Source organism: Amblyomma maculatum, unplaced genomic scaffold (genome assembly GCF_055883805.1).
Source record: "Amblyomma maculatum isolate TAMU_Amacu unplaced genomic scaffold, ASM5588380v1 scaffold_13, whole genome shotgun sequence".
Taxonomy (NCBI): domain Eukaryota; kingdom Metazoa; phylum Arthropoda; class Arachnida; order Ixodida; family Ixodidae; genus Amblyomma; species Amblyomma maculatum.
This window is the reverse complement of record NW_028146738.1, coordinates 4,898,801-4,958,244: the sequence shown is the minus strand read 5'-3', so window position 1 is coordinate 4,958,244 and position 59,444 is coordinate 4,898,801. Positions and strand designations below refer to the sequence as shown.

The 59,444-nt window shown below is 45.6% G+C and overlaps 1 protein-coding gene across 1 annotated transcript; it reads left to right on the top strand.

Annotated features, from left to right (window-relative positions):
- The first annotated feature begins 17,621 nt into the window (after nt 1-17,621).
- On the top strand, nt 17,622-47,993 carry LOC146172124 (peroxiredoxin-6-like). The gene is made up of 7 exons (XM_084585823.1): nt 17,622-17,754; nt 20,360-20,435; nt 27,379-27,535; nt 44,084-44,227; nt 45,080-45,153; nt 46,462-46,534; nt 47,535-47,993. Exons 2-7 carry the CDS (start codon nt 20,401-20,403, stop codon nt 47,667-47,669), a joined length of 618 nt encoding a protein of 205 aa, XP_084441949.1. The 5' UTR covers nt 17,622-17,754; nt 20,360-20,400; the 3' UTR covers nt 47,670-47,993.
- The last annotated feature ends 11,451 nt before the right edge of the window (nt 47,994-59,444 follow it).

Here is a 59,444-nt window from a genome sequence, read left to right as displayed (position 1 = left end):
ATTCTTCGGACTGCTTTTGCCTGCATGTGTGGACCTTTGAAAATGTATGTTTGAATGAAGAATTAAGCCTGAGGCGGGGCTGATGGAATCCATTAATGCAACCGCCTCGTACATTCAAAGGCGGGGGTTAGGTGCCCTCCAAATTTTCAACTATTGTTCTTGGAAATGCGCGCTCTTGCCGTGCCGAAGTTAGCGACTATCTCAGTTAGACAGGCTGCATAGGATGCAAATAAAGAAAATGGAGGCGGTCTTGAAGTAGACTTCCCTAGTTTCCCTTCATTTTCTCTGTTGGTACCTTGGAAAAAAAAAAAACCTTCTTCTCAACAGCGGGGTAAGGTTATAGGTAAGGACACTACATGGATTATACACTACAGGAATGAGGCCAGACAAAATACGAGTCATACTGCTCCGAACAGGTCCCCTGATAAAAGTGTCGGCGCCGGCCTAGCGGCGAAACTTCACCGGAAAAAGCAACATACATGAAAGATCTCCTTGGTGTCTGAAATGGCCGAATACTGATTAACTGGCAGGCTGCGTGCCATCATGGACTGCGCAACATGGCGAATTTTGCAGGAGCTTCCAGTTCAAGGTGCTCATTTGAGAAGGAAGGCTGGGATGGAGTGGCTCGACCCCTCCGGGACTCTTGAATCTTAAGAGATGCCGCGCGGGCACGTTCGTACGACTTGGTTAAAAGCGGTGCACTGATCTATTTCGAACGGTCTCTCACATAATGTAGCAGTTTGCGAATGTATGCTAATGAGCATATGGCATAATAGATGCAGAAATTAAATGATTACAGATTAAGCGAGCAACAAAGTGCAAAGTTTCCCTCGGGTCTTTCCTTCTCCTTCTTTTTGTTTAGGAAGTGCTCTCGACGCGAAGCAGCGGCCTTCAACCAACAAGAACATCTGAAAGTTTGGATGCAAGCATTTCGTATTTCTATAAAGCACGCATATTGTTCATATATGATACCCCATTCGTGCAACGCAGACTAGTGGGAGTGTTGGGAAAAGTGCTGAGTTGCACGCTTATCATTTCGCATTCTTATTGTTTTACAAGTCCCCGGGCTTCAGGTGACTGGCACATATACTTTACTCACTAGTGATGCCGAAGGAAAGAAAGGTTTAGAAAATGAGAACATTTAGTGCGCTAGTCAATGGGGCCACGGTGATTGGAAATATTTTTGTTTGTAATTGCGAACAATATATTATTTTGACATTTCGTACTAAAGTCTTTTTTTCTGTGTTTTTTTTAAATGGGTAGAATATTGTGCACTAAATAATGTCGAACACATAAGGTGGAATATCGTAAAGCTGCCCTTGTACAAGTTGATATAGATATTGTGTTCCTTTCGTTTCCTTTCGTTTGCACTTCAGAATGGCTGGGGCCTAACACTCCGCGCCAAGTGCCCTGATTAAACAGCGTTGTGCGCTACGTAGATCTTCATAATTGTTCTTCTCCCCAAACAGTGCAATCCGGGAGTACTGTGGCCACGATGCCCTGATGGATGTCTGTGCTTTCCCCTGGATGTGCGGAGAGAAGTAGGCGCCCGGAGGAAGGGGATGTGTCTCGACCCTGGCTACAAACGGCCTCGGGGCTATGGTCGACCCATAGTGACTGGCCCAGTTGGGCCAGTTCCATATCCTCCCAACTGAATAAAACTTTTCTTCAAGCATTTATTTATTGCCTCAATTCAAACGCGAAGTATTTTTTTTTAACTGCATTGATAAGATGTATCATCTTAAACAGCAACGTGCCGCTTGGTAGTGAGACATGTGAAACGTTATGGCCAAGCACTACTATTTCGCTTCCGTACATCCAAAAATAAAGGCGTAATAGTGTTCTAGACATAAGGAGCGAGTGGGCGTGCAATGTTCGCCGACAGTTTTGGTTACCAGCACCAACAACCGGAGCAGCGCAGCGAGCGGCGCAGCGAGTAAAGTCACGCGTCAGCGCTAGCCGGCGTTGCAGGCCGCTGGAAAGGTTTGCGTCTCTCTTTCCTTTTTGATGACCTTGATATTAGAGTCAAGGAAAATTTAGCTCAATTTCTAATGACTACTTGTACGTCCTATTCTATTTCGCATGCATGCGCCGCGCAAAGAGGATTTTTACAAGGCATGCAGGTGAATGATAGGCTAGGGAGATTTTTTCCTTTCATCCCTATAGACATAGCAAGTCTCGAACCCCAAATAAAAAGAACAATAACCAATATCCTGAGATATCTAAGGAATCTCGCGTGCAAATGTGCCGTGCTGCTTCAACGTCTCTGAATTGGATGCCCATCGCTATTAACGCATTGTTTCACCAATATATGCGACTGCCGTCTTTGTTTATTTCGCCTCTTGTTTCCCCAGGTGGTCGAAATTTCCAGAGTCCTCCACTACGGCGTCTCTCATAGCCTGAGTCGCTTTGGGACGCTAAACCCCACAAACCAAACCAAACCATTTTCTTTGGACAAATCGCTCAGCGATTTCCTTAGTTTCTACTTTGGATACTAACTGGTGCAAAAAGGGGCTGCTGCGCACAGGTAGAAGCCTGCTTAGATGCGACCTATTTAATAGTTTAGCTGATAGTTCCCCTTTTATGGCAGTCTGTAAGACTTACATTACAGTATGGCATCCCCACACATTTCACTCTTCCCAGTGCCAGTTGGACATGTTTACTTATTCGTTTATTACTGCATATGTGCTAAGTGCTTTCCCTTTCATAGAGAAAGGGACAGGAAATATTTGTCTCTTTCACCTCCTGACTTATACATAATGTTTCTTCTTTCTGCCAATCCGCGTAATCCATTAGAATTTAAGCCATGAGAAGTCAATGCAGACGCCGAGCCAACCTCAAGGCGAGCGCGAAATATAAAATAAACATATTTTCACTGCTCTTTGTTCCCAGCTGGACCGCGTTTCTGCGCGTCTGAGACTTCAGCACCCCGGTGGTGGAGAGTAGCCACTCTAGCGTCAACTCGATGACCTGGAAACCTTTTACTAACCTTATACATCGGCCGGAAATGTAATACCTGAAGCGGTAGTTAGACGCCGACCAGGCTGACCCCTTTCCTCTCACAGAGGAGCTATACGATAAAGGCAAGAAAAGGCAAAGACCAACTCTAGGCGTTTTCCAACTCTATATAAGGAATTTGCTGTCCTTCCTTGTTAAGTTCGGTCATTCTTTGGGGATGTTATAAAATTTCGGCTCTTCCTTTTCCTCATGTAGTATGTATATATGTTTTATCGCTTTTTCAAGGAAACCACGTTTGTACTCTTGTTTTGTAATGGGCTCTGCATCATTCTGCATAGAGGACATGCAACGAGAATTAGGTGTCTCTACTCTTTTAGGCTCCGCCTTTATGGGTATGACGCGAAAGCTCTGATGACTCTCTCTTCGGCTTCCCTTGCGAATTTTCTTCCCGTGCATGTCCATTCTTTAGTTATGGTCACATTTGGTAGAAAGGAGAAAACCACCAAATTCAATTGGAAACTGTGGAAGTTCAATGATAAATTATTAAATGATGAAACATTTGTTAATCAAGTAGAAGAACGTATTACAAACCTATTACAGGGCAATGTGTGCGACTTTGTGCAAGCTTGGAAATTGTTTAAGTGTGACATTAAAGTAGCCGCAATAAACAGAGCAAGTGTCTTGCGGTTTAAGGAAAGAGAACGCGAAAAAGTGACTGTGTGAGTACCATACTGCAAGGTTAATTCGTGAACAGCGGTTGCGCAGCGCCACCGCGGGAGACTGCAACGTGCATGGAGAGAGCGACGTATGTCAGGCAACCCGAGCTTTTAATCTTTACCATGAGGTCTGGTAGCTAGGAAAATGCGTTGCGAGATGCAAAATCCTTTGCATATCAGGTAAGGTATCCGTACATATCAGGTAAGAGAACGTTTTGAGCCTCGTGAGGTCTTCTATGTTGCTCGCAAACTTCAGAATGAACCGTTGCCGAATGTTTGTCGCGCGTGTTTGAACGTGGAATTCGAGGAGCAAGCTGATACAACCAGGCACCTTATACATCGGCCGGAAATGTAATACGGATAACAGAACGCTACGGTCCCTCGCGCTGGACCTGAGGATTAGGAAGAGAAGAAAAAGTGACTGTGTGAGTACCATACTGCAAGGTTAATTCGTGAACAGCGGTTGCGCAGCGCCACCGCGGGAGACTGCAACGTGCATGGAGAGAGCGACGTATGTCAGGCAACCCGAGCTTTTAATCTTTACCATGAGGTCTGGTAGCTAGGAAAATGCGTTGCGAGATGCAAAATCCTTTGCATATCAGGTAAGGTATCCGTACATATCAGGTAAGAGAACGTTTTGAGCCTCGTGAGGTCTTCTATGTTGCTCGCAAACTTCAGAATGAACCGTTGCCGAATGTTTGTCGCGCGTGTTTGAACGTGGAATTCGAGGAGCAAGCTGATACAACCAGGCACATGTGTATCCATTAGGGGCTAGAAAAACTCCAAGACTTTCTCAGTGGTTGAGGTAGGGGTGAAGTTTGCAGTCTAGACATTGAAGACATTCTCTAGAGGCATAGAGCTGGCAGCTTCATCGTAACTGTAAACCATTAAATTTTGATAGAAACATGGTAAAAATTGGTTTCCATCCAACGCATGATACTATTTACTGCCGCTCATGACGCATGAAGGGTGGGCTTGAATAGTAAGATGCACATCTAGAACGATGACCATGGACTAAAATGGGATGACACTCTACCCTTTCACGTGCAGAGAACGGCGAAGGCAGCGAAATAGGTTCGGGGACGCAATTATCCAAGTTCGTTCCATCCACGCTGCGGCTGGACGTATTTGTTTATGTAAGCCAAACAGGTAATGACTTCAAGCCTTTCTCTATAAACCATACTTTGGTTCTTGGGTTAAGGAGCCAAAGAAGGCGGGGGGGGGGGGGGCGGAATCGGGTTTGTCGTGGCGGAAATTATGATCATTATAACCTAGCTACGTACTTCCAGTTAATCTTACTCGGTGCAACTTGCGTCCCTTCTACTTTGCTCACGACAGAGCTAACGGAGATTCGTTTTTTTTTTTTTTTTTTATGATAAGCGTTAACGGCCACTGAAAGCGCACTTTTCCGACGTGTCGGCTGCAGCGTTGGCGTTCATGTGTCAAGCAGCGGCAACGGAAAGCTCTCTTGTGGAAAACGCAGAAGGGGCTAGTTTGAAGGCGTTTCGCCAAGTCGTGGATGAAAGCGTTTTGATCTAGGTGCATTCGGGCGCACGGAGTGCACTGTCAAGTGGTATTTTTTTAAACTTCGCTGGGTTTTATTGCTGTCTAAATAAAAGGTCAACGCTAAGGCTACCTCGAAAGAAAAACCTCGTCCAAATTATTTTTATGGTGCCCCCCGTTCACACCTGAGTGTTTCGAGTGATATTTAAAATAAATTAGTTATTGTTGACTAATTTCAAGGTAGTGCAAGAAAAAAAATTCAGCGGGTACTGCACATTTCTTCTAAAAACACGTACTGTTTTTCAGTTAGGAAGAATTAGGTTGTTTTTATATCTTAACGCATCTATAAACGGCCTGTATTTGAAGACTGACTCTATGCGAACGGAATTTAGCTGAAGATTTAGAAAATCTTGATACTAGCGTAATGTTGCACCCATTAGCATGGAATTCTATATAATTATTTCCTCGTCGTTTCATGTGCTCTTCAGTACTAATTTGTTTGTTCATATATTAATTACCATGCGTTGTATTTTTGCCTGTTTCATTACATTTTATGTAATGTAACATCTAGAACGATGCACAGAGGAGTAATCAATATATAGCATTGTACAGATTTTTTCGTCCCCCTTACACAATGCCTATTGAGCCTGCAAGGTATTTCAAATAAACAGCAATGTTAGAGATCACTTTGGAGAAGGTTCGCCCCATCGAGTAATTTTATGCCAGGAAAAGTAAAGCAACCGTCACCAAACAGGAGGACGTTAGACGACACAATAAAAGGGACGTCACCGATATAATCGAGGAAAAAAATGGGTCCAAATAATAACCTTTGTAGTACACCTGAAGAAACTTCAATGAAATGTGAGTTGCAATTTTTAACGGAAACAACCGGTAATCGCCGAGCAAGGAAGTATTCAATCTATATCATAAAGTTACAGTCAGTAGTCAGACTAGCTAACTTCGAAAATAAATGACATAGCTTGTCGCATGCTTTCGAATAATCAAAGAAATTTCAGTCGGCTTCTGGTGCGCGATCTAAATTTTGGTAAAGTTTGTTTGCCAAGCAGGGAAGTGCCGTCTCGCAGTTTCACCGAGAGAAAACGTGTCCCTGCCTAGACTCAGGATTTTATCACTTTCGCTATGGGGCGCTATGATAACCTAGCAGCTGCTGTAGATATTCACCAGTACCTCTGTACGCTCCTCTTCTACTTATTGGTTCCGTAAGGGCTCTGGCTGAACCTTACTGACTGGGCTACGAGAAAAGAATTATTTTATCGCAGTCAATGCAGCCAATATGGTAATTGGTAACTTTCGGATCATTTCATCACAACCTGATTGATATTGTGAATATTATCTATCGTCCAAAGGCTTTAAAAAAGCCAATCTTATTTATTCGTATACAAAATCCTACTATTTTAGAGATTCTATTTGCGGTTACACCATGAATATCTTGCAGAGAACGGACAGAAGCTGCTGCAGTCTGCAATTCTCGAAATTCTTTAATTCCCCTTTCTTATGGATTACAATACTGCTAGCGTTTGGCGCAGTTTCCGGTATGCTAGAGGTTGCAACGGATTGCGTATGCACGGTTCCCAGTTTCTCTAGCAAAACATTTCCTCCATCCTTCAAGTTATCTGCAGCTACGTTATTCTGACGAGCTACTTAACCATTTCGTCGCCTCTACGGTTATCTTTGGTTCCTGCTTTATTTCTTGCCTCCGTTGTTGTCATCCTCATTACTTCACCAACTATACAGATATGTGTAGACCTCTTCGGCTCCCTTAACTTCTTTATTCATATTGGTAATGACAATACTGCCGTTATCATTGAGTGCGCGCAGCTGATTGTTTTTTCTAATGCCTAGTTTTAGGCATTAGAAATTAATGTGGCAGGGATATTGTGCTTTGCAGCGTTGAAAAAGTAGCCCTTGTATTTTCCTGTCAGTATCCATCACTTCCTGTGAAAGTTTAAACGCCTTGTACGTTTCCTCGCTGCATGTATTATGTTAACATGCATTGACGTAACTGGATATACTTCAGTAGGGAATACATAGTGAAATAATGACAACAAACGTCACTGCTGAGCAGCATATATTTCACATTTGGCACAACTGATGGAGCGAAGTTAAATTTACTGTTGTTATAGTCCAAGTTTTGGGATTTACTTTCTTTCGTATAGCGGTCCACTTCAGAAACATTGATTTGATATGCCTAATAATACCGCACGGGAAAAGTATTTTCCCCATATTAAATAACCGGTGGCCTAAGACATAGTAAACACACACGAAAGGGACAGACACAATCATTTGACTATTAATAAATTGTATCATCTGAGCGCGCTCGTCTTACTTGGAAGTCAAGCATCTCGGTTTTTTGTTTTTTGTTTTTTTCAGCCGTTATGCGCAAGTGAGAGCTGCATCGTGAATGAATAGCTCTCCTGGAAGCACACTTCATTTCTATAAGAACGTTCATATGGGTTTGGTTGATGCCACGTGTGTGTTCTTGCATTCTGCGCATGCCTTGTATTCGCTTTATATTTGCCAGCTTGGCGGCGAATAGGCCAGAAGTTAGCGCTGGTCCTGCGTCGGTCTCACTTGTGCTTTGTCTCAGTTTTGCGACGTTACTTTATCCCTCAAATAACATTTAAGTTCAACCCCCCCCCCCCCCTCCTTCTTTCAAAGAACATATTCTTTTTATGCCTTGCGAGGCCATTTTGATCGTTTTTGTTTGTTCTTTTTTTCTGTTCTTCTTCTCTTTTTTTTGCGGGTGCCTGTCCCTGCTACGCAATTTGTGAAGCGGACAAATTTAACTGATGCAAGAAGAAAGGAAGCAAGCAAGGTGATTAAGTGCTAAGTTCACTTCGCATTGACTCAAGACAGTGCGATGGCGGTTATGACTTCGAATAAGTTGTATGCACAGCAAAATTCAGAAGCGAGGTATCGAGGTATACGCGAGAACGTGCGCGTTCCACCTACGCATATTCGCACGTGGTTTCGCGTGGATGCAGAAATTTATGCGCATAAATAAAACGCGATCGGTGATTGAGGCGCAAGTGTTCAGCTGTGTGTGGTATTTCTAGGCTGTACTAAGGGACACAAGGTCGCACGAAAACTCTTATTACCGGCGGCGTGCGTCATCAACCGTGCGTCATCAACCGTGTAACGGCCAGCCAAGCGCGTCACGAACTGTTTTCATATGGGCCGACCCCGTGTTTGAAATGTCGGGATGCAAAACCGCACACGGAGCCGAAATTCGTTTCCAGTAATGCAATGCAAGGAGTCAATAAAGTCAGAAAGGTAAAAAAGAAAGATCAGTAGATCACTGCTCATATTTGAGCGAAAGGACAGAGTTCATCTCTCCATCTGTTGAGGTGTAGGACAACCGCACGTTATACCATACTTTGTTTTATGAGGCACACTAAGAACGGTTTAGAAGGCTGAAAAATCACCAGGGTCTCTAACACCTCTTTTCCCAAATATCTTCACTTGCCTTTTACGCACTTTTGTTTTCCAATATCAGTTTGTAAAAACCTCCCTTCACTCATATTTTGCAACTTCTGGAAGCGCACACTCGATGGTGCGAGCAGTTTCTTTAGCGCTTGCGAACCCCGCACCACGCATGCGTATTTTTCTCCTTACGATAAGGTACAGGATAAAATAATTGATGCCTGCTTGGCCAAGTCGGTTCTTAAACTCTGTGGACTGTGAACATTTTTTGCGATATTTACTGCCACCGAGGAGGCAATATTGCGTCCCTGCTTTGTCCTCTCCGCCGTCGTAATACTTTCTGCTTGCCAGAACGTTTTCCTAAAAGGCATTTCTTTGTTCAAAAGCACGAAAAGACCCTTTCCTTGAAAGAAACTTCGAAAAAAAAAAAAACCGCTTCCGTTTAAAATCTCTGCCACCTTTATTTGGCCGGCACCATCAGCGTTGGGCGGTGCAATATGCAAGGCGGCGAACAGGGAAGATATATGTTTTGTCACGGTAAAAAAAAAAAAAAAAAAAAAAAAGTCAAAGGCAATGAAAATGAGGCAACAGTGAAGTGCAAAAGCGAGCGAAAGCAGTTACATGCGATAATCTTATGCACGACAGGGGAAGATTGGGAACGCTTGCAGATGCCCTTGTCGAACCGCGTGAGCCATCCAGCTGTTGATAAGTTCCGGGGCTCTCAGCCTTGTTCCTCGGATGTGAAGTTAGGAATTGTAGAAAGCTTCGACAAATTTTTCACATTAGGCATCGTGCGCAGCGTTTCATGCTCGAACGCTTCAAGGCGCCCGCCAAGGCCTACTTCAGCATGCTATTTTTTTTATTGAGCTTTATATATCTGCTATACATACCACGTTGCCAAGAGCGTGATTATGGCAACGATGATGCCGATGGAAGAAGACTAATGATGATAAGTGCTAAATAGAAAATAATTATCGTGCCAAATGTTGCGCAACTTGTTCTTTGAAATTTATTACTTCAGAAAAGACTTCATTGTCGGACTTTTATTGTCGGGCTGTATTCAGCTCTGTAAATTCACTGCGGCCAATTCGATAAACTCACTAATAATTATTGAACGCTTTCTGCTGCGTAACAAAGCAAGTGATAAGAAGTGGAAAAGTGCTAACCAATTTGTTGACACGCTTGGGACTGTTGGAAAGAGGGCTGTGAAACCGACAGGTTTCGATAACATCGACACACACAGCGCTATAAGTGTCGCTTATTTTTTAGTCGCAAACAAGGTGTAGAGTCGGACACTGGAGTGAAAAGTACTGGACCAAAATTTCCCTGCTCTAAATAATTCGATGAAAACAAACGAAAAAGAAAACATCTTTTTTGTCATTCTGTGGTCGTTTGTGTAGTGCTATTTCAAAGTCTTGCCAACTTGCCCAACCACACGTTTGGCTCCAGAGCATATGCCAGCATGAGACAGAAGCATCAAGTACCAGGGTGCAGCCACCAAGAGTTTGCTTACTCACTGACATCATCGGGACTTCAGTATCACGACACCACACTTTGGACAGACTTCAATGCACTCCTCCCAGTTTCGCTCTTGAAGAGTAAGCGCTCCAAGAAAGAAACAGCCAAACAGAGAGACCACTCAAAATGGCTCGCCATTTTACGAACTTCTGCTCTCGCGACTACCGATCGCCTAAGCGAAAATACGCCCGGGTATACTATGAACTGACGTACCATAATTTCGATTGTTCCAGTTGGGGCTTATGAAGAAGTCATTGAGAAGTTCGTCACTAGCGACGGCGCCCTTCTTTCTAAGCTCCTTCGTTTAACAAAATCAAGGAACGGAAACTCTGTGTAGCCTGGAAGACCTACTTCCCCGAATGTTTGTCTCTTCGCTACCCGATTCACGGGTCGTTAGCCAGGGAAACGAAGATTTCGCGATGCGCTCATAAATGATGCGTTACGACCTACAGTAAGGAGGGACGGGTCTGGAGCACTTAGATATCGCTCCGGCTTCGATCTCCGCCCCCAGACCAAACGTAGCCGAATCGAATGTGTGGGCAGACAACTTTGTTCGTTTTAATTTATTCCTTCGAAGTTATAAAAGTTTCTAGGGGACGTTTCCCACCCCTATCCCCTTCTTCGCGGCGGCAGTTTTTTTCGTCTTCTTTTTAACCCTAATCTATAATTTTGATCGCGTGAAAGCCTGTCCAGGCTCCTGTTTTGAACTTCGCGCGTCTGTGCTTCTAGTAGCTTAGTGCTCGCGGCTTCTCGTTCGCTATATTTTCGAAAAAAAACAAAAAAAAAACGCTTGTTTGAGCTTTACGAAACCATTGGGTACTGAGAGCATAATTAGGCTAATAATGGTTTTCTGTGACTTAGAATAATCCAGAAGGCAAAAAGCGAATGGTGACAAGCTCAGTTGCTCAATTGGTGCGCATGAGATCTCGACACTTGTCAAAGCTTTGTCCAGAAAATACGTCACCAGCGTCAGAGTACGTGCCGGCACTGTGACCGAAAAACGACGAGCATGTCTCTGGTAGACGGTAGTTGGTCGGTCAGCTGACCCGGAACAAATTGGTCGGCTGTTTGTGTGCACCGCAAGACCGCAGTGTCGAATGGGAAGGCGCGGCAAATTCGTGAATCTTCTTGCAATGGGAATTGAACCAACCAATTCCTTTGAATTGCACGTCAGACGGTCTACTCCTAAGACACGCAACCTCATTAGTACAATTGAGTTAAAATGGTGAGGGGAGGGGGGGGGGGGGGGCATTGCGTCTGTTTCGGGTGTATTTCCCATAAGGTGGTAGCTTTCACCTAAAAGGTATCTGTGAGACAAGGATAGCACAAATTAAACGATAAGTGATTCAGAGAGTATTAGAGTGCATGTACGCGAACTATGAGCCGAAGGAGAGCAGGCAGATTGGGCCCATTATTGCTGTTACATCACGCGTTTTTAAAACCGGAGCTTACGTGTCCCTCCCAAAATTCTATTCGCCATTCCTTGCTGTACAATCTCCGCTATCATTTAGAATTGCACTTCGGCGTAGGCCTCGAATAATGCTCAAACGCCGGAGTAGTTCCATCATACCTGACCAGTTTGCTGCGAATCGAGGCTTCAGCAGGGTGGACATGCACTACCTGAAGCTAACGCCGATTGCTTGACTCGTCAGTGCCACAGGCTAACACGCGAGGAACCTCTCGCCGTCATCGATTTCGCTCCGCTTGGTGAGCGAAACGCAATTTCCTTGTTACACCACGCGCGGTACACGTAGCTACAGGTTAAAACATGACGGTGGATGCGCTTGCATCTATGATCACGTTCGTGGCGCCGTTCTCCTGCTGCTGCTTCTTCTCGTGGTGCACCACCTCTTCGGATGCTCTCTAATATAGAGTAACCGCGATGAGAATGCTTCAGAACGCCACGATACTCCCGTCTTAGTAGGCCATACGACCTGCGCCCATGACTCACCCGGACCTCTGTACTGCCCAACTATCGTTACTACGCTATATAAGTGCAGTAGGCTTCCGTTTAGAATGCCAATATGAGATCACACCTTTCCAAAACACCTTGCCGGCGCACCTCGGTTTTGAAACACCCGTTTGGAAACGACGAGCAACGCCGATGTTATAACGTCGTAGCGAGAGATGGCGCTGCTGCTCCAGAAAGTAGGCTGCCTAAGTTTGAAGGCGGCGAGTTTTTTACCTGTCGTATAGTGTACCTGTCGCAACTTTGGAGTAACGCCATTGTAGAGACTCTTGGTTTGTCGCTTCGGCGTGGCTATAGTGCTCTAGAATATTGGGCAGTGTGACGACCGGCGCCGGAGAGCGGGCCACTTTTGCGATGACAGCAACCGGCCTCTGCGAGAGGGCGCGACGTGCAACAGGGGTGCCTGGATCGCCGCTCGGCGCGAAGCGGCCGCGGGGATAGCGGCCGGTACAGAGTAGGGGCGCGGTTCTCTATGCAGCTATTTTCACACGCTACGCAGTTAATGCGATATTTATTAAAGAAGCTAGTTATTCCAGGTCCTTAAATAATCACTGAATTTCCTTTACGTCTCTTGGAGACGCCGTGCGCGCTTGGGTTCTTCTTCGGTGCAGCGCGCGATGTTTGAATCGCTATTTGAAACTCTTTCAACGTTTTTTCGTACTGCGGACAGTCAGAAATCGTCCAGATGAGACATTTGTACTCAATGTTTCCAACGGAGCGTGGTGTTTTTATTCGTCCTTCCCGTAAGGGAATAAAGGCTGCTGCCGAGGAGCGCTACTAACACGCGGAGAAAAACAGTATACATGTGAATCAAAGCTTGTGCTTTGTAAGGCCGCTTTAGGAATGCCTGATTTTTTACGAACCTTATTTAATAACACCTGCTTACATTTTGTAGCTTGTGCTTATCAATATATAACAACGTTTATCCATAAATTGTCAGTAATCCGTTATATATCTTTATAATCGGAGTTTTTTCTCTGCCCTAATCACCGCTCATAGAAATGACAAATACAGTGTGCGAGGAAAACACATTTATTGATAACCGTACTAATTTAAAGCACTGCGGTATTTACCGGCAAAAAAAAAAAAAAAGAGCGTATACACGACTCAAGCATTTATTCTTTGTTAGTGATTAACAGATACATATATCGCAGACATTTAATTTGTTTACGTGCCACTCACCAAAGGATGAACTAGCTGTACAGATGAAAAAAAAAAATATAGTCAAGTACAGCTAGGGCAATACTTCAGATAAAATATGAAAAATTTATCCTGTCACAATACGAGGGAATATTTTCATAGTGGGCGCTTGAGTGCGGACGCTTTATTAGTATAAACGGTAGATATGCGGAGCAAAAAAAAAAAAAAAAAAATCTCTTATAATTGCGCGTCTATGATGCAGTTCTTGGCGTGCACCGAGAGAAAATGGAAAAACGCGAAAAACGATAACGATCACCTATACGGAAGCTATTAATATAAGACCGAATTTAAATGCGGACACTGATGCGTGTTTATGTTTTCAGTGTGTGGTAAGAAATATGAGTAATCGACTAGATATACTTGCCAACTACTGCTTCAGTTCAGTTCAGTCGTTCAGTCGTGTCCGACTCTGCGTGACCCTATTGACCATGTCACGCCACGCTTTCCGGTCTCTCACTATCTTCCTAACATCACATAACTTCATCTGCAGTGCCTCGAGGATGCCATCTAACCATCGCGTTCGCTGCCTACCCCTTCTCCGGCAACCCTGAACCTTTCCCAACATCAAATCTTTCTCCAGCGACTCCTCTCTTCTCATCAGATGACCAAAGTACCTGAGCTTTAACTTTAGAATTTGACCCTCCAATGAGCAGTCAGGGTTTATGGTCGACAATATTGACTGATTTGATCTTCTGGCAGTCCAAGGAACTCTCAAGAGTCTTCGCCAGCACCACAATTCAAACGCGTCAATTCTTCGGCGGTCAGCCTTTTTCACAGTCCAACTCTCGCATCCATACATCACAACTGGAAAGACCATAGCACGAGTTATACGGATCTTGGTTGGCAGACTAATGTCTCTGCTCTTTACTAGGCGGTCAAGGCTAACCATTACTCTCTTTCCCAGAAGCAGGCGTCTCCTAATTTCATGGCTGCAGTCTCCTTCCGAGGTAATCTTGGAGCCCAAGAAGAGAAAATCTGTCACAGCTTCCACTTCTTGTCCCTTGATGCTCCAGGACTTGATAGGGCAAGACGCCATGATCTTTGTCTTTTTAATGTTCAGTTTAAGCCCAAACTTCTCACTCTCTTCTTGTACGCGCATCAGAAGTCTCTTGAGTTCCGATTCACTTTCTGCAATTAAAGTGGTATCATCCGCATATCTAAGGTTGTTGATACGTTTTCCAGCAATCTTCACTACTGCTTACAGAACTATAATCGGACTGCTTGCCGGCTACTCTTTGCAGAACTAATCAGGCTATATTTGTTCCCCCACGAAAACTATAACAAGGTTGATATTACACGTGATATACTTCCAAGGGAACTTAACTATTTTTTTCTCTTTGGGAACTCTTGTCGCAGTTCACTGACTTTGCAAAAGGCGAAGCCGCAAAAGCACATGAAATTTCATAATTTCAAGTGTGAGCTTTCTGATCCCGCTAAAATTTTTGAACTTCCGCACTTTACAGGAAGGTTGCGAAATCTGAAGGGCGAAGGCGTCGGACCACCCGAGTCAAATTTTTGGGTGAATTGCTACTTGTAGCTTCGAGCCTATGGCCCAGTTTTTGTTCTTGGTGAGAAACCGAGCTACCTCTCAATCGCAGAATGTTAAGCGCTGCATATCCCTCCATATAGAGTAAACTAAACATTTTGACGTTATAAGGATGATCTAGCGGAAGCGAATTATAAGCGCACACTATAGCCTCTGCGTCCATTATCCTTACTTCGTTCTTTCTTTTTAAAGCTATCCTTTTTTTTTTGTATTTGCACCAAAACAAGACTACAGGTATTTTCTGGGTGCAGTCATTGCATATTACCGGTTGCTCGAATTGAGATTAAATGTCTTTAGTATGGCGCACATCTCTGAGCATTTAAAGCTATCCGTTACAAGAACGTTCCAACTTCTCGGAAAAAAAAAAATGGTTTGTTTTTATATTAGTGTACAGTTTCACAAAGTTGTTGGCTCTTAAATTTTGACACTTATATATTTACACTCGTTCGATTGCATGCCCCGCTTGTAGCCTGTTTATGCACTGCTTTCCTCTTCCCAGCTAGGCCTTCATTTGGTTCTGAAGTCCGGTTGTTTCCTTTTTTCTTTTTGCCTTTCATATATCTCTGTTTTCAGCGGCTTTTTTCACATTAGTGGTCGCTCTTTTCACGATGCCGCGTGCCTTCCGCCTCTTCCCCCCTTCATGGTAGGTGACACTTTTTTTATGTTGTTTTTTTTTTACCTTCACCGCCCACTTCTTCCACCTTTCCTGACCCACTGTGTTCCGTTATTCAATAGCCAGCTTACCTGGTGTGTAGCTCGTTTTTCATGTCTTTGCTATATCTCTACCTCCTTGCGGGGTAGTCCACATTTAATTCATTCGAACTGAATGCCGACTTTTCTTGTGACTTCAGGTGACGAACTGTAGTCGGCATGGTTGCATGGGAAAAAAACGGAATATACCGTTTTGGACTGTTTTGGACTGTTTTAATTAATGGTTTACCAATGACCAGCTTTATTTAGTCAGCGCTCTAACGCACCTGTTGCACGTTCTGACTTCTTCATACATCCTGTCTCCACACTACCCTCTTTTCAAAATGAGTACATTCCAAAATGGGAATTAGGTGCTTTAGGAATGCTAAAGAAAGCTGTACGGCTACTGAAGCGTGCTGTGCTGTCTGAATTCGTACGCCCCTCTCCAAGCTGTTTCCTTCGGATCACAACTGCTGTCATGTTGCTTCCCCGAGGTGTTGCCGACGACCAAAATGGATAATAGATTAGGTGATTGCTAACAGTACTGAGCCTCGTTAACCGGCATATTTGTAAAATCTTGACGCCAGCAGACCGAGACGACGTACAAGCAAACGAGAACGTACAGTGTGCGCGGTACCCGCCCCGCCGCACAGCGCGCATACGCGGGCGCCCGGACGGCTGACACACCAGTTGCTGGTGGCGCCCTCTGCGCTGCATCGCAAAAGCAGCCCCTCGCTCCCATGCATTTCGCGGCGCGGTCAACACATTGCCTAATGTTCTAGAGCACTATAGCCTGGCTACGAGGCGCCTAGGTTCGTCGAGATGGGCCGCGCATTCGTCCCGCTCATTATTACGTTGTGTGTTTACTTTGGTGAACGGCGACAGCGCCTTAAATTCGCATGCGTGTACTTGCTGCTGGTTTTGGTTCTGTTCTTACGATGAGACTAGCGGGTGCCGTGCGGCTCCGTAAATAGTGTTAGGTTGATCATTTAACGCACGGATCTGCAGGAACCTTCAGCTAACCACTCAGTGTGTCCTGTGTCTGGTTTGCGTCTCTTTTTTCAACAGACCTCGGAAACACTTCTCATAAATTTTGTAGGCTCCGCAAGACTAATTTGTTAGCACCGCGGACCGGGGTCCAGCCGCTTCGGCATCCCTGCCCCATCAGCAGCGTATCCCATAAAAATTTGGAATCGTGCCTTTTGGGCATCTCCGTGTGCTGTCCTATCTGTTGCTGGGAGGAAAAATTGCGTGCCGGCCGCGAGCTGTGGAGGGGTGAGCAGTTGAGGTCGGAATAACGGAAGGAGACGGATTTCTTCCGCGTGCTGACAAAAGGCAACAGACTGTCCTATAATAAAGAGCGGTCCAGGTCAGCTTTTCAATTCGTCGCGGTCATCTTTTTAATTGCATCGTGTTTTTTTTTCTGTTCTCAACATTTAATTAAATCAGCTCGCCATGTAATTGCGACTGAATTTAGGTTTATTTCGCAAAACAGCCAGGTGGCACCCATCAAGAAGAAAAAAGAAACAACCTCTACAACAATTACTAAGAAGCATAAAGATACGAGTTCTACTGAAGCCCAGTTGTTTCGTGCTGAAAGGTGTCTAAAGATCTGAGGTCCATAAAAATATAAAGGTTCGTTTTGCCACGTAACCCCCACGCCGGATGAAATGTTCCGCAGGGGACATTAGAGGCGCAAATAAATTAGTTAAAAATACTTTTTCCTTGTAAACTACAAAAAAAAGCTAATCGAATTGCACAGGTGCATTCGGATCGAGGTGAGTCATCACATCTGAGACAATTTTTTTTTTTCGGTTACCACTGTCTCAGCTATAGATTACAAAAGACGCACAAACGTACGGCCATGCTCCGAGAGGCGGCCCGTATATGGCCACGGTTCATTGCCGAGGTGACCCAAAATGAACTCTGCCTAGGAACTGAAATCGATTTGCAAACATGGCGCTCAGCGAGCCGCAGCGAAGTCGCTGGAGCCTGATTGGTCGAACCGTATTTGTAGGACCTGGTCCAATGCAGCTCGAATGAGGCACTTGCCGAGGTCTTTCACTACCGACTGCCGCTGCCTCCTGTCCACTTCACTGCCGCTGCTCACGTCAGCTTGAGGCGATGGTGAACCTAGGGGACACGTTTCCGAACTTCACTGTCGAGACAACCGCGGGCACATTAGACCTGCACGAATTCTTTAAGAACAGGTGAGACTCCCGGAAATGAAAAGTGTTGTAAAAGAAATTGCCAGATAACTATTTCAGACGATCTGATTTGCAGTATACGTGCTTTGAATGTCATATACAAATATCAAGAGGCGAAGCAATGCGTCATACGTGTTTTCTTGGCACTATGTGCAACTTTTTTTCTTTTTGCTGTTTCATTACCATTGCGTCTCAGAAACAACTCAAGCTAACGCACTAGCTACTGTCTTGGTGGGCATGTCCTGCACTCAGTAACTGTTGCGACCGCTTTCTCCGCAAAGGTTCTGATTTTCTTCTGCGGCATTAACTCGCGTGTTTTAGCCCACTTGTCATCGTATGAACTGTAACTATAAGGACCGGCCACTACGCGTACACTGTCCAGACTCTTGCCGCTATCCGCTTGTACGCTGCCGTTAGCAATAATGTAGTGTATAGGAAGATTTAGATGCGCCTATACTAATCTGAAATTTGAGATGTGGGTGCTATGTAACGAGACAAATACAGATTTTATTGTGCTGGAAAAAATCATCTCACCTGTACAAATTAAAAGGCGTACTAAGGTCCGCCTCAGTATCTGTCTCGTTGGAACAAAGGAACGAACTTGAAGTGACCATACCTTTGTTCTAGCGAGCAGCCATATTTTATGAATAGTAGTTCATCAAATTTCGAAACTCAAATGGTACCCTAGCCAAAATTATTGAGAACATTGCGTATTTCCGTTCTGCATTTCCAGCATAAGTTCTAAAGGAAAATAATAAATCCACCCCGCCGGGGTGGCGCAGTGGTTACGGCGCTCGACTACTGTTCCCAATGACGCGGGATCGAATCCCGGCCCCGGCGGCCGCTTTTCGATCGAGGCGAAAAGCAAGGCGCCCATGTGCTGTGCGATGTTAGTACACGCTAAAGAACCCCAGGTGGTCGAAATTTCCGGAGTCCTCCACTACGGGGTCTCTCATAGCCTGAGTCGCTTTGGGACGTTAAACCTCACAAAACCAAAACCAATAAATCGTCTCCTTAAGAAAGCGTTAATCGCACATGAGGACGCATGGATAAATTTTCATTGCTTTGCCTGCCTATCATAGACGAGTGCCACTTAGAGCACTTGGACACAGTGTAGATTTATTTCCGGCGTACTTGATTGAAATAGAAAATGGATCACAAGTTCAATATTTTTTGATGCGCAAATTGTTGCCAGCATCCTGTCAGAAAATCCGTTATACTCGTTTCAGAAATGCCGGTCCGGCATAATTCTGAGCTTACAGCTCGGTTTCTGTCAGGCCGTATGGTTTTGAATATTTGAGGGCTGGGATTTAAAAAATTCCTGTGCAAAATCTACTAACCCATTCGAGCTGAAATAACGTTCACAAAGTAGCAAAATATAGTCTACGTTATCTGATAAGTGATTAAACATCGGTACTTGCCTAGATTTCTCGAAATCAAGAAAAAACTGCTCTCGGTGGCGTGCACAATTTTCGCAGAAGAGAGTCGAAACGCTGCTTTGACATGGTTAGCCATCTGTCGAGCAGTGAGGCAAGCTCCATCTCGGCCGTTAGCGCGCTTGCCTCGCTACCCGACAGATGACGCACCATGTCAAAATAGCTTTTCGACTCTCTTCTGCGAAAATTGTGCACGCCACCGAGAGCAGTTTTTTCTCGATTTCGAGAAATCTAGGCAAGTACCGATGTTGAATCACTTATCAGATAACGTAGACGATATTTTGCTACTTTGTGAACGTTATTTCAGCTCGAATGGTGTAGTAGATTTTGCAAAGGAATGTTTTAAATCCCAGCCCCCAAATATTCAAAACCCTATAGAAAGGCGGCGCATTCTTCTCCGGATCAACGGCTCGACAGTCGAGGTATCTGTGATTCCGAGGTAGAATCCCGACTACCACTGTCGTCCTAGTTAGACTTAGGCGCAGGGCAAAACAGGTTTTTCAGGTAGTGGAGAGTAGGTGTAAGCATGAAATGCAACACAACAACGTAGCGTATTTTTGTTTCCTTGTTACTTTCTATCTTTCTTTTTCTTTCTCTCTTTTTCTTTCTTTCTCTATTTCTTTCTTCCTTTTCTCTTCTTTTACTTCTGCCATTCTTTTTCTCTTACTTTCTTTTCCTTCTTTCTTCCTATTTTCATAATTTCTTCCTTCTACCCTGCTTTCTCTTCCGTTTTCTTCATTTCCTACACCATGCAGTCTGTCGATTTCTGATGTCTTAGAAATTTAAACCACGTATGCAAGTTCTCTCTGCTCGGTCATTTGCGCAAGCCACGTAACGATGCCTGCTGGTTGCATCACAAATCCGATCTTTATTAGCGGCGCTAACGGTCCAGGTTGAAAAGATCGTTGTTCGAGCACGTGCATGTGCTATGATGCACGTTCTGTGATGCATCATAGCACCTTCGAGCACGTGCAGCATAGAGCATCAATGCTCTATGCTGGGCCAAGTGCATTTTCTTCGCAATTTAAGCTGTGGCAACGGTACAAAAAGAAGCGATTGACTCCGTTAGTATAGCACGCAAGCGTCTTATCTTGCCTTCTTGTTGTCTCTAGTTCCTGAATTCAGCGCGGTTCCTCTATAAGCACTGTAAATGGCGTTTCTTGGTCTTTCAGAAGCACGAATAAAATACCTCGATAAGCACTTCATATCTATCATGATCGTGTGCTCAAAAGCTGGGATCGAGGAAAGGTGAGCACATAGATAAACTTCGCATGCCTTTCAAACCATTAACCTACCAGCCTTACCAAAATGCTGTGCTGTTAAGACGTTAAAAAAAAAAATCAGAAGTTCCTACAAGGGTTTATAAGACCGTAATGATTCAATTCCAAGTCAATTCTTCGTGCAGCTTGGCTCGCGTCTTTGTTATCCACTTGACGCTATCTCTGCACATACCACATGACCAGACGTAAAGAAGTGCATTGAAACAACGCCCTAAACCAGCCCTTATTTAGACATAAATTAGGTTTGAAATCTACAGTTATTAAGCTTACAGCTATTTGTACCCCGCCGGGGTGCCACACTGGTTACGGCGCTCGACTACTGTTCCCAAGGATGCGGGATCGAATCCCGGCCTCGGCGGCCACTTTTCGATGGAGGCGAAAAGCAAGGCGCCCGTGTGCTGTGCGATGTCAGTGCACGTAAAGAACCCCAGGTGGTTGAAATTACCGGAGCCCTCCACTACGGCGTCTCTCATAGCCTGAGTCATTTTAGGATGTTAAACCCCACAAATAAACCAACATCTATTTGTGTCCCCTACTCTCCTGGAATTCCTCAGTGTCATTGGGCAGCACGTTTTCACACAACACCCTTGCTCATACAATGATTCAATATGTGATGAAAAATACCGGCATTTACGAGAAAAAAAAAATTTACAGACGATAATAAATTTATATGCGACACGTACAAGGTAGCATTATTTTCTACTCCATACTACGTGATTGTATTATCGGCTAAGAAACCGAATGATAGGCATCAATGTTCGTAGCTAATCCGTTCGTTGTGCGGTAGGAAATTTCCAATTTAGGGGGCGTAGACCACTTGGGATATCGTGTAGCCATCTTCATTTCTTTCAGATAAACTCTTCGAAACCAGTGGGATTATCATAGACTAGTAGTCGGAGACGTGGTCCCCCCCAAGTCTGTTCCCATATTTATGCTCGTAGCTTTTTTTCAAGAAAGCCGTGTTTGAAGCCCTTTCGCGGTTGTGCAGTGGTTAGGGCGCTCGACTGCTGTGCTCAAGGACGCGAGATAGAATCCTGGTCGCGACGGCTGCTTTTCGATGAAGGCGAAAGGCAAGACGCCCATGTGCTGTGCGACGTCAGTGCAAGTTAAAGAATCCCATGTGGTCAAAATTGCCGCAGCCCTCCACTACGGCGTCTCCCATAGCCAAAATTGATTTTTGCCGTTAAACCCCAGAAACCAAATGCATCAAAACCATGTTTAAAGCGGATATTCAAGGGTCGGTGTCTGTCACCTGGCAACTCGTCATTTTTCAAGGCTACATTGCGCCTGACAATGTGTTTCTTGACATTTGATTACCAAATCTCGCTTTGAACTCCTGCCAGAGGCATGCTTGTGCATTTTCAAGGCTGCGAGGCTTCAAACGGTCGACGCCGCTGACCCTGTCAACGCCGACGGACAATTGTTTACGACATGGGAGTACTAACCACCCCCCTCTACCCCCCCCCCCCCCCCCCGCCTGCAACTGAATGCTTAGAACATAGACACGGACGCCAATACAATTTAACCTTTAGTTCCAGGCATCTTAACTCTGTATAGGTGACTGCCTGAACTGCTGAGGAAGATTGCTTTTCAGCCACTGCAAAAGCTTTCGAGAATGCCTACTCCTTTCTGTGATACTTATTTATTTAGGCATTGGCAGCCGTGTGATGATACGCATTCAGAAATGATAAAAGAAATTCTCTGAACACCTTGTATTATAAGTGACATTTATCGGTGTTTTCTTATCAAAGTTAGCGTTCGTAACGTATGCCCTTATTTCGTGTTCACTGAAACACCGCAAAAGAATCCGTCGCGTATTTATGTCTGTGTGTAGAAACAGGAAAGTTCATCTCGCTGCAGTTTTCTGGCAGAAACTGCGTCTTAATCAGCGATCTAAGGTTGCACTGAATTTCTTTGTAATCTGAACCTAATTTTAGGTTTCTTTTACTGGAAACTCCTAGCCTGTCACTTCTACGCAAATCAGTTGCATTTGTTTGCCTGGCGCTTTTGACTGAGTGAAAAATTCTTTCAGTAAATAGTAACGCTTAAATATTAATACGGTTGCCTCATAAATCAATTTTTCTGCGGCCTTTAACATGCTTTTTTCTTCTTCCTTATTATTCATTTATTGTTATCAGTAAGCGACCATTAAGCAAAGCAGGTTGTTATTGGAGCTTGAATAAGATATGATAGCAATATTTTTATTATTACCCTCACAGCCACCACCGTCGTCGTTTCATCCTAATAAAGCTTAATTTTTGGAATTGCACTCTAGGGACAGTGAAAATAGGGAGCAAATCAAGACACGTCCCCTACGTACGGATTTATTTTAACTCCATCAAGATTTTTACCGGGATATCTCTGCTCTATTTTGCAACAGTGCGGTGAATTTTTCTGATACGTAATAACCAGGGGCAATCTTTCTAGACTTCATCATTAAACAACCCGACAGTCGCACCGGGCGCCCGCGGTCTCCTACGCTTCATTTTAGAGAAATCGGTGACATGTAAAAGGTTCAGCAGGCAGCATATATGCTCGGTCGGCCTAGGGATGAGGGGGGAGAGATCCTAGCGCCACATAGGTTAGCATAATTGAGTCGATAAAGCGTACCCGCTTTCCCATTGGGTCGGCCAACTGACGTTTGCTTTTTACTGCTAAGAATGGAGGATGCAGCTGGAACACTCCTCTGACAAAGAATGTCGCATCTGTTACAAGCCATCTCGTTCCTGCTGCTCACCTGTTACAGCAATAGGACGCTTCCAACTGGGAGTAGATGAAAAACGGACCACGCACAGCTAGCTCTAGACGTCCTTCGCTTAGCTAATCAATAGTGCGATGTCCCAAGGAGCACTGTGGAGGAAGCGACATTGAATAGAATTGAACGAAGCGAAAGAGCGCGCAGTGGCTCCTTGGTGGGTTTAGCGTTCTATACTTCTGTGCCCAAGGTCATAGGACCGATTCCCAAAAGCGATTGCTACATGTCGACAGTGGCCATAAGCATGCGCATCAGTGTGATGCCAAATATTCGTTCATATCAAACCTCAGGTAGCTGAAATTAATCCGCAGATCTCTTCTACGGCGTCACTCATCGCAGGCTGCTGATAGTTTTAGGGAGCATAAGGAGCTAGTCCAGAAACCTGATCGAGAAATGGCATCAAGAAAATATTACGATAAAATGGAGACACACACGAGCGCACATGTGTGCTCTCTATTTCACAGTTCTGCTTTTCGTAACATTTTTGAGCGTAAAACTAATACACCAAACGACCCAAATAGCCGCACTTCTCAGATATAATGGGATCATACTCATTTCATATTTTAAATCCCGAATACTCGGTCGCATTCGTTTGTGAACAGCCTGCACGTGTGAAAAATATGTGCAGCGGAGTCGGCAAGAACAGCATTTGCGGCGTATAAGTCTCCGTGACGTCAGTATAGGGGGCATGCGCGAAGTGGGATGAGAGACGTCCAGAAAGGATAATGCAATGCTTACAAGGCGGTAGAAGAAGTGTTGATTCTACATTAGTTAACAATGAAGAAAAAGGAGTATTTGCCGCTTTTCGATGGAGACGGAAAGCAAGGCGCCCGTGTGCTGTGCAATATCAGTACACATTAAATAACTTTAGTTGGTATAAATTTCTGAACCCCTCCACTACGGCGTCTCTCACAGCTTGAGTCTGTTTTAGAACCCTGAACCCCATAAACCTAACCAACCAACCAACTACTTGCCAAACATTACCTGTTATTTTCTTTTAAGTCAGATCATCTTTTTTATGAGAGGTCTTAAAGCCGGAGGTAGATATGGACTTTCACTGGACTGCAGTAGTCGTCTGAAATTCTGAAATTATCTTCTTTGTAAACAACGCTTAAAGCAGAGAGAGTTAACCGGTACGCCTGTTTAAACACGCTGCTTAGAGCGTATAAAGCATTTCTCAGCTATTGCCATAACCTCCGCCTTGCACTGCTGCCACTCTCCGAGTTGTTTCCGCGGCAGCGGCCCTCTGGTTGCACTTTACTCCGCTCTCGCCCCACACCCCTACAAGCCACTCGGTCACCCGTCACCTCCCGTCCTCTCTTCCGTTTCTATATTGACTAAATATGGAAAAGTTAATGTTCTTTCCCCCTTGCCTACAGTCAGCTGTGTCAGCAGCGCTGGGGACGCCGACTCCGCCGGTTCCGACAACGACGATGACGACGTGGAATTAAAGCACGAGCTGATAAAAGCTTCAAGCGTTAGGTGATAAGATCTAAAGCTCCATATAATCCTGCTTCATTGCTCATTGCCTCTAAAAGTATCAGGCAACGATCTTGTGCTTCCGCGGAAAACTAGTGTGTAAGCATTGCCACCGGCCACGCTCCACAGCTATATGCAGCAGCGACTGATTTTAAGCCTTCCACTCGCACCAGACAGCAGCCGGGTTTCTTTGGCCCGGTAAAAAAATAGGGATTACTTACGAATGATAGCAGCCTTGCGCTGGAGTTTTGAATACAGTGGCGCCGCCTTGTGGCGGCCAAGAAAACTCTTACTGGGTAGTACAACGGCGGCTCTGCCTATGCTGCAGCGAGTATCTCGCAGGCTTTGTACGTCGACTCGCGCTTCTTTCTGCCCTTTCGTGAGCGTTGAAAGACTCGTCATGTATCATGGAGATCATTGTGAACCGGCAGTAGCCTAACCCTAAAAAAAAGAAGTACTGCGGCTGCCTTCCTGCGAAAGGTTCAAAGCATGCGGCATCGATCTTGCCATGTATCTCTCCGTCTCGAAACATCGTCACTACCGCTATATTGTCGTAGGGTGCCACGGAAAAGTTAAAAATTTCATGTTCGACTCTACTGCTCTCTTTCACAGCCGTACGAAACGGGGCTACCGCGCGATCGGTACGGGCGTTCAGGTGCATGCATGCTCCGACTCAAAGCTGAAATATATAGAGTAATCCAACTATGACCGCGTGTTTATCTGTGATTGCGAGAAAAACTGTCCGTATATAGGACGGTTTCTCTTCGGTCTTCGGCAGCTGCACAAGCATAAAAACTGCAAATACGTCCAGCAACAAAATATGAGGACGGCATACTAGAGCTAGCTCACTTAAAACGTTTGCATTTTCAATGGTTACAGCCATTCACATTCAAGAGGAAACCGCAATAGACGACACTTGGCGCCTATTCATAATTACTAAACAGCCGACAATAGCATTTCGATTATTACGCACCGCGCGTTCCTGAGATGATAGTGCGCTTGTAACATGCGATGTCCCCGTGCACTGCGCCCAGGCAACACCTCTGGCTCGAGAGCTGCAAGAACATAAGTTAAAGGCGATTAGCAGTTGAGCAGTGAAACGAGGTCAGCGTACCTTCACTGATATCTGCACCTAACTAAGAACACCGAACCTCCTGCCGCGGCGCAATTCGCACGTTTCTGCAATCCTAGCTTTAGCCTTCTGTGTGACGTTCCAGTACAAGGACTTTGAATTTCCAAACGTTACGAGCGCAAAAACCAGCGCAGAATCAACTTACGAGTACAGGGACAAGCATGCATTTTACGCAATCCCCAGCGGCCCAAGCACGGTTCGCGCGAGGTGCTTACCGGGAAGACTGTGCCTCACAAGGGTTATTTACCCTGTCTGTCCCTGTTGCGGTTTCGTATATTCCCGTACTTTAGCTTACTTACATGTAAAACTTTTGTAGAGCTCCATGATTTCGCGAAAAACACGATTGCCTAGCTATATCGACTGGCAGCGCGCCGAGACTTTGTCTCAGATTTTTGCGCGTCGTGTAATGCCTAACAATGTTGATTTATTGCCATTTTTACGTCGTGACAACCTTGAAAGCATTTTCAGCGCCTTAAATACTGTGTAATTCATACTTCACAAATTAATGCGGTGGATTTATACCAACTGCATGCATTCGGATGCAGACGCCGGGGATTTATAATATCCAGCAGACGACTAGAGGACGCTTTTCAGCACCGTTTCCGCGGTGGCGCCCCCTGGGCAGCGCAAGACGCCTGTACAATGAGCACTGAAGCACCAAGCACGGCCAGCAACCTTCAGCAAGAAGGTCGCGATTTCCACGACTTAACCGCGTCGCAAGTGTTCAATTAATATGAAAACGTCCGCTGTACGTTTAGTCGAAGCATTACACAGGGACTAATAGTTACGGCAGCTGTGACGTAACCACACTGTAGTTCACAAAGAAGCCACACTGAAAAGAAGTACAAATCGTGCGTTTCTTTCGTCACTCTACGGTGTAGTACCTTATTTGCCAGGCTATAATTTAGCACAACGATAAAAGAGAGGACGCGAACGCGTGCAGCATTTATACTTGTATAGAGCACAAATCCGTGGTTCACTTGAGCTATGGAAGCAAAAAAGCCATCACTACTTTTTTTTTTTTTTTTTTTTTACATACGTCTGTAGCTTAAGAAGCTTTCTAACATTGCATGATCCCAGTGAGCTGATGAAGAAGCAAGCTTGAACATGGCTCTCCACCCTGGGCTCCAAAACTCTGGGCTCAAGAATTTCGGAAACTTCTGTGCTGAGCTATCCAGTACACTTTCAAGCAAACGTATACGTATCACTAGGCGTTTAGCGTATATACCGTAAGCGTCAAATGAAACTCGAGTCAGTCAATTTAAGGGGAACAGCAAAAAAGAGAAAATTTAAATTACGTAGGCTGAGCACTCGCGCCCTTAGTTATCACTCCGGAGGGCGCGAAAAATCACGGAAGTGCGGTTTCGCGTTTCTTTTATGACGTTTTTGCTTCACTAGACACTGACGGTGCATAGGCATCTACACATTTATGTGGTTCAAATGGTGACGTTCCAGCTGAATGCTCACAGCTTTGACAAAAAAGAAAATGTAAAATAACTATCCGATTGTGTGTTGTCCGCTCATTTCTTTTTTTCTTGTCCGTAGCTGGGGCATCCTGTTCTCGCACCCGTCTGACTTCACGCCAGTGTGCACCACCGAGCTGGGCGCAATGGCCAAGATCTACCCAGACTTCGAGAAGCACAACATCCGCGTCATCGCCCTCTCCTGCAACTCGCTCGAGTCCCACAAGCTCTGGGTCAAGGTGTGCCTCCTACTCTGTGTGACGCACTCCTGTCTATGTCTGGGGGCCAGCTGTCCAAAATTGCATCCCAAGCAGCTAGAGTTAAATGTTCGTGCTGTTAAAAACGCGAACTGGGCTACTAAAACTACGTATACAACAGGCCTGCAAGTGGCGCTAGATTTCCCGCCTTTCGTCTTTCTTTCCGGCAGTGCTTCGAGTGGTTCGCTTCCCATTTAGCATGCATGTATCAATCAAATTGGAACCTAGTTTACAAGATGGATTCGAACCGATGACATGTGTAAATGTTGTTTCCCATTTAAGAAGAAAATTGCAGCTGCCACTACAATCCTGATGGAACCGGCGGCAAAGGCGCATGCGTGCTAAGCATGTTTGTTTTCGTTTTTCGCGCGTGGCCTTACTGCCACTCATTTTCTCTGGATCACGGCGGCAGTGCTTCTGAGAGCACGGAGGCGGTCATGCGCTCCCAGTTTCCCTCTATGCGTGGTATAGTCAGCCCCTTCATTTTTGTCTTTAAACCGAGATGTCGGCTATTACGGTTCTCCGATGCCTCGTGAAACAATGCAGGCTACTTGAAATACGCAAACACACACACCGAATACAATACCAGCAGAAATAAAGGACACAATACATGATGAAAGCCTCAAAGGTATTTCATCAGTGCGACTATGAGGCCTTCGCATTCCTACACGTGAAAAGTCTTAATTTTCTCTGACGTTTATTTATACTTTTTTTTTTTGTAAAATTGAGGTCCCACGCGCTATATCGTGGATTTCAGCTGCGTTAATTATTAACAAGGCACCAACATTTCACGTTCTACTTAGTAGGTTACGTTATATATCCCGTGTATCTGTCTTCTCATGAATGCGATTTTAACTCCGCGTAGCGTACCCCACCGAAAATATTAAAACGCCAGCTTCACTATTTTTCGGCTTAAAGCATTAGACCTAGTCTGCACCCGCGAGTTTTGCTGTTTGTTTTGAGGTTAGAAAACAATAACAACAAAAAAAAAAAACGCGTGTGTTCTGGGTGAAATCAAAAAGGAAGACGAGATAGGAGAGATTTTATGACTTATATATACTTGGGAAAAGTCACGGATATTTATATGGCTCCAAAGCTAACTGTAGAGCTGCGCGTTACAAAGCATACTTGTTATTTTTGGAGAAAATTATTTTAACAACGGTCGGAGCAGCCAAGGCGCGAACGTCTAGTGCCGCAGTACTGCCCCGCCGTCCGTCCCTGTCAGTATGCACTATCGTCTAAACTCAAGGCAACTTAATTACTTCAGTGCAAAATATTGGATAAGGTGCTCGCAATACTCTGAAACAGATGCGGAAAAACGCTAGCATATTTACAGATGGTGAAAAATGAATTCGAATGTTATTTATCCCCCTTGGCTGCTCTCGTTCTATAAAAACAAAACATTTATACTAATACGGCAGTGTGAGTAATGATCGAGGAGAAAATGAGCACAGTGAGTGCTCGCGTCCTGCGGAAGCCAGAATAGAAGGTTAGAGCTTCCCTCACTTCATCAGGAAGACAGCTTTATTATTGTATAAAGAGGACAAAAAACTAACGACAGTAAAAAAGTCTTCAGCGCAACACAAGCGCTGACTCGCAATTGAACGTTTATTCGGAAAGACCAGCAGTACATAGGCGCGAATGAACAAAGCGCAAGAAAACCTTCTTCGTCTTTCTGTGCTCGTTAACAATAAATTCTTACAAACTACCCGAACTTACGACTAGAAACCTGTAAAGAGGGCTTCACTAATAAGTAGAGCGAAGATGATGGCGATTGTGGTCTTTGAAAACAATTTAAGCACCTTCAACGCAGATTTACGGCAACTAAAAGCACTTCCTCGTGTAATGTCACGTGGTCAACAGGAGCAAGAGGCTAAACGCGCTTAACGGGACTTGCTCTCTGCCCAGCTTCTGCGTACTACTTTTTGTAGATTTGTAGATCGTTTTCCTCTTCCAGGCTACGCGAACGCCCTGTGCCGTCTACTCGGTGCTCCTGTGAAGCTAATGAATTCCTCTGTCCTGTAAAACATGAATGCATACAGCGAAGAACAGAGTGGCGACGGAAACAGCCATGCAAGCCGCTTAGGCGACGAGACACGCCGGGGTGGCCGCCGACCGGCCTACCACAACTCCGAGGATCCATCACGGCGGAGGTGGTGACACGCAGCTGCTTCCGAAATCGGTCTATTACAATTAACGTTAATAATTCTGTTCAGATCTACTGACTGTTACACTGAATTTCGGGTATGTCCGTTGCCGGGCTGGCTACATGACATTGCCTATACCTCACTAGAATTGTTTCAAGGTTCTTGTACTTTCTTCTCATAGAATGAAATGGCATTGCTACTGATGGTTGTACAGTGTTACAGTGTTAGTATAAATCAGTGTCAGGCTTGTTTTGTGGTTAAGAAAATCAACCGCATGCCCTGCGCTAGTTTACACGGCTGGTTGAGCGCTTCTTTCGCGCATGGCTGAGACGTAGGTTAGGTCAAGTGCATTCGTGGTATACATTTTTTCTATATCGGCGAAGTGCTTTCGCCTTTCTTCTTCCACAATAGTTTTCGATGTGAACGCTATAAATTGTGCAACCTAAAGTAAATGCTACGGCTGCAATGTGTCCGCTTTGGCCATTCTGCAGTTGTTGCATTTACACAAACACGGCGCTTTCGACTCAGCGCTGTGATGCTGATTTCTGACCACCACTGGTGTGCGTGCGTGCGTCAATGCGCACGCGTGTGTGTTGCCGGCTAAGTGCTATATGATCCTCGGTCATTGCCGCGAGTGGTGCGCGCCCGCGGGTGTGGGGGCTGTACGAAAGCACACAGAGTACACATGGTCCTCGCTCAAAACGTTCCTTTGTCGCCAGGCGTCTGAAGGACGGACACTCGACCGTCACAAGCTCAAATCATTCCGCATACATGCCACACAAATTCTGCGCGAGCAGTTCACGGCGTCCGCTAGGATACAGCTTACGAATCTTAGCTGTGCCGAAATGAGCTTTTTTCTGCGTCTCCTTTCCGTTCTGCTACATCTTGCTTGGAATGAAGGACACATGAAGGGCGGGCTTATAAGTCTACACTTTAGCAGTATCTATAGACCTATATGCCCGTGACGCTGAAGACAATGGCAGGAGTGGAATGCGAGATGAAGCGGGTAATGTTCACCTCTCTGTCGATATCGCAAGACTGCGGTTTTGTGTCGCAATGTGCTCATCGACAGAGATTGGAACACCCCGAATGACGTCAGCGCACAGTAGGCGATATTTCCCGTGTACTGTGTGCCGCGTCTGGTGGCAATTATGGCAAGTGCTTTTTTGTTCTTCGCAGGAACATTCTTCACGGAGAGGTTGCAGCCCGTAGCTACGCCAGCTGCGCTTTTCACATTTTCGGGCGAAAAAAAAAAGCACTACACTGGCGATGCAGCAAAAACTCTAAAGGTTAACCGACGGTATAGTTTTGCATCAAAAACGATGCAACAATATACACGGTACGCAACAATGAAAACACAGAGCGCGTATCAGACGAAACTACAGTAGCCTGCGAGCGCAATTTCACTATAAATATATAGTAATTAATAATAATGAACAATGCTCAACCGAGGAAGAAGAACGCAAATGTAAGTCACCGCATAATATATTTGCGACCAACAGGGTAAAAGAACCTTGAAATAATTATGAACAAACAAACGTGAGAATAATTTAATCTCTGACACTGGCATCTGAACCTCAAAAATTCTTTTCCAGCTACCTTCGCAATCACGAAGTAATAATGTCTGCCCTGGAAGATGAACAATGAATATATTTTGGAGACACTCGCAAGACACCGGTGAAGAGAAGTGGAAGCTCCTATATATATTAATTCAATTTCACTAACAGTTCGCATTTGCCAACGATGATGCTCTATTGGGGAAATGATTTCAGCTCAATGATTGCTCTTTTCTTGCTGCGCGCGCGTCGACAAGGGATATAGTACGCGCTTGTAGACTGAATGGTCATTTTGTCTAGAGCGCGCAGTTCTCTCTTCAATCGTGTTCTTCAATTGTATCAAATCAAATAATAGATGATCTATATGCCGGTTTTCAGGGCCACCGACACATTGTGCGCTCTTTGCGCTGCCATTTCCACGTACGCAGACGTGTTTCGTGTAGGTTGTCTCTAAATACAAACTGTGCATGAGAGATTGTGGAATATCAAACAGTGACTACGAATTGATCAAGTATAGGTAAGAACTTCTAGATTTTGGCTTTAACGAAATATTTTCGCTCATTTCAGTATGCATGGAATTCAGAAACGTAGATATGCACATCACGAGAATGTAAAAAGAAGTGGAAATACTGTTACTTACTTGAGCCCAGCCGCTCCAATCGCTTTGGTGTCTACAGGAGTAAAGCAATGTCCGTATATTCATTGCATCACTAAAATGTGATATTTTTGGTAGCCTTGCCAATTTCTTTAAGCATTTCGTATACCAGTGCACAGTTCCAAGGTATTTGACTGGCATTGCAAATGATGTTCGATGTAAGCTGGGAGCCGTCTAATATTCCACACGTGAGCGGATCTCTGACCGATACAATCCAGTCATTGCTTTTGCTGCGTATGCGAATTTCAACACCCGCCGCTCATTCAGTTGTGGAATGACGAATGCAGATATAGAGAAAAATTGAAGACTGAAGTGAATACTATATCCATGAATGTAGCCAGGATACAGCATTTATAGCTGACAAAGTACTCTCTCTTACACCATGCATGCTGCGATTCCAAGTTAGCCCTTTAAGAGAAAACTCTATTGCCGGACTAAACAAAAACCATGGAGGATTTGCTGTTTTCTTTAAAATATTCATAACTTCGAAAATGTTGGCGGCGAGGATGAAACAGCTGATGTATATAATTTTCATCTCATTCCTGGATCACAGAAACTAATGGATGGCACTCATGCTGGGTCATCAAACGGAAAATGTGCCTGCTGCTCTCTGTTTTTCATGACACTTCAAACGAGGGTTCCGCGCCTCTGCTATACCGAGAGCACTGAACACTGCTTGAGGAACTCTCAAACATACATGGCGGCCCCTATTTATAGGCTTTTCAATCTTTCCCTCGCCATTTGCGAGACGCCGTACAGTACTGGCTGATAATACGTACTTCGTTTATACATGTGAACATGGTGAAGTTTTAGCAAGGATAACATCTAATTGCCCAAAGACATACGTGAAAGCCTGCGAGTCACGCCAATCAGGAAACTCAACTAATAGTCGATAGATTTTATATGTGGAGTCGAAGAGATCCCCCAGTCAAAAACTCCACCCCACAATAGGCGTCTCTCTCTCCCTTCCTACTTTTTCTTTAGTGCCGAGCCTTTAATTTATCCGTCATATAAGATGCTCTTAGAAAACACGTAAAAAAATCTTTATTGGACGCCGTTTTCAAAAAGGATTAAGGTGATTTGAGCATTTCTCTTTACACCCTGGCGTTTGTGCACGTGTAGATGTCTCAAGAAGTAGCCTCTCTACTTTCCCCCTTTCACCATCCAGCAGTCAAACACTGCGTCTTAGCAGAAGCAACCCGCTTCTATATATAAAGATTGTGCAGCGAAAAACAAAGCAGGAGCTATGTGGCACCTATTTGTTCTTTGCAGCCAGCTAGCCAGGTGCGTATACCATTGCAATTCAGCTAGCAAGTGCCTTGAAGAATCTACGTGACTGTGCGAGAGATTCAGACGTAGCCCTTCGAAAAGAGGCCGAATCGAGAGGGCTCTTATATAAATTTCAATGTGTCACGTCTCGTTCCAGCCGGAATAAGATTTGCGAGCGTGGGTAACACTACTGAAGTCGCGAAGAACCTGCAACAAAACACAGAATTGAGATAAAGGCGCTTTTTTTGGCTGGTAAACTAAACAGAAGGTACGCAAAATAACTAACACTTTATGACAAAAGCTTGGGTGGTTGTTCGCTGATGGCGAGAAGAAATTCAACTTAAAAGAAAGCGTACTAATGGGCCAAAATGTCGGGCCATCCGCTCGACATTAACCAATTTTATTGTGTATGTAAAACGTAAATTTTCTGCACGTACGGTATGTCTGCGCGAAAGACCAATGTAGCACCCGAGCTTCGCGTGGGTATGCGCCCATCGTTGGGGTTCTGACCTTATGTGTCAGGCTGGACGCTGCAGATCAGTATTTGTGTTCACCGTACATGTTCTTGCTTGTTTCATTGCTTAATTTAAAGCAATACCAATACTGGGAAAAGAAGCGAAAGAGGATATTTAAAGGATACATTTCTACTCAATTTAAAAAAAAAATGTACAGCGCTACTGTAAAGATTATAAACAATTCTCGCTCGAGCGATCTGCGAGATGGCGAACGTTAGACGTTTGCAGCCACTGTTAAATATTCGTCACTTCATCAACGGTTTGCATACTCCTAAGCAGTGTCGCAACTGCCCTGGCACGTATCTCGTTATGAGAACCAACACAAGGACACAATGATAAGACCAGAAGACAGGCGACTGAGGACCCTGATATTTAAATTATTGCTCGACCGTGCAACGCTTGCTAAATTCAGAGTGCAGCGTAATACTTTGCGTACCAAGATAGTACAACAAAATGCGCAAAAAAAAAAAGCACGTAGTAGCACGAACCAAGCGGTACGTAAACAGGCGACACGAGATTATTTCAGAACAGAGAAATGTTTTTCTACATTTCATTTCGCTTTTCCAAGGGCAGAGCCTTGTTTATCCTTTCGTTATCCTTGGAAAGCCATTCATTCTCTGGCAAAGGTACCGCTGCCCGCATTCCGAATTCAGGAACCCTGCTGACTCACCGCTTTGCAAAAGAGGTAGCGAGCGAGAAGCAGACAACAAAAGGTATGCCATTTTAAACAGCGCCAATGGGATGGCACCATGTACATAGCCTTGAAAAGGGTAAAACAAAAGCCCGTCGATTCGTTCCGGCACGTTTAAGCTGTCTTTGCCGCACTCCTGCCATCCCTTTCGCCTTCGCAACTTCCGCGACAACAGTGGACGGAGGTCCACCGCGGAGGAAGAAGGCGCGGCTGCTGCATAAACTATGCAGCCCAGCGTGACAGCGGGGGAGTCGCGAACGGCGTACTGCGCAACGAGACGATGGTGTGAGTCAGGCGGCCTCGCATCCCCGGCAAGGACGCGTCAATTACGTCTGCGTAGTGTCGCGACGCTGGGGCTAAGTCGACCCGGCCTTCACTTGGTAGCGTGTCGAGACTCGGGGTTGACGAAAGATTGAATCTTCTAAGTTGGTGAAATATGTACAAGCAGGTTTAATGGCACTTTGAGAAACTTATTTACAAGATTATTTACACGAAAAAGAAGGGTACATCAGCAAAATGGCAAGCGTTAAGAGTTCATAGCGAGAAGCGACTGGATGAGCCGTTTACCCAGGGCCCAGAGCGACCTTTCGTGCTCTGCAGCGTCCTTAAAACCCCCTATGTCCAGCCCCTCTCTGAAGATGCTGACCAACCAAATCCAGGGCACGCCCCTCAGGTATCGGCATCCAATCGAACACATCACTGCACTGATGGTCTGAAGCACTGACTGGTCCGGCATTCATTCGTTGGGCGTGATCACTTGTTGGCGGGAAAAGCTTGGGAACGGCGAGGAGAGGAGGTACATTTCTATTCTTCAGCAAAGAAACCACAGGCTGGTTCTGACAAGTGGTTTTACTTCTCAGAAACCCGAGTGCACGTGGCGCCGCATCCGCTCCCAGCATTGTCCGTTTTCGACAATTGCAAATCTTTCCTGCATTCCTGGGAAATCACTTAATGGCTGTATGCGTCATGCTCCTTTCTTGTCCTGCACGTCAGCGGACATGTCACTCTGTCGTCTCCTTTGGAAAGTAGGCATTCCTCACTGGACGATAGGGCTTATCGACTGGAAGGGTGAACAAAAGAAAGAAAGCACTTCCTGCATTTCCCGCAGGGGGACGTTTCTTTGTGTTTTTCCAGACGTTCTCTTGGCAGGGTCAATTTGGCATTTGCAGAGTGTCCACAAAGCAAAACAGGCTTACAAAACAGGATTCCTGGAAACAGGCTCACTTAGAGCCATTGGACCATCACCACATATTCACAGCACTTATCCATGCCCACAGGCGAACAATAGAGCGCGCAAATGCGGATGCTTGGTCGTAACAGCCTCCTCCCCCGCCAGAAGAGTCTCGGAGGGCAGCAGTCCCAGCTGCTGCATGAAGAGACGACTTAATGGCCTGCACGTGAACGCTTGAAGCTCGCTGTTGCTTGTCGCGTTGTCTTGATTGTTGTAGGCCAAATTGCTCGAGCTGTCTGAAACTCAACCACATGTCGAAGCAAGCACTCGGCTCCCGTCTGAAGAGACCAGGTTAAAAGAAAACTGCCATTGTTGTTCGAGAAAAGCCCACTCTCAAGACGTTCAGGACCCACGTATTCCTAGAAAACCAAACGTGCTGCTTTACATAGCCACACATATACAAGCGCACGAAAAAAAAAAAAAAACCTGATTATCAATTTGGATACATGGTGAGGAACATCTCGGACCGCTTAGAAAGAGCGGCTAAGCGCGTCCGCATTCCCATTTAACTTCCCCTTTTTGTATCTTATTTCAAAATTGTACTGCTGTAAAATCAAGCTCCACCTAAGAAGGCGACTGTTCTTCGATGTCGCAGTTTGCAGCCAAGCCAGGGGACAATGGTCCGTCTCTACGGTGAATTTGGCCCCTCCAAGATAGCACTGCAATTTTTGAATGGCCCATACAATGCAAGCGCATTCTTTCTCTGACGCGCAATAAGCCCTCTCTCTAGAACTCAGTTTTCTGCTCAAGTAGAGCACGGGGTGCTCATTACCGTCGTCATCTCTCTGGCAGAGAACAGCACCTAACCCTCGATCACTGGCATCACACTGGACCGTGAATTCTCGGCCATAGTCTGGAGCTCGCAATACCGGACGGCTAATCAGCACAGCCTTCAGGTTTACGAAGGAGGCTTCCTTTTGTTCGTCCCAGACTACATTTGTCGGTTCTGTCTTGCGGAGAGCGTCGGTCAGAGGGCTAGCCAAAGCTGAATAGTTAGGGATGTAGTGATTGTAGTATCCAGTCAGACCCAGGAATGCTCGAATTTCCGTCTTCGTGCTCGGCCGCGGGTAGTCTGCTACCGCAGAAATCTTAATCTCGCTGGGTTTCCTGAAACCTTGACCTACATTGTGACCCAAGTAGTCCACGGTCGCCCTTGCCAGGCAACATTTCTCGGCCTTTACGGTTAGTCCAGCTTGACGCAAAAGGCTCAGTACAGCTCTTAGATGTACCATATGGTCCGCCCATGAGTCGGAAAAAACCGCAATGTCATCTAAGTAAGGCACTGCGAATGTTTCACACCCCTTTAAAACCCTATCCATGAGTCGGGAAAAACAAAATGGAGCATTTTTGAGCCCGAAACTCATCATTGTTGGCTGGTAGCTGCCCGTCGGAGTGACGAAAGCCGCGTATCTGCTGGCGCGTTCAGTGAGCGGTACTTGCCAGTATCCTCGAGTAAGGTCCAGCGTAGTCACATATGCCGCTCTACTGACCTGTTCTACTCTCTCCTCAATATTCGGAATAGGATACACTTGATCCCTGGTGAGAGAATTTAGCTTTCGGTAGTCTACCACAGGCCTAGGGTCTTTACCTGGAGCTTCTACTAAGATCATAGGCGAAGCATAATCGCTTTCCGAGGGTTTTATTACTCCTAATTCCAGCATGCGAGTTACTTCCCTATCCAGAATTTCTCTTTGCCTTGGAGAAAATCGGTAGTACCTTGATCGCACTGGCACGTCTGAAGTCAGCTCAATATCGTGCTCAGTCAAATCAGTCCTGCCTGGCCTGTCCACGAAACAGGCCTCAAACTCTGTTATTATTTCGCCCAGATCGGACAGCTGGGATTTCTTTAGTTCTCCTCTCTGCTCTGTCTTTCTGAGAAGCTCCTGAGCGTTGCTTCCTTTTCCGCTTAGGCAAATCAAGTTGTCCCCCATCTCCTCGGGAAGGTTTAACGTTAGATTTACCACGGCTTCCCTCTGCACATAAGGCTTCATAAGATTGCAATGATAAATGCGCACTTCTTTACGCCTACCGGGAATTTTCACTGCGTAGTTAGTGTTAGAAAGCTTTGCAACGACTTCAGCCGGTCCTTCCCACTGTACTTCGAGCTTATTCTGCCTTGAACTTCTCAGCAACATCACCTGGTCCCCGATACAAAACGTCCTTTGACGGGCTGACTTATCATAGTACACCTTGGAACGAGCCTGGGCTGACTTCATGCTGGCCTCAACGAGTTCCTTAGTGTTATGTAAGCGATTCAAGAGGTTCAGAATGAATTCCACTACTGTTGGGTCTTCTCCGCGCCCCTCCCAGGCTTCGCGCACCATTCGCAAAGGTGAGCGCAGTGACCTTCCGTACACCAACTCGGCTGGGCTAAATCCAGTGGATTCGTGCGGCACTGACCGCAAAGCGAAAAGCGCTGCAGGCAGGCAGGTATCCCATTCGCGCTTGTTTTCATAGCACAGTCCCCTCAGGACTCGTTTGAGAACAGAGTGCCATCTTTCTACGCTGTTGCTCTGCGGATGATGGATCGAGCTATGCACTACCTTAATGCCGCATCGCTCGAGAAATGAGGTGGTGAGGACACTCGTGAAAACGCTACCCTGATCACTTTGGACCTCGGAAGGGAATCCAACTCGTGCAAACACTGACAGCAGCGAATCCACTACACTCTCGGACGTCACCTCGCGCAGCGGAACAGCCTCTGGAAACTTTGTGGCTGGGCATAACATAGTGAGGATATAACGGTACCCTGACTCTGTCACAGGAAGTGGCCCAACTACATCTATTACTAACCGGTGAAACGGCTCGGTAATGATTGGTACTAACACCATCGGAGCTTTCCACTTATCTTGCGCCTTTCCAACCCGCTGGCACGTGTCGCATGATCGTACAAAATTTTCCGTGTCCTTAAAACATCCAGGCCAATAGTATTCTTGCAACAGCCTCTGCTTTGTTTTCTTTATTCCAAGGTGACATGACCACGAGCTGCCATGGGAAAGTCGCAGTAAGTCTCCGCGATAGTGTTGGGGAACGACTAATTGGTCCCGCTCTACTCCGCGCTTATCCTTGAATAAGCGATACAGCACTCCCTTTCTCATCTCGAAAGAAATATTGTTTGCTGTCTTAGTGGCGCGGTGGCGCTCCCTTATCTCCTGTATCTTGGGATCATTGGCTTGCTCTATAGCTAAGTCCTCTCGGGTTCCACTTAAAAGTCTCGTGAGATTACTAGACACTGGCGGCAAGAGGTTACTCTCAAGAACGTCCTCATTCCGCGTCTCATCAAGCTCCCTTTCAAGTTGACATATCTGAGATGCCTCGCTCTCAAAGTTTTCTGACCTGCTATCTTCCGCATTTACCACTGTTTTAACTGCCGTTTCCTCCGCTGTGGATTTTTCTGGAATGAGCAGTGTAGCTAGTTCTCGTGCCTTTGAACGTGTTAAGGCTTGCACAACTCTGTCTCCGAAAAGGATGCCCCTCTTTCGCAGCAGCATGTCCGATTTGTTGGAGAACAAATACGGATAGCACTTAGGAAGCTTTCCTGAAACGGCAGCCTCGGTTGTTAATTCGCCGAAAGGGCCCTCGATGACCACGTTCGCGATCGGCAAGCACACACTCTGTTCCTCAACTACCTGTCGGATCCATGCACACTGTCCTGTATAGTCGGAAGGCGATACATACGCCGGATGGACAACATCCATCGTTGCGGCCGAATCGCGCAGTACCTTGCAAGGCTTCCCGTTGACTACTAGGTCATGCAGGTAGGGTTCTAAAAGCTGCATATTTTCATCGCAGTCCCTGACATACGAGAAAGCAATCTTTTCTTTCCGGCAGTTGACGGCAATGTGACCCTGCTCATTACACCTAAAGCATGTGAGCGGCTTCCTAGCCTCAAGCTTATTCTTTGTGTTCTGCACGTTGGTCACTTCCCCACTTTTCTCACTGCCGTCCTTTCTAGGGAATTTGCCTGAAGAAACCTTCATTTCTTCGTTTCCAACTCTAGCAAAGTGCCTTTCCTGACGGTTTTTCACACTGAACTTGGGATTGCGGGGCCTATCCACTGCTGGGTTGCTGAATTGTCGGCGCGAAGCATACTCCTCAATAAGTTCGGCAGCTTCAGTTGCCGACTTAATTTCGCCTCGGTCCTGTAACCAATTTCTTTCTTTTTCTGGGAGGCAGTTATAAAACTGCTCCAAAAGAATTCGCTGGACTACAGCGTCCCTATCACTGTAGGAATCTGTGCTCTTTAGCCACTCGCCCAAATTTACTCTTAAATTGTACAGGAATTCAGGGTAACTCTCGTCCCTGGACTTAGTAGCGTTCCGAAAACGTTGTCTGAACGCCTCGGCGCTAAGCCTATACTTTCTCAGAAGGCAAGCTTTGACCTTCTCGTAGTTGTCCGCGTCCTCCTTGCTTAGCCGCGCGACAACCTCCGCTGCCTCGCAGGGCAGAACCGTCAATAATCTCTGAGACCAAGTGTCTCGCTGGAAGGACAGTTTTTCGCAGGTTCGCTCAAAGTTAGCCAGATACAGACCGATATCCCCTGATATCACATATGGCTGCATGTACTTTGACATCTTGAAATCTGTCTCCTTGTTGAGACGAGGTACCGCTAGCTGGGGACAATCGCCCGACCTCTTGCTCAACTCTAGTTCTAATTTCCGGAGCTCAATTTCTAGCTTATTTTCCTCTCTTTCCCGCTCTTTCTGCTGTCTGAGCTGTTCCTGTTTTTGCCCGATGAGGTTCCATGCTTCACTGAGCTCCTCATCATCGGTTCCCAGATCAGTGATTGCCTTTATAATCAAGGGTTTTCGTGCCAAACCACTTGTATCAATTCCCAATTCCTCACACAATAGCAACAGGTCCGGTTTCTGCAGCCTTTGTAGGTCCATGATCGCTCCGAGTGTCGGCTACTTCCAAAACAACAGTGCAAACTACCAAACCTAAAGGCGTTTCAACACTTTTTACCAGTTCTAAATTCTAACCCTGTTCTAGAACCTGGTCCACATCAGAAGAAAGCCAAGCACTCACCCACACATGCGATCGATGTTCCGAGCTGCTCTCTTGTTGGCCGATTGTTGCGCCTGCTTGTTGCTTGAGATGCCACCTCTGATCACAAGCTGTGGCTTGTAGATTCTGATCCACCTCGAATCACCAGATGTTGTAGCTTGTAGATCCAGATCCCACCTCCAGTCATCAGATGTTGTGGCTTGTAGATTCAGATCCCAACGCTGGTCACCAGTTGTCGCGACGCTGGGGCTAAGTCGACCCGGCCTTCACTTGGTAGCGTGTCGAGACTCGGGGTTGACGAAAGATTGAATCTTCTAAGTTGGTGAAATATGTACAAGCAGGTTTAATGGCACTTTGAGAAACTTATTTACAAGATTATTTACACGAAAAAGAAGGGTACATCAGCAAAATGGCAAGCGTTAAGAGTTCATAGCGAGAAGCGACTGGATGAGCCGTTTACCCAGGGCCCAGAGCGACCTTTCGTGCTCTGCAGCGTCCTTAAAACCCCCTATGTCCAGCCCCTCTCTGAAGATGCTGACCAACCAAATCCAGGGCACGCCCCTCAGGTATCGGCATCCAATCGAACACATCACTGCACTGATGGTCTGAAGCACTGACTGGTCCGGCATTCATTCGTTGGGCGTGATCACTTGTTGGCGGGAAAAGCTTGGGAACGGCGAGGAGAGGAGGTACATTTCTATTCTTCAGCAAAGAAACCACAGGCTGGTTCTGACAAGTGGTTTTACTTCTCAGAAACCCGAGTGCACGTGGCGCCGCATCCGCTCCCAGCATTGTCCGTTTTCGACAATTGCAAATCTTTCCTGCATTCCTGGGAAATCACTTAATGGCTGTATGCGTCATGCTCCTTTCTTGTCCTGCACGTCAGCGGACATGTCACTCTGTCGTCTCCTTTGGAAAGTAGGCATTCCTCACTGGACGATAGGGCTTATCGACTGGAAGGGTGAACAAAAGAAAGAAAGCACTTCCTGCATTTCCCGCAGGGGGACGTTTCTTTGTGTTTTTCCAGACGTTCTCTTGGCAGGGTCAATTTGGCATTTGCAGAGTGTCCACAAAGCAAAACAGGCTTACAAAACAGGATTCCTGGAAACAGGCTCACTTAGAGCCATTGGACCATCACCACATATTCACAGCACTTATCCATGCCCACAGGCGAACAATAGAGCGCGCAAATGCGGATGCTTGGTCGTAACAGTAGTTCCTCTGCCTTCACGTGCTCACCTGCGGAATGTTGCCGTAGCCCACTCAAACACCTCTCTCTCTCTTTTGGCGGAGAGTCGTTTTGAGCCTGCATGCGTGTACGTCTGCCTTTTATTCTAACATTTTAGATGTTTTCGCGCTGCATTGTTAAAATGTCGGGAATAGATAGCACGCCACATTGCCTGGAGGAGCTATTGACTTCGTTAAAACTGTTCTCCTTTCTTCGGGGCTATAACCTTGTCCACATGTCTATCACGAATTGCTATCGACAAACAGCAGCCGAAAAAAAAAAAAGATGACGCTTTTCAGTGCATGGGCCAAGTTACTCCACTAAGAATGTAGAACGTTAGAGAAACTTAAATTCGAGAGTTTTTCTTTTGTTTTTTGAATGCAATCGTGTCAAGCCTACCTTCGTAAGCTTTATGAACTTTCTTGAGGAATGAGACGTTCTCGCAGTGGTCGACCATTCGCCGTCCGGAAGCTATTATTAGAGCCTGGAGTAACGACGTAGCAAAGGGCGTTGGGATAACTTCAACTGGCCTGATTTGGTGATGTAATAAATGCGACGCACGGCAGCCCTTTCCCTACCGACTAAATTCGGTCGCAGCGGCCAGGTTTGTACCCGCCACCTTACCTAAGAGATACAACGGTGTAGATCTTTGCAACTAGGGCTGCTTAGGCGCCGCCACGTTGCTTGCTGAGCTTTTGGGCGCGCATTTCGCTAGCGCGATGGAAGCGCCAGCGGAACCGTTTTTCAAAAGCCCAGAGAGGAGCCGTTTTGATATCTTCCTAAGAGCCACCAGGGAAGCTATAGGTTATTCACATACACGCATATTCACATACACATGAAACCCTCCCACGCATGAAACCTTCCCGTGCAAAATGCATTAGAATGCATTTTAAAATGCGCACTAGCAGCAATGGATTCCCAATTTCAGCTGCCCAAATCACTGTCCGCCCACCGTTACTACTCGGCTTAGGTCTCTTGGCTAACTACCTCACCTTTTTCTGCTCTGTACATGCCTAGTCGTAAGGTGTCCCCTACAAGATTATTGCGCGTCTCTTTTGATCCAGGTGCGTTAGATGGCTGATGATTCATGGTAAGATGACTAAGGGACAACATGAAGTGGTCCTTGTGTTTTCGAGAGCTAGCCTTTATAACTAATCACAACCATTAATAATATTAAATCACAGTAATTAAATCTAGCCATAATTTTAGTAAACTAATTGAAATTTGGAGTGGACATTACGTAGCACTAATTCCAATATGGTAAGTGTGAATCCATATAATTTATCATCGCTTTTTGATAAATACTAAATAAGAATATTTCCAAATATTACCGCTATACTAATTAACGATAATAGCATGCTTCGTTTTGCAGCAAACGGCCTTAGTCACTAGAAAATGCTTTCGAATTAATTTCCCATATCTCTTAAGTACTTGCAATATTATTTACTGCCTCGTTACCACTTACAATGATGATAGCATTAAGCACGTTGCATGACTTCGGGAAAGCGCTTACGCTCCTATTATTTGTAATAATACTGCATTTTCCCAAATATACCACGAAGGTACGCAGGAACCAAAGACTGTAGGGAAAGACTGTAGGGGCAACTAAGTGAACGTTTAGGGCATGTGAGAAATTATTTTCTTCTCCGTTCACTTCGGTCTAACAATCAATTTTATTGCGTAGAGGATTTCTAAACCACGTCTGTAAATTTTCTTTCCTTACCGCCACATAAGATTTCTGTGTTACAGGGGTTACTCTGGCGTTATTGGTTACATAGCACTAATTGAAGTGCAACTATAGAATACTGGATTTCTGTCCTCTTTTCAGCATGGCGGTTTCCTGGCCGAATTCAAGAATTAAAGCTCGTTTCACTAAATGTCTGACGTGGAGACCATCGCTCGGTGGTATGTAGCGGGGCAGAAAAGGGCAACCATGTGGCTACATCGTCTAATGCCTAAATTTGCCCCAAAGGCTCTTAAGAGTGGCCCCGAATGCTCTTAAGAGTAGCTCCAAAAGCCAGCCGTTGGTGCGCGCATTTTTGCTGACAATCTCGGTCCCCTTTCCACTTCTGTTTTTCTTTTTGTTCAGAGCAGTCCGTTAATTCATGCAAACCTACGTCTCCCATTTCTATTTTTTTTTTTATAACAAACCATGCAACTCCTGCAGATGCAGGGGGTGTCTCCTCCGTTAGTGACTTATTTATCTGCTGTACGCGACCGCTTCGCTGCAGGACATCATCGCATTCAACGACCTGCGCGTGACGGACCTGCCTTTCCCCATCATATCGGACGAGAAGCGCGAGTTGGCCGTGGAGCTTGGCATGCTTGACCCCATCGACAAAGACAGCGAGGGAATACCGCTCACCTGCAGGGCGGTGCGTTTCGTCCCTTCCTCCCGACCACGTTGTAACCATCTAAACCTGCGTGGGAACGCACGGCTCTCACTCCGCTTGCTAATTCCTCGAGGAGGCAGTTACGCAAGTTTTATCCTCCTCCTCGGTTTATCTCAGCAGCAAAAGCCGCCGCTCTCCCGTTTTCAGTCGTATGCACAAAACGTGAAAGCATGTTGTAGCGCCTGATTTTAGCCAAAACTGCTGCCAGCCGCGAACAACTGAACAGCTGATGCTTGTTGCTTATCGTATATCTGCTAAGTTCCATTAGTACGAGTATGTGCACTATGACTGAGCGTAAAGGCGAGGCAGGATGCCATCTGCAATGAGCCTGACACATAAACTGAAAACAAAAAGCATTCGAATAAGACGATGGATGTTCTGCACGCTCGTGTGTTACCTGCCGAACTTACTCCCCTTCGAGACGAAATACAGGCTACGAAGACGTTTCTCTTTTAGCTCTCCCGTAACGGCATCTGCTGGTACTGGTTATTCCATACAATGCATTTCACCATAAACCATTCCCTTCTTACTACAGTAGCACTATATTATCTTGAAGAAAATAACAAAGTAGGGCATTCCTGGGTCTTCCGGCATAAACAAAGTTGTAAACGCGAATGTTCTGTTGGTCTTCCGGCCACTCCAATTCAGACGTATTCCTGTGTTGTTTTTTTCGCGTTGAATGAAGCGGATGCAAGCGATGCATCTAATCTGTCGCAGAATCCTCAATCACAATCAAGGCTTTTTAAGCCAATAAATTAGCACTCGTATAGCCGAAGAAAAGCGCGCCATTTCTTGTTTCATGACGAAATAAATTTTGCCCCCTTCTTTGAACAGGTGTTTATCATCGGGCCGGACAAAAAGCTGAAGCTCTCTATGCTATACCCTGCAACAAGTGGAAGGAATTTTCCGTGAGTCCTGTAAATTTATGCCACAACGCTTTGTTTTTTTTTTTTTGACGAAAAGAAAAGAAAAAGCTGACTGCTTCTTGGCATCTTATTGTCACCACGCATTTCCAAACCGTAAACGGTACAGTAGAGGAAATCAGATTCGTCATCCGGTGTAAAAAAAAAAATGTGTTTTAGAAAGCGGGTAAAAATAAGTGGCACCGAACACCGTTGCTTCTGTGATGAAATTCACTAGCGCTCTGCTTTTGAACGTGTATGGCAGCAATTCGGATCCCACAGTTACTTGCACTCTTAACTTTTTTACAAATTCCCACTAGAGAAATTATTGCAATTTACCTCTGAGGGAATTTTGTTTTCAGGCTGCACTTTTTGACCCTTTTAGGCCAACATTCCTAATTAGGTCAGTAATATTTTCCATTTCTATCGTGTTTTTAATTTCTATAAAACAGCAATTAAGACCAAGAAAATAATTTATAATCCTTCCCTTTCCCCGCTAAGTTTCTATTAACATTTAGGTCGCATTCTAAATAGCCACTTAGAACGATTTTAGACTGGCCAAGACGTCGGCACAGTGTACCACTAGCAGTTTGAAATACGCACTGTCACCATCCTCAACAATCGTTTCTGAATTACTGCATACCTGGCAATTATCCGCAACAAACTGACTCTGCACGTATTTGTCACATTTGGTGCATTCTATAGCCGAATGCAATTAAAAAAGCGGCTTTTTCTCCTCGCACGACAGCCCCCCCCCCCCCCCCCCCCTCCCCCAGACAGCCAGTAGCGGCAACCGATTCTTAGACTTGCTTGTGTGACATCGCTGTGGCTTACAGGTGCATGAGTGTGCTTCATGGTTTGATCAAAATAACCTCGGAATCCAATAAATCGCCGAACATAATTGACTTAAGGGCGTCTTTAGAGGTCATCTGCCGACTTTTTTAGTACTATTCGCTCACATAAAACATGCAACTTTCATGTAAAAGCATAGCTTATCTCATTTACTGTGAGGGAAAGTTAGCTTCATAAACAATGCCTGCAATTTTTATAGCTTTCCACCTTTTCCAGAAAAAGAAAATAGCCGCAAGGGACCATACCTGAGAGGACAGCAGCTCTAGTGCCGTCCTTTCTGCTTCCTGTGTTCCACGCTACGCTGGAACATATAACCAATCGTGCCCATTGTTTTCTACTCTCCGTTTTTCTTAAGATTGTTTTGAAGGCTGATTATATAATGAATAGACTCGCATTTGTACTCTTACTAATTAAAGAGACGATCAGCATCTTTGACTCTAAGAACTCCTGCTTTCTCCTCAGGGAGTTGTTTCGAGCCGTTGCTTCCCTGAAGCTCACTGAAGAAAAGAAGGTGGCCACTCCTGCCAACTGGATGGTGAGACTATTCAATATTATCGAGAACTTTTCTCACATTCAGTAGTGACACATATTCCCTTTCATTATGTGATCGCCCTGAGATCACAAAAGGAGATAGGCACACCGTATATCTTGAGCATGTAGAAGAAGCGCGAAGTTGACGATAAACACAGAAACCCAAATTCTAGAACGCACAACTATTCTCTGAATATGGGAGGTTGCAGTGTCAAACAACGTACGCGAGCTAATTAAGTGGATGCGCTGAATTAGCAGCACTCATGGGATAATCTGCAAGCCTCTCTGCTTGTCGCTACGATAAATAGAACATTAGACAATTCTCGCTTGTGTTCACTTGACACGCGTTAGATGTCATGCCATTTATAAGCTCTATCGTTAATTTCGGGTTTATTGCAATTCGCTTCACGCTTTAGCGTTTCCATTTTCAAACCAGATGCCCTCAGTCCCAAGGCTTGACTTTATCACGGTCACTTTTCTGCGTAAATAGCAGAGGTGCTATTCCCGAAGTTATCTTTGATCTTTGCGCTTTCAAAGACCGAGAGTCAGCAGTCGGCATCAACGCTAATTCACATAAACACTTTAGCCTTAGTCAATACAGCTGTGTTTCTGGCCAAAGCACTGCAGACTGCACTGCCTCTCAAAAGGGCGAGCTGAAGTCAAAACATACGAGCTTCATGGGCTGAAGTCATAATTTGAAATCGCGGCTTTCTCCAGTGGACTGCTTTATGAAGCATGTCAGCACGTGAAATTCTCGGCGTATCTTTTTCCCTTCCCTCAAACACTGAAAATGCCCATTTGCTACTCTTATACTTTGTGCTTGCATGCTGAAGTGCTTACGTCTGTAGTTTTTTTCGGAGCGTCCCCATAAATTCGTCCAAGAATATTAAAATAAACTGCATGTATTAGGCAGCGTAGCGGCTCGTTTAGAGCCGAGCAAGTATGCATTCCAGTGTTCTAAATTGCAAGTAATCTTTTTTTTCTTTTTGGCAATGAACTCGCAGCCAGGTGAACCGTGCATGGTGATTCCGTCGGTAAAGGACGAAGAGATCCCGCTTCTGTTCCCCAAGGGTGTCACTTCGTACAACGTGCCGTCGGGCCGAAAGTACCTTCGAGTCACACCCCAGCCGGACCATTGACGCAGCTCGGACACGGCTGCTCGACTTCGTGTGGCAAGGTGTCTGTAGTTGATCACCCGAAACCTCTCATTCAGCGTATAGTTATGATTTACGAGGAATAGCTACGCATAACCTATAACTCGATTTGGCTGCTGTATATCCCACCCATTCAAGCTAGCAATGAGCAATCAAAAGCGGTAGAGAAAAGTTTCAGAATATCTCTATTCGCTACTGAATATAGAAACACGCACTGATGACCAATAATTAGTAGGATCTGTCGTTCCGTGCTTACACTGCAGCTGTCAATGGCTCACACTTACTTGTTCTGCAAAATAAATGGTTCCACAGATGCTAAATGAGTCCGTGAGGTGATTAAAGGGTGAACAAGCTGCAAACAATTTTTAAAAAGCGCAGCTCAACGTTCCCTTTTTAATGGCTCTTTTCCGAAATGTGCAGTTTTGCTTTAGGCTGACACATTAGAATGACATTTACTCTTTACGGTCGCCATGCAGCAAACCAAGGCGACCTACGAAAAAGGAACCTCAGTTAAAGCTTTGCGACCTAACAGCAATCACATTGCACTCTCAGAAGAGCAATTTCCAATAATAATTTTTTTTTCTTGCTGACGATAGTGGAGTGAATATGTAAACTGAATTTGACTACCATTGTATGGCGCCACGTCTTGTGAAATACAAAAAGAATGACTCGCATTGCATCTCGAAATGCCGCGCGCATGTGCAAGAGTGAGAGACGCTATTCTCAGATGATGAATAACGTGAGCATAGTATGAAAGACTTATTTGCCCTATCCATGACGGTGAAAAAAACAAAACAGGATAAAAACTCAATATACCATGCATGCCTCGTTTACACATGCGGAGGTCGTATAGAAAGTTTGCGAGTAGTTAATGTTTGGGCTTGTTTGGTTCCTACGGTTTAAGGTCCCAACGTGGTCCTGGCTACGCGGGATGTCCTAGTGGCGGGCCCAGTAATGTCAGACCACCTGGTCGAAATTACCGTGCACTAACATCACACAGAACATGCATTACCGTGCACAGTACTAAACGCGTACTCACGCTGCACGACACGGACGCCTCTGTTCGCGTCTCTATCGAAAAGCCGCCGCCACGATCGTGGTCGAACCCGTGTCCTCAGAATTAGAGGTTTGGCGTCCTAACCTATGAGCCACCGCGACTAGGTGCTACTCGCTGCAATTTTCTCGCCATTGGGCGCGAACGGTGCACGCCGATGGAATTTTGTTACCAAGGCACAGGATTCTGAAAAAAAGAAAATACCGAGGTAGCCATCATTTCCTTCTTATGCCACAGAATGTACCAAATATGCAATCATTAGTCGCTTGCAGTTTTTCCTGTAGATAAATGGGCCTTTATTCCGACTCGTTGATAATGTCTTAAGCAGCACTGATGCCTTTCCTTCGACTTATTTCGAAAGACACATTACGAGGGACAAGTGAACTCCAGAATTGAGCGTTTCAAGTATCATGCTCACTAACCCGAAATTGCTCGAATGTGGATAAAAGCAGCGGCTGCAAGGAGAAGTTAATTACGTTTTATCATAGGTTCACTGACTAGTCTGCATTGCTGACCGAGCAGCTTCGGCCAGCCTTGTGATACCCCTGCTACACGGGCGTTTTGAATGCCTTCGAAACGAATGACATTTGACTCGAATGCCGAGCCTGCGCTGCTACACGAAGAGTTTCGAAGACATTCGATTGAAATGTCATTCTAGTCGAATTAGCTACGCAAATACATTCGAGATTTTGGAATGTATTCGAAGCGCGAACACAGCGAGCGCTGACCAATAACAGGTCTCCACCGCTTTGCCGCCCATAGCAATGACGCGCGACTATGGTGGAGAGGCAGCGCGACTGCTTCGGTTCTGTGGTTGTTGAATTCGACATCTGCTGCTGACTTTCTTCTGTTACTTGTTTAGTCAATAGCTCTTGTTCTTCGCTAAAAGATTGCTTGAAAATAATATTACACAGCTTGATGTTTACCGCGTGAGCGTGGAATTTGCACACGAATGCACCGATGACGACGTACGATTTTGCTCTGGTATAGAATTGACTACATCGCTGTGTATGAATAAGAAATGCTCATTTACCTGCCATAAAGCGCGGGTTGGTCTGTGCTCTTATAGAGCAATACCTACTGTTTCGAACAATTAGCGCCATTGCTTGTTTACAGTGTGCGACAACTCTATACTATCGCCAACCATGAAAACACTATGGTCGCGGGTTGATGACGTCTCTTAACTGGAGCTTATCGCTGATTCTTCCTGCTTTCTCCAACGTGATCGTTTCTTGGTATAAGCCACTTTATACAGAAGTATGTGCAGTGACCGTCCGCATTCACTGAAATGGCCTAATTTGTTTTACGCAAGAGGAGTCTACGGCTGCTGCTGGCAACCTATAGCTGAAGCAGATTGCTATAGGCAGTCAGGGTCCCACCGACGCCTCCCGTTGATTGTGCGCGTGTCCTGCAGTGTAAACGATATTCGATTTCAGCGCACTATTGCCAAAACTGTAGCGAAGCTACACTCGAAGGCCATTTGCATTCATTACATCTTGTGAATTCGCTCTGGAGAATCGCGGAAAGCGCGAGCCCTGGGTATCCGGTCGCTAGCCTATAGTCGCGGGCGGTTGGCGTCGAATAAAATGCAATCATATGGCATGCGTTTATCGTGGTTGAGTCTTCATGTGTGTAAATGTGGAACCTAGACGCTCGTTTCGCTCATATTTAATACGAATAAAGTAGATACAAGCGCTGATATGGTCACGCCATCGCCTCGTCAGCCTAATGTTTACATGAAGCTGCCGATCTATCGAGGACACGAAGGGCTACCGTCGCAGTGTCGTTGACCTGAAAAACATGTCGCATTACAATATTATGCGGCTGTTGGAGGTGCTGCTGTTGTTGTCGGTCTAGTGTAACTGCGGAAATCACCATCATTGCGCCGTTGTACACGCTGAAAACAAACAAACGTACAGAAGCGAGACTCGGTTGATGGATGGATGAATTAAATATAAGAGCGTCCCCGTTGAAACAGGGTGGTAGCAGTTGCTATAATGCTCATTTTACCCCTCTATATCTTAATTATTGTCTTAGATTGAATATCTATGCCATCATTTTATTTATCGAATGTTTGTTTCTACATTACTAACATTATGTCACTTTTCTGCTTTTAAGCCCCCAATCTTCCAGTCGTTTTTTGCTAGCTTCCCCCGCAGGTTTATTCACCCAGCCGCTGGTATCTCTAAACCCCAGAGCTTCGGGGCTGCAGCGCCGCAGCGCCATTGCAATGCATCGAGTGAATGATGAGGCTTTCGAATGTGCTTAGAAACTATCGTGTAGCACTGCGGGAATCCGTCGAGTCCGAATGTCATTCAACTCGAAAGTCGTTGGAAGGCACACGTGTAGCGCGGCGTAAGGTTTAACTCAGGTCTATATTCATTCCCTTATACCAAATGTTTTAGTGTGCCATGATTTCGTCGCTAGGCCGTACTTTTCAAGAATATCGAGAGCCTATGCAGCTAACAACGCTTAATTGTTGCCACTGAACTTTGTGCTATTCGTCGTAAGGCCTTGCTTTTTTTGGGGGGGGGTATCGTTTCCTCCTTAGTTCTAAAAAGACTTCAGTAAAACAGAAGAACATATCTAGTAAGGGAAATTTGGGCAGAATTTTCTTGTTCTATTCCTCGTAAAATTACAGATGTGTTTACAGATGCGAGGCGCTTAAACGTGGCTTGCAGTACAGAGTATTCATACCCTAAGCCCCACTTGGCTGAATAAATTTCAGCAGTGTTGTGCAGGATTCGCCATTTTGAAAATATCAATTGCACCTAAATTTATATGAGTATACTGCTGCCTCGCATATGTGGATTATTACGTATTGCATCTCTTGTTCCCAGGTCATGCTAGAACACCACCGAAAGCAACTGTCAAAGTTCTGAAAGCGCTGACAAACTTTTGGGCCCTTATGCCTGATTGGCACCATCGAAATTTATTTGTTTCATACATTTCTTTTTATCTAAAATATCCGTAGGGTCATGCGGCATTACAAAGAGAAGTGGTTGTACAACAAAATTGCAATATGAACGTGACTTTACAAAGGCGACTGTTTAAGCAAAGGTAACTCATTCATGAAATGCACGGTCATGACTAATTAGTGCCAGTGATACAGGAAGGTGACTCCACTCATCGGAGGTCTGAACTAAATACGAATGAAAGCCAGTTTGATTCTGCAGAATGGCATTCAAACCATGGTGCGGCTGATCCATCCGTGGTGACACGTACTGTAAGTTATTCGCTCAGGAAAGAATGGCGAAATATTTAATGGAAAACGTGAAGCCGATGTGTTCCACAACGAGAAGCGAGGGATGGTAGACCAAGCCTGTCATGCAATATTGAATGCTGAGCCTCCTGCTGGCTGCGACACATTTGATCGGTGCAATGCAAAAGCGTCAAGATTGCTCTCCACGAAACATCCAGCACATCATGTGTATTACAAGTGTGCTATTCGGCCGATCTCAAACAGTTATTCGTAGAGACTGACTGAGTCAGAGTACGGAGTACTCGTTTAGAGCGTAAGTTCTACTGCTTTCTTGCCAAACCACAAGGTAATCTAACGCCGAACATCTCATATTGAATTTTTGCGATGTTTAGCAAATAGTCTTCTTCAATCTCCGACGTCATTCATCCGCGCAAGCTAGGTACTGCGCATGAGCCAGTATCATCTGTGTCCCATCGCAGCTGCTCCGAATCAAACATTGCCGCGACTGAGTTTTCAACCCATACCAGAAGTAAGAGATCAGCTTCCCTGGCCCAGGCACGATACCACTATGCTAGCGCCGCATTTCTTTATACATGGCATGTATTGTATGTGGTTATGTACAAAATGGGTACATATACAGACCATTTACAAAGCGCTCAGCCATTGCTTAGCTGGACTGTTTTACAGAAATGAAACAAAAGGGCGACAAAGATAAGCACCATGCCAACAGTGGAAGCAAGTTTGATTGCAAGTCATTCTCCTTATAAATTTCCTTTAGTTGGAGCACCATTGGGCTAAATTGAATTCTTGGTAACACAAAAAGTTCATCGTTGCGATCCAACAAGCGCATCTTTCACAAGCTATGGAGTCCAATAAGGAGAATCATGTCATAGGGTTCGTATTTAAGTTGAGTAACCACAAAGTACAATGGACTGCACGAATTCAGAACAGTCTTCTTTAGTGTTATTTTCAGCAAGTGGAAAACTAGAATTGCACATTGGCGAATAATGAAACAGTGTTCAATTGTTCCAGGCACATCACGCAGACGGAAGTTCACAAAAGATACAAAAATATTTTTACTACGGAGCAGTGTGTTCACGCCGAGAGCTTCGGTGTACAGTTGAAAGGAAAACGTTCTCTTGCACCGAGAAATCAGCATTTTTTCCACTCGCTTCAGCCCATCATGGCCTTTGAGACCAAAGTATGAAGAACGATAGAATGGTGGCGGAAAGGTCATCGTTATCAATTCCCTGCTTAAGCTCTTCTGCGAAACAGAAAATGAGTACACATTGGAAAACCGGACTGTCGAAATTTTACCGAAGCATAAACTCTCTGCATAAATCCTACTAAATAGGGGCGACCAGAAAAATTTAAAGAAACCATTTAGTTTGTAAGCAGAGCAATTAAGTTAACTTGCAAGAAAGCTCTAATAATAGGATGGGAAGGATTGCGAAAGTCAAAACAAGTAACTAATTGCCTCAATACATGTGCACTAAGCCCAACCATCCTGCGAAAACAGGACTGGTCGCCGCAGCCTATCACGCTTCGTGTAAAGCTCCAACACACTCTCGCGCTGTGCAGCAAATATTGTCGTCTTCACTAAGTTCCAACTGCAACACACTGTAGCGCTGTGTAGCGAACATCTTCATGAGGTTTTGATTATTGATCTGCGCCCCTCCTTCGTTAAACCTAGGCAAATAGTCCACATACATGCGCCATCTCGCTAGACACAGACTGCAGCCGTGCAGACAGGCTGCCGATACCATCGAACAACGACAAGCCAGACTAGCCTTTTGCCGAATAGCTTACCAAGCGCAGAAACGAGCTGAGTTCGAAGCGGCCGCAACGACAGCGGCAGTGTCCGGTGGCTTAAAGTTGTGAAACATGGTTCAAGGATAGGTGAACTCTACAGATTTTGAAAGCATTTATTTGCTAGCATTCTATCGTATGTTTCACAGTCCATCATTGAACCTACCATGCTGTAAGGCCTTGTCTGGCATATTCTCCCTCCCACGACGCTGCTTGCTTGGGATTCCCTTCCTTAGGAAGTCCAAATGAAAACCATACGCCCAAGCTAAGCAAGCATTTATGTACAGGTGCTGATATAAGTAAACAAACTACGATACCCTGATTTAACTGCAATCGGAGCTTTCTTTTTACAGATAAAGTAACCATATCTGTCCATGAGGAAACCTACTAGTGTCTCCTAGCCGCCTGTACATAACCCGGGGGCAAGTTTCAAATACGCAATGACTGAAAAAAAAACAACGTTAGAACACAACTGAGTGCTTCGTTTACTTTCGTCGGCACCTGTGCAGGACACGAGCACACGTCGCACAGATCCTGCAGCCTCCGCAAAAACAAGCAGATGACGCGGGATAGTGCAATAAAGGTTTTGGTAGATATACTCCAACATTCTTCTTTCGCGAACCTATCATTTTCATAAAGACTTTAAGGACGCCATGCGAGGGGTTGCAGCATAGAATGATTTTACTGAACATATATGCCAGCTCTGCTGCCTTGAGGATGGCATAGTCGATGAATATCAGGTACATACTACATCCTGCATTCAGCGACGTGGGCTGACTGTAAACGGGACTAGTGCATACTTCTACCCCGTCGACGTGACAGCCAGACACCGATCACGTGGAGAATATATCTACGCTAGACAAAGCCTAATGAGGATTTTTTCTCTATATTATATAGAGGGGGAATTATTGAGTAGGCAGAGCTGGGACGTTTCTTGTTAAGTAATTATGTTAGCACTAACGTTCTATTTCGTGAGCAAGCAGGGAAACAATGTCACCACGCGGACGTTGCAGTAGAGAAATGGTGCCAAGTAGTGTGATATCTGCACACTACAAGAATCCCACACCTGGCGGCTGGAGGTCTTTCTTCGCGAAATAATGCTTCACATACTGCCTGGACGCAGGGACCTCATCATCGCTCAATCCTGGGCTTCATAAAGTCAGTAAACCTTTTTTTTTTATTAATTTATTGATTTCTCCATCCTTCATCGCATATCCCTCAGATGTCCTGCGGCAATAAATATCTTTAAAAAATACAATGGTTACCGACATTTTTTCGTCTGAAGGGGTTAGTATGGCTTTTACTTCGTGAAGTATTTGTCAGACCGCCCCTCAGGACAACAAGCGCCAGGCTGATATGAGGCCCTTGTCACTTCGACATATTTTAAGCATACAAAAGGGATTGATTATCCATTTCTCTCAACAGACAAGTGAAAAAAAAAAACGCAATGAAAAACATTCCGCATTTAGAAAGTCTGTAGCATCATGTCGCTTCACAAGAAAAGATGTAACGAGCCCTCTACGAATTCGATGTAAAAGTTTTGTGGAGTGCACACCTGCGCCAAAATTTAAACCGAATCTGACTGAATCTGAGAGCAGCCACTCGAGCTTTCGCCAAGGGCGGGATAGACAAGACGACGCTACGGATCTTAGGCGGAAGTAACATCACCGATCACTCCATCGTATGGTTCCCGGTACACATGGGCAGCTTAGGGGGCGGCCTGCGGAATCTCAATGAGACCGCACACGAGGCGGCGCGAGGACTCATCGACCGCGTCTCTCCGGTTTCCCCTGCTACTCCACATATCGAGTACAGAGATCAATTATTCACGTACAACGAGCTCACTAAGCACTTTTATCTAGGAAGACGAGCATTTCCCCTCCCGGATAAGAAATTAACCCGCAGCCAATCAGTCACGTTACGCCTGCTCCAAACGAACTCATACCCCAACCCCTGGCGCATGAAGCACATCGACCCAGACTACGACGGACAACATGTGTGTGAACGGTGCAGTGACCGTGTAGACTTAAACCATATGCTGTGTGGTTGTGCATCGAGCGACGCCTACGCCAAGAACAAGGAACGTTGGGACAAAGTTTTAAAAAGTGCTTCACTACATGATCAGCTTCGGGCTGTCCAGGAGGCCCGCGCGGCGGCGGAGAGCTTTGGGCTCTCTGTTCCGACGTGGGAGCTGCCCTCTACACCTGGCGCCTAGCCGAGTGTCCTTCAGGACCCCTACTGTGGGAAGTAAAGTTTTGCCAAACCAAACCAAACTGGAGGAAGAATTGACAGTCTAAAAAATTGCCGACGATTACGTTACTTCCTAATGCGAAATTTGAGCGCAGCAAATAAGCTGTTTCACCTTTTCGATAGATTGAGGCAAAGAAATCGAGCAAGACATGTATGCGCTATCACAGATTTTTTTTTTTATTTTTCACACGTATTCCTTTAACAAAGACTCCACTAACAGTTCTTGACAATCATGAAGGAAGCTTTGTGGTCGGAGAAATAGACTGATATATGTTCGACTTGGTACACCAATGCTTGATTCTCAAAGACGAGATCTATACAAGTGCCTCGCGAGGTTGTCACAGCCGTGGGACGCGTTACGAGCGAAAGGAACGGGATGTTCTCCCGCATAAGTGCGAAGAAATTCCTGTTTGTCTTTATGTCAGCATTAAAGTCCCCCACTATTAACATCGGTGTGGATCGATGGACGGTTAATTCGAGTTGCAGGAAGTGCACGACGTCTTTCGTGAGTGCCGTAGGGGCGAAGTAGGCAGCTACTACCAGCAAGCCGTTGGACAACTTTGCGGCGCACAGTTCGCCAACTTCATGTGACGTGCCAAACATTTCGGCGGTCGTCTCGCTCATGGCTCAGAAAGAACTGGCAGATAATTTCGCAGTGGCGAACGGCAGCGGCAATTTCGGCTCGGGCGGTGCACATATACAGATCCGCCGCCACCGATCTGGCTCTCTGATTGCCACCGCACAGGGGTTGCATTGTAGGAGGAGCGAAGAAAGGAATTAAGTTCGAGCCGGTGCTTTGACAACCGGAGACTCGCAGGAAGAGGGGGGAGGGGGGCGGCGTGTACACCCAGCGGCAAACGATTGGGGCAGAAGCGCGCGCAGCAAGCGGACAACGCGATAAAGGGAGGAGGGAAGAGATAGCAGCGACTGACTGATGCTGCTGACGCCGATAGTGAGTCAACCCCAGCTGCGGAGTTGGTTTCAGGGACAACGCCGCCGATGCCGACTCAAACAATATGATACCCTCGCTTCCGCAGCGCCAAGAACCAGGTCTAGCCGTGGGAAGGTGGTCACGTATTCGTCGACGTGCCGGGGCCTACGTGAAATAACCGGCGTGTCGGCAACTGAAGAGCACCCTATCCGCCACACAGGAACAGGGGGGGGGGGGGACCCTCCCCTCCTCTTTCTGCATGGCGGCGACGATTTTCTATGCAGTCAGGCGACGATGTTCTATGCAGTCACGTTATCTTGACTCTCTAGCGGCGTCAGCGGCATCCAGCGGTATCAGTCGGTCGCTGCTAGCGCTGGGGGGATGAAAGGGGGGCGGAGCTGGTTACGAGGCCGACGACGACGCCGACGCCGACGCGAAACCCAGGAACGGACACCAAAGAGCTGCGCTCTAAAAAGAAAACTGGGCACGGTACCAGCGTTAAGTGCAGTCATTGAACATTTTACAATGCACTTTCACGCATAATAAGTGAAACTTTCATAATGCGAAAGAATTCTCTGCCAAACTGCTTTCTTCGCAAGCAACTTTCTAAAGTTTGCTATCTGGGAAGAAGCACTGGTTTACGAATGATATGGAACTTTGCATTTCACCCACTGTGCGCATGAGGCAAAATTGCTTACATTAGCTGTAGAACGCGTGACGGAGATAACAACTTGAATATTCTGCAGGGTTTCCACAGTACTGCGACACCGCTGCACTCTGCGATGAAACTGCATCATTTTTTCCCAGTTTTGCCTGATATTTTTGTAGTGTGTATCAAATAAACAGAAAAGTGAACTAGTATAGCACAAGCCATTTTAGTTCCCTGCCCTGCTCATAAAAGACTGTCTAGATTTATTTAGAGGATACGTTCTCGTGTTCCTGCATAGTGAAAGAATTACAAACTTCAGGAATTTTGGAAGAGAAAACCCATTTAAAACATGCAACAGAAAAAAAATAAGCCCCGGTGAAGAAGTAACGATGAAAGCCTACTGCACATGCGCCCAACCCCAAATATGGCCCATATATGCGCCTTCCGCCCTGCTTACATTATGGGCCGAGTTCTCTTAAATGACACCTCATACATCCACTGGCAAACGTGCCAGTAAGCGCGCACGATTGTGTGTCCGCTTGCCGATTTGCGGCGTCACATATGATGGAAGAGTAAAAGGCCCATTCACTTTCATTTTAAACACCTATCCGCTTTAGTTGATAAGGCACAGTCCGAAATCGCCGCATTAGTTGAGAACTGACAGTTGCAAACCAGTCAACCTCTTCTCGGTTTTCTAGCTCTGCGGCTGCGTGTCGGAAACCACTAAACAATCAGTAGCGCAGTAGAAGTGAACTGAATATTTTTCCCCATCCAGCTTCTTTTTGCCGGTAAGAGTCGAACTTTAAAACTCCCGTTTCGAACAAAACCAACTGGGCAAAGCGACACGCAGGTCGCTCTCAAATTACCCGTGTACAGTTCGACCAGAAATGTAAAACGTTCGCATCATTTCCAATCGCTCCAACAGCACTAAATAAATGAGCCTCGCTACCAGTGACGTGTGGTCTTCTATGAATCAAGAGTATACTTCCCGTGTCCCCTCCATCAGACGTCTGAGAGATGTGTGTTCTGCCCTTCTGCTTGCTACAGTATTACTTAAAGGAGTCATGTACGACCGCTTGTGTGCGTCAGAGTCAGAAAATGTTTATGAAGAGCTGCCTTCTCCAATTCGATAAGATGAGTGGAGTGTATACCACTGCTAACAAAGGGCCATCACGTGGTGCATAAAAATGGTGTTGTTGCCCACATTCCCTGTTGTGCTGTTCTCAGCCAACGCTATCCCGTTTCGATTCCTCTCCTTTGTTTTGTCCTTCAGTTCTCGTGTGCTGACTTAATTGTCACATGCGGGCGGTTGAAGGACAACGGCGCAACATCGCCTAGACCAGTGGGAAAGGGAGACGCAGACTCGCTGCGTCGACAAACCGCGTGATGGTCATCCGACCTGTTGTCGTCGCAGCAGTTAGTTGCCTCTGGTTCATAGTCAGCCGCCACGGGGCAGATGCGCAGCGCGCGTCCCGTGCATGCCGATACTTGAGAACGGAAGGCGTCGCGAGCAGGTAGCGTCAGCCGTTGTTGACTCAGAGTCAGAGCGGGGAGAACAGCCGACTTCTCATTCTGCGTGCCTTATGCGAGGTGTCGACAGAGGTGTCGACAAAGATAAAAAATTGTCTGCAGCTCGGGAGAAGGAGGCTAATTACTTGTAGTATTGGACGTATTGACCTTTGCATGTTGTGTATAATGCTTCGCATACGAAGGAGGAAGTTATGTTTTTACTATTTTACCGGCAGTTGGGAGTCTTATAGCATATTAGCACGATGTCCGCAGACATAAAGAAAGCAATAACACATATAGCCTGCACATAGCGCCGCGCCAGGGCTAAAATTAAGCGAAGGTCGGTTGCTCTCTTT

Excerpts from the sequence above, each read along its gene's own strand:
- LOC146172124 (XM_084585823.1), top strand. The coding sequence starts at position 20,401 with ATGATCGTGTGCTCAAAAGCTGGGATCGAGGAAAG. Across the intron at positions 20,436-27,378 it reads AAAGCTGGGATCGAGGAAAG|CTGGGGCATCCTGTTCTCGC; the intron begins GTGAGCACATAG and ends TCTTGTCCGTAG. Across the intron at positions 27,536-44,083 it reads CCCACAAGCTCTGGGTCAAG|GACATCATCGCATTCAACGA; the intron begins GTGTGCCTCCTA and ends GCTTCGCTGCAG.